At 46.1% G+C, this 72089-nt stretch overlaps 2 protein-coding genes and 1 long non-coding RNA gene across 8 annotated transcripts; 2 read left to right on the top strand and 1 right to left on the bottom strand.

Annotated features, from left to right (window-relative positions):
• Positions 1-9550: 9550 nt before the first annotated feature.
• On the bottom strand, positions 9551-10582 carry LOC123152009 (transcription factor LRL3-like). The gene has a single exon (XM_044571623.1). It carries the CDS (start codon positions 10307-10309, stop codon positions 9752-9754), a length of 558 nt encoding a protein of 185 aa, XP_044427558.1. The 5' UTR covers positions 10310-10582; the 3' UTR covers positions 9551-9751.
• Positions 10583-15912: 5330 nt separating this feature from the next.
• Positions 15913-17014, top strand: LOC123152328 (E3 ubiquitin-protein ligase RZF1-like). Its single transcript, XM_044571904.1, has one exon. It carries the CDS (start codon positions 15984-15986, stop codon positions 16941-16943), a length of 960 nt encoding a protein of 319 aa, XP_044427839.1. The 5' UTR covers positions 15913-15983; the 3' UTR covers positions 16944-17014.
• Positions 17015-39020: 22006 nt separating this feature from the next.
• On the top strand, positions 39021-46173 carry LOC123151419 (uncharacterized). 6 transcript variants are annotated; one of them, XR_006475640.1, is made up of 3 exons: positions 39021-40572; positions 40857-43821; positions 44465-46173. It is a non-coding gene; the product is annotated as an uncharacterized lncRNA (long non-coding RNA). The 6 variants fall into 6 exon arrangements; XR_006475637.1 differs by having other exon boundaries at positions 39021-39497; positions 40227-40572; positions 40857-46171; XR_006475635.1 differs by having other exon boundaries at positions 39021-40446; positions 40537-40572; positions 40857-46171.
• Positions 46174-72089: the final 25916 nt, after the last annotated feature.

Raw genomic sequence — 72089 nt, 5'->3', positions numbered from 1 at the left:
AAAACCTAACTTCGAATTTTTACCCTATATCTAGTTGTATCTCATGTTCTATATTGATCTAATATAAATTAGATTTGCGTATAAAAAATTCAGATCTGACCCCAACATAATCATTAAACTAATAATATTTGTTGTGTGTTACTCCCTCTGTCCGGTGAAGAGTGCACGTTTGGGTTTAAAAATTGTCCACAAAAGAGTGTACTTCTATTTTTTCAATGTATTTTAAAGTATTTTCTCTCATCACACGGTAATCAAGACCAATATCATTCTATACATAGTCTTCTTAATTTCTATATGCACTTAGCTCATTGGGGATGGGTAATTAAAGAGGAGAGATGATGGCTTGCATCTTCCTAATGCATTTTTTTACTTCACTCCATAATTTTGTTCTAAAATTTCTAGATGTGCAACTTTATCGGACGGAAAGGGTATCTCTCATGTAGAGACCGTGGGTTCGACCTCCTTTTCTCAAAAAAAAAAAAACTGGGGTGTTTGGTCTACACGCTGTGTATAGAAGGAGGAAGAAGGAAAGACACAAATGTTAAGGACATGGCCATGCAGATGCTGAACGGACTGCACAAGCTGGCTTTAAGACTCTCCTACAGTAGATAGAACTAGATGGTACCCCGCGCGTTGCTGCGGGAATTTGTAGCACTATAGAATAAGTATTTACATATAAAGAAATAGTAGAATCATAAGATGTACTCCCTCCATCTCGAAATATAACATACTTTTTTAACCTTTGATGAAATAATATAAATCAGGAAAATTAGTACTATCTCCATACTTGCTTAATTAGAATGCATCGTCAACATAAAAAAGGAATATATACGTTGATGAGATTTTTCTCGTAATAATTGAAGGCAATATAATTTGATTATCTGTTAGAAGTGCATTAGAGCACCGAAACGATAACGACATAAATTCATGCAAATTTGCGAGCCTTGCGTGTTAATATGCCCAAATAGGAATTAGCTTTCATTGTCCTCTATGATCCAATTTTTAGAGGAAAAGTAACCAAAGGTACAAAATGTCATGGTTACTAAGTAGGACAACAAATATACTCCATTTTTTTATATCTTATTCCAGCAGCATAGAACAGTTAAAGTAAAGGAGAATCGGAAAGGGTCATACTTGATCCTCATATTCCAAGTATTATTCTTACATTTTAAAAAGTAAAGCTATAGCCTTAGAGAACATCTTATAATTACACACACGCGCGCTTAAAAACAATACATCACTTACTATTCTAGCATAGATAAAGAGTAAAATAAATTGAAAAGTGAAACTCAAGGTGTAGTCAGGTTGAATATGCAGCTGAACAAACACCAACACCATGAGGAACCTGTAATTGTAATGTATCAACAAATTTAGGGAAGAAAAAATATACCTTTTTAATTTAAGGAAATACATTACTTTTTGTGCCTATATTTTTACATATCTGAAGGGTATGAATGTTCACCTAGAAGACACCCCGCGTGCGTTGTAGCAGCAATGTAAAATAGATATGTTATAAGGACATGACGAAGAGTATGAAACCATGTGACATTTGAAAATTATTATTAAAAAACGAAATAACGATGGAAGTAGCAATAACAAACTCTTCAAGAGATTTAATGAAAAAGAAGTATATTAGTTTGTTACGTAATTGCATTGAGTGAACATGTTGGTGGTTCTGTCATCTTGATACGGCGCAAATAGTTAATATAAACTTCAATTTATGAAAGGAAAATCATACATATAATTATGTGAACGAATGCAAATATGAAATTTTTATTTGATTTTGTTTAAATCTGCAAAAATTCCTTTGAAACTTACCTTCAGTCAGCTAGTTGATTAACATACAACTCATATCCACAATAGTATTTGCAAAACCTTTGATTTTATGATAAATATGAAACACATGCCTAATCTAGCATAGAGCTAGCTTTCCGGGCTAGATGATTTTCAGATTGAATAGTATTGCTGAAATACATGCGTAATTAACCTCTATTAATTCCAGTGTTGGATTGATCTGATGACATTCACAGTGGAATATATAGTACTGTTGGGCAGCAACATACCCGAAAGTGTCCAAAGGAATATGTTTGATTCTACAAAACCATCAAAGCAATGCAAAAAATTACCAGTAAAATTTATACTAAACTATGTATGAGAAACAGATAGATGCGGGATTGTAGTTGCACGTAGTAACTAGTACGTTTCGTTTCACCTGTTTATTCCTTCCAATCAGCACTCATAGAACAAAACAAAGAGCGGTGACTACGATCCATCACTTCCAATCAAAGTTGTTTCATCTGATTATTCCTTCCAACAACAAATAAAATAAAATGAGAAGGGAATCAAAGCTTATTGTTTCATGCTTGCCGGCAGTGCCTGAATTAGAGAGGATTGTGGATTAGAAAGACTGACCGGACTTGCTGCACGGATGAGGCGGCTGGAGACAGAACAGACTTGCCTTCATAAAAATTGCTTCCTGCCATAAACAAATCAGACCAAATTAACTCAAGATCGATCAGATTTGGAGAGTTAAAGAGGAAGGAGAGCCCCCACATTTTGGTGCAGGTGATGTTGGAGTAGCATGAGGACGGGTCGACGTGTTGGGGCTCAGACCAGCATGTCCGCGGGGCTAGATTCATCGGCAGTGGATTACATGCTCAAATTAACTACGGTGTTCATAGGGGCCTGAATCGGCAACAGGATGCGGGTACTTAGCGGCGACCCCCCGCGAACGATGGGCTGGCAGGGGCACCGTGCCATGAGCACCACCATCGCTGCTGGTGGATGAGTTGATTTGTTGGGACAATTGGAACCGGACGGAGGAGACCAAGTGAAGGAGGAAATAAAGTGTCGTTTATAGAAAATAATCAAGTGGGAGGATTGTGGTGGTGAAGATAACGCTCCTTCCTTCTAGTGGAGTCTATGGAAATAGATGAGGGCTGGTAACGGAATGTCATGGCTTGGTCCGTTCTACAGCGTACAGAGGGCAAGTCATATAGTTGTCGGTAAAGTGCTGAAAATGAAAAGACAACATCCGCAGGTATCCATAACCATTGGGCTTCAGAGCTAATTCAGTTTGTACGCTCTAATTTAATATAGTAAGGTTACTTGGAGGGGAGGAGTGCTTTCACATGTGAGACCTCCCCGTGGCTTCATTAAATAGGAGGAAAAGCAATCAATCGATTAATTGTTCTTTTTTTTGTCAGCGAGGGAAGGTTGTGCTTACCTCTGTTAATTGAAAAAAACTGATGTGGTCTTGAGTGGGATTGGTATGACGTGGCTAGATGTGATTGGATGATGACGTGGCTATGCTACATGTTGAGATAAATCAAATAGTGGGGTTGAACTTCTTAAGTATATAGGATATGATGGCCTCTTTGATGCATTGTTATGGGTACATTTCGATCGACAGTATGCATGTCGCTTGGTCTAGGAGGGATGCATTAGTGGTCACCCAGCTGTCCGGCCATGGATCAGGCCCCCAGAGATCTTTGAAATGTATATGTAGTGGTCCTAGCTAGTGTTGTTGACGACGCGTCTACTATGAGACTATACGATCAAGGGCGATACCGTGCATAGAACAAACTAGCGTTTTGTACGTATGTACCTCAATGGTGCAAGCAATCATCAAATCGTATATGCTTCCAACTTCAAATAAATAAATCATGTATGCTTCCCTGCTAGAAAAAAAACACGTATGCTTTATGGTGGCTAAGGTTATTGGTAGCGTTCGCTCCTGCAATTTTACGCCAAGCTATTACACAAATACTTCATCCTCTCAAAATGTAAGACATTTTTTGATACTATGATACATTTTGAGACAGATGGAGTAGAAGTTTTGGCACTTAATGGGAAAATAAAAATAGAAGCAAGAAGCTACCAAGGCACAGAGAACTTGCGAACTCAGGTATTACAAAGCCTATTATTAACCCGCAAGAAAAATCGTATTGCTTATCAGCCATCCATGCTAAGGCATAAAATTCCTGTAAAAAAACTGGCTTCAACTTTTCCCGTCTAAAATTGGCCCCACCTTAAGTGCTCCTCATGTTATGGGCACAGGATTGCAATCAACTTATAGCTTCAAACGGTTTTCATTTTTTTGGATCAAATAACATCATGTATAGCAATTCATCTGGATCAACACAGGTCACTAAACCGCACCGAATGAAATGAAATCCGGTGTCAGTGACCTGTGTCGGTCATTAGAAATGAGAAGTGGGCTATATCCCCGGGGACTTTTTAAAAGCAGCTGAAAGGAAATGCTGCTTCCCGAACAACCATTGCTTGTCTTCCGCGGTTTCTTTAGTTTCTTCTTGATTTGATTGAAGTTTAGGGAATTGGATGGACTGGTGTCTTTGGATATTATCCGTCCTACTTATGATCTTCCAATTGAACACACTAGTATTTTATGGATTCTTTCCCCGGTAGTGTAGTCATCTCCAAAAGGGATGATACATATTTATCTGTCCTAGGATGCGCCGTTCGTGATAAGCTTATCCGCTTCCTTTCGCCGGTAGTGTGAATCTTCTCGAAAGCGCACAGCATAGTCCAGTCAGTGTAGCCAGGGCATCATGAACGGATTCCTCAAGAGGAAGGTAGGGCCATATCTATCCAAGAAGAAAGACCTGGGTTGATTCGGGCAGTTCAGTATTGAATTATCCATCCTTTCGAGTACTAAAATGCAAGAAATCTCTTCAAAACTACAGGGCGCGCGCTACGGCTTTGACCTAACGGCCTCCGTTTGCTGGAATCGGAATAGTTGAGAACAAAGTGGCGAACGGGTGCGTAACGCGTGGGAATCTGCCGAACAGTTCGGGCCAAATCCTGACGACCGACAGACAAGGTACCCCCCCTCTTTTTCTCTTGCGAACCTACGTTGAGAAAAAAGAGGAGTAGACTAGAAAACCTAGAACTTCAAAAGTCACTATCAATGAATTCCCGAGCAATTCTAAACCAACATATGCTCCGTATAGATGGAATCTCAGATAAGAACCTAACAGAAGTTTCGCGACTCCTTCATGGAATATAGGTCTTGCTAAAGCACATACATTTTCTTGCTCCTTGGTACTTGTCCGATCAATCACACGCAACGGATTGGGCTGCACTGCCTTTCGGCGTTTTAGTTAGGCGCATCCTCTTGCGGGATGAAAATCTGCCATAGCACGCTCCGCGCCTTGGCTTAAAGTGGTGAACAAATTCTTTCTCTTCACTTTTTGTGCTCCGCATGGCTCCGGGCCAAGCAGCCAAGAAGAAGTGTAAAGAACGAGAGTTGTTGAAACTAGCATATTGGAAGATTAATCAGCGTATATTAATTAATACTACTTTATCCAGTCAATAATGAATTGAAAGGTCGTCTTTAATTCAAAAGTGCATAAGCAAGCAAGGTTCTTCCTTGCATCACTTAGCTTCTCACTTCTGAAATGGTCTTCGGTGTTGGCCATTCTCTGATAGCAGCAACTTTGACTTTTAGATTGGCAAACTAATACCAGGTTGATGACTTCACTTCTCTTGGGAACTTGCTTCTTCCTTCACCGAAGTTAGTAGTTCGCTTTTGAAGATCCACCATCCAATTTAGGCATTAGGCAGAACTCTCTCAATCCAGGAACTTATCATCATCAGATTTATGATCTTTTAGATTGCATTTTTTTGTTAGATTATTCATTTTGCCACCGAAATTGGATTTCCTTATTGATCCATATGTCGCTTAGACTTTACTTTTTCCCCTTTCTTGGTTCGGAATCCAATCCAGTTGAAAACAAACAATTGCCCGATGGCAAAGTCAGATGAAAGGCCAGGAGTGTAAACCACGTACGAGCGTGGCGCAGAAAGCGAAATGTTTTGCAGGGATTTCCAGCGGAAAGGTAGCCTTGCTCGCTTCTTTACCCTTGTACGCACAAATCTAGCTCATAGCAGCACTTTCGGGTTCCATCTTAGCAAATAGAGATACCGAGGCCCACCAACCTACTACTTGTTGGTTTGGTGGGGGAAGTAAGCCCCACAACTCAAAGCGGCGAAGAACAAATAGAATTTGCTACAAAAGCCGGCTAACGGGGGTATTCCTGGAGCCATAGTTAGTTGTTGTTTCCATTTGGTTCTTCTTTCTCGTTGTTGATACCGGCAAGACCCGGCCTGACATTGCTCATGCAGTCCACATTGTCAGTCAGTTTGTCAGTGGTTACTTGAGGGAGATGCAAATACTTCATTCTTCCATAGTGCTGAGATACCAAACAGTTTGAGTGATCGATCGACCTTGTCGCACGATGAGCCCATTCTCTCTCTTCCATCCCGCCTTCTGAACCGAACCCTGGAGAAAGACTTCTTGAACAGAACAGAGCAGCAATTCTAGAAACTTCCATTTTCCATTGATCTGGGCGTTGCTATTAAAAGTGGGTCTACCCGCTATCGTCATCTTGTAGGCAGCCTTGTGTACCTCACTGTGACCCGGCCTGACATTACTGTCTACTTGGCGAGCCTTCACTGCCCCCTTCTGTAACTCCCCTTCTTTCGTCCGTCCACGAGGCAGTCAAAAGAAAGAGAGAAAGGGGCGATAAAAGCTTTTAGTCCGTGCCTGGCAGTTTCAGCCGTGGTCCAGTCCAGCAGCCTCTTTTCGATCCGCAGGAACATGTACATACGAAATACGAGAATTTCCACCTTGTTGAAGATCTGGTGGTGCTACTCGAAGACTTAAATGAATAGCCATCGATGTTAAGACGAATAATGGGGCATCTGCCTAACCCTATCAAACCTCTCTGCAACTACTTCTCTCTGTTCTCAGCAGCGTCAGTAGAGATGTTCCCACCGGTGCCTCTTCTTCCAATGGTACTACAATTCCTATTCCTATCCCTTTATTCCCTTTTTTGGTAGACTCGTGTACCTCGATTTACGTACATTCACCTAATTTACTAACGTTATTGCCTGCAGAATTTTGAATAGATCCGTGGGGATGAGAGAAGTTGTTGTTGAGAAATATGTTGAAATTGGATCAGAGATCAGAGATGTTAGGTTTACTGCTGCTGGGATAAGACAAAACCTTCTTCCTTGATCCATGGCGTCACCGCTGCTATATTAAAAGAGTAATTCCTTGATTGATTGAATCGAGAGATGGAAATGCCATTGAGAGATTAGAAGGGATAGAGAAAACGAACTCGCATAATTGGCCTCTGAGACGGTTTTGCTTGACGAGCTCACCCCGGTCTGTCGACCTCAGGCGACATGGCACCAGTTCTCGGTTGAGCGAGATTTATCTGTTCCTGTCCGGAAGCGATTCGGACCTGCATTTGTTAAAGCTTAGAATTTGTTCCTGCCCGAAATGTGTTCCTGTTCGGAATAGGAAGCAAGCCCAACCACGGACTTGGGCCTCTCGGCCGAACCCCCGGTATTCCTATCAATACTTCGGTTTTCAAGACCGACTCTTTCAACCGCGAGACGATCTGGGAAGTGAGGGATGCCCTTCCTGGGTATCACGAGCGGCGAGGCAGGTACAGCTGGAGGAAAAGTGTTAAATATATATATACCTACCTCTGCCTAGAAAAACTGGAGTTTTCGTTTGGATGGAATACCCACGTGGAGCTGACCTTCACTTTTCAGAGACAGGGGCAAGCCGATAATTTGTAGCCTCCCTGGTTGTTTTCTGGAAAACAGCTCTGTTCTGGTCATGGCTCACCTCACTGGACCAACGCTTCCCTGCAATGACTTCGACCAACGGACCAGCCTATCCAATACCCTACGCCATGACCTTAGAAGTTCGTACCCCATGATATTCAATGCACAGTGGACTGGGTGCAGCTCACTTGGTTAGATTCCTTGTGGTGGGACTAGACCACCGGACACACGTGTCCGTAGTTTCCTGAATTTATTTGATTGAAGTGCCTTTTCCTTGTAAGTTGAATCTCAAGCACTTGTTCTGACTGCATTTCTTACTCGTAAATTCTCCAATCTAGTGTGACTTTTCTGTCTGATAAAAAAATACATTCTAATGTGGCAACGGTATATAATACTCGTGAATTATGATCATTAATCAATTTCTTCAACTCAATAAATGCACATTCAAAACGAGATGGCAAGATTCGAAGACCAATCAAAAAATAATCCATGCCACACTCGACTTTGAGTACCCCCACCCACCCACGCACCCTCCCCTCCAAATGTCTTTGTATAAGTGTGGATAAATTGTTCTCCATTTGTCGCGGTAAGTTAGATTCGCAAAATGTTAAAGCAACTCCAACACAGATAACCAAATCACGTGCAAATGTCCGAACCGGATAATCCAAACAATTTTTGCAGTCCAACAGGGGTCACCTAATTTGTCCGGATCGGTCCAGACATAAAATCCCCCAGACCAACACCAAACTTGAGGGTGAGAGGTTTGGGTAGTCCAGACATCCGCCTGGCCCACTGCCAGTTGGACCATGTGTGTCCATAGCCCATGAGCAGTTGATGGCCCACTATTTTTTCCACCTAGTCTGCATGGCACACTGTCAATCATAGCCCATTGTCCGAATTTGATGACTATGGTCGGATGACCTTCGCTCAATCCATTGTCCACGGACATATCCAAACGTGTTTGCGGACATTTGATGACCCATATTAGGTGATTCGTGTTGGAATTGCCCCTTACAGTCTTGTAATTGAGCCCCAAAAAAGTGGGTCTGGTGGGGAGAAAAGAGTGAGGTCACGTCGTTCAGCAGTTGTGTGGATGGAGAATACCAAGATGATATGACGAGACCTGCAAGGTTCCACGGCTACCTGACTAGATACGTGTCAGTTCGTAGCACGACGAGGCCCAGTGGGCCATCAGGATGTTATCATCACATGGCCTGTGGGCTCCCATGGCAAATGTATGATTGGCTCTGTACATTGCACACTTGCACCAACTTTGAAACCGGTCAGAGGTCGACAAAAAACGTACAGGTTTGTTTGCACGATAAACTGTGCGTTGCATTGAACTTTACTGCCTAGTGGCATTACCCATATCCATCTATTTCGGGAGAGCATCCTATGCCAAAGGATATACGTACTATGATCCAGTTATAACCACATACATTCGCAGCACTGTACTATGATAGAAGGTAGGTCACCCAGAGATCCAAGAGCATTGTTTAACCAAGTTCATGCTCAAATATTTGGTTTTCTTAAACAGTTTTGCTAGAACTCATCTAGATGAGATATAATTTGGTCTCATTCATCTTTTATAGCCATTGGATGTGATGCTATAAAATGCTATAAGATGCGTGTGTGCTGACGTGGATGTTATATGTTCTTGTTTTCAAATGAATGAGGCCAAATTATATCTCATCTAGATGAGTTCTAGGTACTCCCTTTCTTAAAAACCAAATCTTGTATGATAGCAAGAGGTTCGGCAATTGCGTGAAACACTCCAGTCGAGATCGAAGAGGAAGACCGATGACTGAATGGACGACAACTTACTCCGGTCTTTATAAATAAAAAGTTATAGGTTACAAAGATATATATTAATTAAGCGAGTAGGCGAATGGAGATTTTGCGTCTTCGTTTCGCAATCAACTGCAGTAAAGATAAATATAATTATGAATTTATGACTGCCATTTGAACATCAAATATGAATTTGTACATGCTGCGTGAGGGGGGTTGCTAATTAATAAGAGAACACATGCACTCCTTTGTGAGTTGTGGCAGAATTATAACGTAAGTAGTACTACCACAAGAATCACGTATGGACGCTCAAATTCCTTGCACCATATACATCGTTCACAATGCATGTAACATCTCCCGTTTAAGCATAGTGCGGGCAGTGATGGTAGAATTCGCCGCCGGCGACGTCCTCGCGGCGGCCATGTAACGCGGCCGCGGCCTGCTCGAGCGCCTGGACGTGGCTCTTGAGGAACCTGACGTAGCGGACGGCCTCCTCCAGCATGGACGCCGTGTCCAGCCTCGCGCCGCCGGGCACCAGCCGCTGCAGCGCGCGCATCCGCTGGCTCACGCGCTCCCGCCGCAGCCTCGCCGCCACGCTCTGCGGCTCGCTCGAGACGCGCCCGTTGCGGCGCCTGGGCCTCTCCACGTCCGCGGCCGGGTGGACGCCGACGACAAGCCGCCGCGTCGCCGTGTGCTCCGGGTAGGCCGCGGCTGGCGGCGGCACCAACACCGGCATCGTGACCGAATTAGGAGTAACCGCACCGGTGGCACACGATGGATACGGCGGGGCTAGGACCGGTGGCTGCTGCGATGGCGATGTGGATGGAGAAGCAAGGTATGTGAGGGCGCTGTCGAGTTGGGAGATGGTGTGCATGAGCTGTTCTTGGTTCGTCATGTCCATTGCCGTGTCCAAGTCCATGCAGAAAGATGGACCTCGGCAGCTTCTGCTAGGGTGTAAGCTATGTACTCCTGCTACTCTAGCTAAGACAAGCTTGACTGGTGGGTGGTGGCGCTTGGTGCTTCACTCGTATGGAGGGGCTGATTAGTTGTTGAGCTGAGGTAGGTGCGGTAGTGCTATTTATGCTACTCTCCTGGTTTAGGCTGATGGGTACACTATAAGTGCCATATATGTGGCACAAACATATGACAACTTCGAACATTTTTTATGGCAAGTTTAGTAACACGAGGATGGCAATTTTAGTTGTCGCGCATGACAACTTTTTGTTCAAAGGGCAAGTTTTAGTTTTTTTATTGGTTGTTTTTTCTTTTCAGATGACAACTTTAGCTCTAAACAACGTCAGATCCGGAGTGCTTCGTGACACACGTGTGACACTTATCATTTGGACTTATTAGGTCACCACACAGAGACATGCTAAATCTTAGTGGCTGGTAGTGACCAAAGGCACAAAACTCATAGGTTGTGATAAGTGGTGCACCAGTGTGCCACTTACTGTTCAAGATATCTTCCAATATTCCGATAAATCAGCCGATTTATCACTTACCTTTGTCCGGCCGATAAGATTTATCGGCCGATATGGCGATAAATTGGCCGATATGCCAATAAATTGGCCGATTTACCCCTTATCATGGGTCGATCGATAAGTTCCCGATAAGCGATATCCCCAACATTGGTGCCACTTATCACCACCAGAGAAGTTGAAAGTGACATTTGCAAGAGATACCTCTTTATTAGTGATTTCACATTTCGAAGGCCTCAAGCAGAGAAGAACTGTAAATAGAAAGGAGTGATGAAAGCTAGGGCTAGACCGTAAATTGGTGTTGACCTCAACGTGAATAATAATAAGTTGGTTTTTCTTACGCAAAACATCTCTATCTCTCCTATCGTGAGATGTTGCCTTCAAAAACTTATTGCGGGACGTCTTCTCCTCTTGCCTTCAGTGATCATTTGAGTGGGCCAGCCCAATAGAAGTTATGCAGGACCAGTACGAGCTGCTTTGGGAAGTTCTATGAACAGCGCGGGGTGGGGGTGAAATGCTCGATTTTGTAAAGGTTTAGTTTGTTTTTGTATTTTTCCTTTTATGTTTTCCCACTAGTTTATCATTATTTTTTTTGTTTCTTCAGAAAAAATTATCTTTTTTACTTTTCTTTTCCTTTTCTTCTTATTAATTTATTCTTAAAATACAAGTTAAGTTTTTTAAAACACATGTTGAACACTTTCCGAATACATATAACACACCTTTAAATGTTGAACATTTGTCAAATGCTGATTGAACATGTTTTAAATACATGGTGAATATTTTTTAAACACACATTAAGCATTTTTTAAATATGACATGAACAGAATTTTCAAATGTGCGAACATGTTATAAATGTACTGAATTTTTTTCTGACTAGTACAATCGTTTTGAAAATATTTGTGAACACATTTTTATATTTCATGAACAATTTTAAATTTGATCAACATGTTTTAAACATGCGAGCATTTTTTGAAATGTTTCGGATACTTTTTGTATGGTCTGACCATTTTTAAAAGTTATGTGAACAAATGTTAATATGGCGTGATAAACATTTTATAAAAAGAGTAAGTCACGTTTAAATTTTAAAAGGTGAAACAACCCTACCTAGCAAACCATCAAGATCCTATTGGGTTAGTCCACAAAAGACTCCCTAGAGGCGACGCAGCCATCTATGTCGCAATAAGCCAGATACATGGAAGCCCGCAAATGATATCTATCACCTTTTAGGCGATACTTTAATCACGATTAGCCGCTAGCCTTCGAATTTGGGTCAGCCCATTAAAAGGACTCGAGCGAGCGTTTTTAAGATGAGAGCAAGATGTTTTCGGAAAATTGCGGTAGCTTCTCACCCAGTTTGGGGAAGCTTTCGGGACATTTTATTTCTGTGTTTTATCTCGGTTATTTAAAAAAACTGTTTTTACCTTTTCACTTCCTTTTAAATAGTTTTTTTGGAATTCGCAAAAATATATTAAATCTTGAGTCTTTTGTAATTCGGTGAATAATATATTATTTCCCAGATAATTTTATAAATTTCAAACATTATTGGAATTCATGAACTTTTACTTAATTTATGATTATTTTAAAATTGGTGGATTTCATAATATTCATCAACTTTTTGTATTCACAAAAAAAATTCCAATACATCAACAATTTTAAAATTTGTGAGCACTTTTAATTTATTGGACATGTTAGCAATTGCCGATGTATTGTGAATCTTAAACATTTATCAAACTCATGAACTTTTTTCGAATACATGAAGGTTTATAATATTTCCAGTCTTTATTTTGAAATTCTGAGCATTTATCTCAATTTGCGAATATTTTTCAAGTTTCATAAACATTTTTTAATTGGCAAAGCTTAATTTAATTCGTAATCAATTTTTAAAATTGGAATTTATTTGCATTCATGAACATTATTCTTACCTCAGTAATAACTTTTTATTTCACTAAAATTTTCCTAAATTTACGACATTTTTCTAAAAAAATCTACAAATTTTATTCATTTCAGGAGCATTTTTTAATCTGCGAACATATATTGAATTCACGAACAATTTAATATATTACAAAGAAAAATCGACAAAAATAACATTTAAAAATTATGAACGAGTATTGAAAAAATGTTGAACAAGTATTTGAAAAAAATCTTGATCGTGTATATAAAATGTAAATTAAGCATTTGAAGAATCTCAAACAACTATTTAAAAAATGCTGAACAAATATTTGAAAAAATGTTAATCATGTATATAAAAATGTAAATCAAGCATTTGAAAAACAATGTTGAACAAATATTTCAAAATTTTCAATCAAGCATTTGAAGAATTTTAACGTGTATAAAAAAAGTTGACCATGTATTAATTTTTTAATGTTTTTATTTGAAAACTGTTATTCAAGCATTTAAAAAATGTTGAAAATGTACAACATCTTGTATTCAAAAACGTTAATCGAGCATTATACAAAAAATTGAAATTTATAATATAAAAATGTTTACCTTTTATTCAGAAAAATGTTAAATTTATATTGGATAAGTGTTAAACGTGTATTAGGAAAAAGTTTTTGACATATACAAAAAAATGTAGAATGAAAATGAAGGAAACAATTAGAACCAAAAGATTAAAACCAAAAAAGAAAAATAAAGATAAAAAACCAAAGAAAAAAATGTAAGGAAAATTAAAAAAATCTGAGAAGAAAAAAAATAAAAGAATGGAAAACTGGAGAAAGTAAGAAAAAAAACAAAACAAAAACTACTGGTCGGGGTCGCCTCCAGTAGGTCGCGTCCCTACAACTATCAACTAACGACAAGTGGGTGGAGTGGCTACCAGCCTCGGCGATCTCCCTGGCAGACCAGGGATCCACCCCGTGATCTGCTGCCTGTAAAATATACTTTTCCGTTGATCCGCCCAAGTACTATAAACGCTTCAGCGAGGGTTTTCTACTGTCTCGCTGAATGCAAGATATAGTCACTGCGATACCTAGCAGCTCCTCATAGAATCTGTTTCTGACAGATGGGAGATTTGTACACTCAAATCACTCGTGGTTGGAGGAAAACCCTTGGCAAATAGTCGTGAGTTCGCACATGTGTACTCCTGACTGGTCTGTCCCATTTTCGTTTTGGTATTTGTTTCTTTTTTTTTCTTTTCTTTCCTTTTTTTGCTTTCATTTTGTTTTTTCATTTTAAAGAATGTTCAGAGATTTTAATTTTTTGCATTTCTCAAATTTGTTAAATTTTTCAGAAAATGTTTCTGATGTTAAATATTGTTCATAAATTGAAAAAAAAGTTCAGAGTTTTTTTTTCCTTTTCTTCAAAATATACTCATGTTTTGCAAATAATGTTCGCAAATTTGACAATGTTCACTTTTACAATTTTGTTTGAAGGTTCGAACAATGTTCCCGTTCCCATATAATGTTCACTGATCCGAAAGTGTTCATGTTTTCAAAATTTGTTTGGCGTTTTTAATAGTTTTCATTAATTAAAAAATGTTTGTGTTTTTAGTTTTGTTTGGAATTTTACAAAATGTACCTAGTTTCGAAAATTGTTTTTAGATTTTTAATAAAGTTGTTTACAAGTTTTAATATCCGTGTTTCAAAAGGAAGTTCGATTTTGACATTTTAAAAAAATCGGATCTGCCGCTGATGCTTGTTCTTAGGCTGGTCACAATGGGGAGGAACTTAGGAGTAACATCACACACTCCAATACAACTTTGCTTATGTGGCACATATTTAATGAAGAGAGAGGTGCTTGTGGTAACTAGCTAAGTTACCGGAACATCACACACTCCAAGAAACAATGAGTCTATAACCTAATAAATACATCGTTGCATGACACTACATAGATGTTCCTACCCATTATGGAGGTAGTAACATAGTCTAGGGAAGTGTGAAGTTACTAGCTTATGTTCTTGCCCATTGTGACCAGCCTTAACGCTTCACGCTGCTTTTTAGTCAGTAATGGTATCGCCTCTAGTTGTGTGTTTGTTGACTCCGAGATGCATGATACGATTCCTTCAATTTCAAGATCTACCGGCTGAATGTCTTGGTGTGCTTCCTTCCTTCATTGATTGTAGCTACAGTCACACTATTGGGCACTATTGATCACTGTAGCTCTACGGTCGCCCGTGGCGTTTCTCTACGACACGGGGCTAGGTATGTGTGCATGCGTTCTAGAGGTGGGTGTGCATGTGTCTCGTTTCTAAAAGAAAGCGGGCATGTATATTGCTATGAGCGGGATGCAGGAGCCGTCTACACCGAAGATAAAATATACCCTGAGCGCGGCTATTAACTAAGGTGCAATTTTTTGATTTTTGAAAATTCGCTCAAAATATGTACCTTTTTAACAACATGTTTTATTTCATTAATTTTACACAAAACAAATTGATAAAAAAAATCTGATTTGTATGCATGTTGTAAAAAAGTGATCATTTAGCTTTGAAAATAGATTTATTTCACACACACACACACACACACACACACATTAATTATACAGTTCTAAAATTTTATGGTGTATTTTAAAAAAGTGTTCATGTATTCATACCATTTTTAAATATTCGTGCATTTATTCACATATAATGAAAGAATGTGTCCTTGTATTTTTTTTACAAAATGTTGCTAATTTAAAAATATCCATTTACTTTTTTAACGTATTCACCCATTAAAGAGAGAACTATTCATGTAGTTAAAAATGTTTTTGCACATTTAAAAATATATTCACATACTTACAATAATGTTCATGGATGAGAGCTGAGGTTGCCACATGCGAAGACTAAAAATGTGCGGCTGCTGCACAATCACCCTTCTACCCTAGTGTTTTGTTTCGGCGGTGTCAAGTGTCAACATATAGCTAACCGGACGCAGTTAGCTTTTGCGCCGCCGGTTGCTCGCGGCTCGCAACTTTGCAAGCATGAGAAGGAAGTGAAGGTAAACGTGCGTCACTTGACATACCGCCTCACAAGCCAGAATCGTATTCTGTGTCCATCTTCCTGCAGCCAACGCTATTCCTTCCCGGCAAGTCGTGCCATGCATCCACCATCACCCTACATGAACCTCGTGGTTGCACGCGGCTTCTGTCGGCAGGCACGGCGGGGCGCCTAGCGAGCGAGCTCCCCACCGGCCGTCGACTGCCATGTCAGAGCCCGGCGAGAGCGGCGCCCGTCGGCGGCAGCGCAGGAGGTGGCGGCTGTACTGGTGCTACGTGTGCCGCCGCGCGCTGCGCACCGTGTCGTCCCCGACCTCCGACGTCTTCTGCCCGCGCTGCCTCGGCCGCTTCCTCCACGAGATCGAGCTCCCCGTGCCGCGCGAGCCCGTGCACGCGCCCACCGAGCGGCTCTTCCAGCCGCCGCCGCTGTTCCCGTACGAGGGCGCCCCCCGCCACTGGGTCATATACAGGGGCGAGGACGACGACGCGGCCGACGCGCCAGGCCCACGTATCCGCCGGGTCCCGTCCCCTCCGCCGGCGCCGGGGACGCACGGCGGCATGGACGGTGCCGGTCCCGGTCCACCGGCAACCGGCATCGACCCGGCGGGCTTCTTCACCGGCCCCAACCTGAACGCGCTCATCGAGGGTCTGACGCAGAACGACCGCCCCGGCCCGCCGCCCGCGCCGGCGTCGGCGATCGACTCGCTCCCGACGGTGCACGTCTCGCCGGAGCACATGGCGGACGGCTCGCAGTGCCCCGTGTGCAAGGATGAGTTCGAGCTGGGCGAGACCGCGCGCGAGCTGCCGTGCAAGCACGCGTACCACTCCGACTGCATCGTGCCGTGGCTCCAGCTCCACAACTCCTGCCCTGTCTGCCGGCAGGAGCTGCCGATGCCGGCCGGTGATGAATCTCCCGATGGCGCGGGCGCAGGCGACGGAGGCGAGGAGACGGTCCCGCCGTGGCAGCTGCTTGCCGGCTGGGGGCCACTGGCTTGGCTGCTAACGCTGGGGGAACCGGACGTGGGCGGCTGGGGTAATGGACCTGGGCGGCGTGGGACGGAAGCCGACGCCGATGACACCGGCGGCAATGTCAGTCGTGGCGCCACGATTCTTCAGTCGTTTGTTCTCGTCGCTGCTTGCTTTTTCGTTGTCTCCTTTCTCGTTTGAGAAATGGCACATTGGAGACTGTCACGTGTGCATGTCATTATTCCGAAAAGAAAAACCAAGTTTCATGTGCAGCTTGATCAGACAAAAAATTTATGTACAGAGCTAAAACTTCAGTGATTCAATTTCATGAACATGCTCCCATCGGTGCATATCATTATTCGGAACAGAAAAGCGTAATTCTTTTATTCGGAACAGAAAACCCGAGCGGAGAAAGTAACACATCTTCAATGCCAGCGCTTAGAGCATCTACAGCCATGTATGACAAATATGACTCCTCAAATGCCCGTGGTCGCGTCCAGGCGCGTCCACAGGTAGTGACCGGGCATGCCTTAAATTTTATTTGTTACATCCGGATATCTCATATTTGATTCTTATATCCATACAAAGACATGCAAAAGAAGTAGAATCTACATACTACGTTGATCCTAGCTACTTCTCGTCGGTCACGACGATCTTCGTGCCCAGCTCCGGCGGCATGGGTGGAACCTGCAGCTCCGGCCTCCTCCGTCTCTATCTCTGTGTCGAGTTCGGCGAAAAGCGCGTCGGACTCCGCCTGCTCCCGCCGGAGGAACGCCCGGTTGGCCTCCACATAGGCCTCATTATGGATGGACTCTAGGATGGCATGCTGCTCGGCCATCTCGTCGGACTGGGCGATGGCAAACTCCGCCTCTGTCTGCTCCACGTTGAAGGTCGACACCTGCTGGTCCGGCTCCTCCACCTTCATCGGAGCCATCTCCTCCTCCCCCGGCTCCTCCTCCTCCTCCTCCTCCTCCTCCGGCTCTGCCGATTCCGGAGGCAGCCCGGCAGCGATGCGGGCGACGCGTGCGGCTTGCCTCGCCCGGATCTCCTGCTGGATCTCGTAGCGGCGCTCCGGCGTCAGCATGGCGTAGTAGGTGATCTTGCTTTGGACCATGACAGAGTGCTGGAGCATGGGCGGAGCGTCCGACCATGGGGAGAGCGCCGGAGTGGGAGAGGGAGGAGGTGGATGGGCTCGGACTGGCGGCATGAAGAGGGAGGAGGGGGTTGGGTTAGGGTTGCGGGATGCCGGCCGGCTTAAATAGACGGATTTGGTCTTGGGCGGCGAGCCGGAGTAGCGCCACGCGACATTCACACCGCGGCGACGGACGCGGCGCCCGTCAGGCCGCCGGGTTTTCGGGCGTTTCCGCGTGGGACCCCGCTGTCAGACCGACGTGGCGGGTGTGCCCGGGTTGACTGGCACCCCCATATCCCCGGCATTTGAGGCCGTTTAAGGCGCCCGTCCAGGTCAAAAAACATGACCGGGCGGCCCGCCCGGGCGTATGACGCGGGTTTGAGAGGTGAGGCTATAGATGCTCTTAGACCCTCAAATCGCGCGGATATGTCGGACCAAACTGTTTGAACACTGTAACCCATTCAACTAGGTCATGTATTTGTCTGCGAACCAGCCCGTGTGTCCGTTTTTTCACAAACCGGAAGGAAACCAATGGCTTTGTGGGAGCCCGGACATCCACAACGTAGGACTCGAACACCTCCCACCCACCTATAACGGAGGCGGAGGCAGAGCCCACGTTTGGAGTGGTCTGCACAGTCTCCGTGTCGAAACCCTTCCATTCTCTACCCTCTCCTTTCCGATCGCCACCGCTCTCCACCCCAATTCTCGTCCTTTTTGTTCCCGACACCACATGGACCCGCACAAAGAGTTGCCGGTGCTAGTGGAGGTGGAGGACCCAGAGAAGGTGCTCGCCCGGAAGATAACTCAGCGACATGACAAGCCCGCTACCTTAAAAAGAAGACAAAGGATGAGGCGGGTGACAAAAAGAAGGGGGACAGAGGCGGCGGCCAGGACCGGGGCCGGGGTGTAGTCGCCAGGTGGGGTAGACACGGGGCGCCGCCGCCGTCCATGCATACGCCACACTAACTGGAGCAATATCAGCCGCCCTACTTCTACGCCGCCGAGCAGCTTGGCCGGCAGTAGCAATCTTCCGGCCTTCGCCGTCGGGTAGTGCAATATGGTATCGACATCAACGTAGCCCCGCTCCATTTTCTCGACTCATCGTTGCCTCAACTTGTTTGATCATGGACAACATCAGGCATGGATCAGCTCGGTGTCCGCTCTCTGTTCACCGGTAAGTCTCAACCAGGCAAGTCGTTGTGTGACGACGCGAATAGGCGGATGATGGAGATGATCCATGATGGAGGTTGCTACTGTTGGGGAACGCAGTAATTTCAAAAAAAAATCCTACTCACACGCAAGATCATGGTGATGCATAGCAACGAGAGGGAGAGTGTTGTCCACATACCCTCGTAGACCGTAAGCGGAAGCATTATGAGAACGTGGTTGATGTAGTCATACGTCTTCACGATCGACCGATCCTAGTACCGAAAGTACGACACCTCCGCGATCTGCACACGTTTGGTTCGGTGACGTCCCACGAACTCACGATCCAGAAGAGTGTCGAGGGGGAGCTTCGTTAGGAAGACGGCGTGATGATGGTGATGATGATGCTACCGGAACAGGGCTTCGCCTAAGCACTGCTACGATATGACCGAGGTGGATTATGGCAGAGGGGGGCACCGCACACGGCTAAGAGATCAACGATCAACTTGTGTGTCTATGGGGTGCCCCCTACCCATATATAAAGGAGTGGAGGAGGGGAGGGCCGGCCCTCTACTAGGGAGCGCCATGGGGAGTCCTACTCCCACCGGGAGTATGATTCCCCCCTTTCCATGTAGTAGGAGTAGGAGAGTAGGAAAGGGAAGAGAGAAGAGAAGGAAGGAGGGGGCGTCCCCCCTCCCCCTACTCCAATTCGGACTAGGCCTTGGGGGCATGCGGCCTGCCCTAGGCAGCCCCTCCCTCTCTCCCCTAAAGCCCATTAGGGCCCATATACTCCCCGGGGGGTTCCGGTAATGATACGTCTCCGTCGTATCTATAATTTTTTATTGTTCGATGCCAATATTATTCAACTTTCATATACTTTTTGGCAACTCTTTATATTATTTTTGGGACTAACATATTGATCCAGTGCCCAGTGCCAGTTCCTGTTTGTTGCATGTTTTATGTTTCGCAGAATATCCATACCAAACGGAATCCAAATGGGATAAAAACGGACGGAGCTTATTTTTGGAATATTTGGAAAATTCCGAAAGAAAAATCCACGCGAGACGGTGCCCGAGGTGGTCACGAGGTAGGGGGCGCGCCTGACCCCCCTGGGCGCGCCCCCTACCCTCGTGAGCCACCCGTAAGGCGGTTGACGCTCTTCTTTTGCCGCAAGAAAGCTAATTTTCGGGGAAAAAAATCACGGCGAAGGTTTCAGGCCAATCAGAGTTACGGATCTCCATATATACACGAAACGGTGAAACAGAGCCAGAACAGAACGCAGAAACAGAGAGAGACAGAGAGATAGATCCAATCTCGGAGGGGCTCTCGCCCCTCCCACGCCATGGAGGCCATGGACCAGAGGGGAAACCCTTCTCCCATCTAGGGAGGAGGTCAAGGAACAAGAAGAAGGAGGGGGGCTCTCTCCCCCTCGCTTCCGGTGGCGCCGGAGTGTCACCGGGGGCCATCATCATCACCGCAATCTTCACCAACAACTTCACCACCATCATCACCAACTCTTCCCCCCTCTATGCAGCGGTGTAACCCCTCTCTTACCCGTTGTAATCTCTACTTAAACATGGTGCTCAACACTATATATTATTTCCCAATGATGTATGGCTATCCTATGATGTTTGAGTAGATCTATTTTGTCCTAATGGCTATTTGATGATCGTGATTGGTTTGAGTTGTATGTTTTATTATTGGTGCTGTCCTATGGTGCTCTCCGTGTCGCGCAAGCGTGAGGGATTCCCGTTGTAGGGTTTGCAATATGTTTATGATTTGCTTATGGTGGGTGGCGTGAGTGACAGAAGCACAGACCCGAGTAAGTAGGTTGTTTGCGTATGGGATAAAGGGGACTTGATGCTTTAATGCTATGGTTGGGTTTTACCTTAATGAATCTTTAGTAGTTGCGGATGCTTGCTAGAGTTCCAATCATAAGTGCATATGATCCAAGTAGAGAAAGTATGTTAGCTTATGCCTCTCCCTCAAATAAAATTGCAATAATGATTACCGGTCTAGTTATCGATTGCCTAGGGACAAATAACCTTCTTGTTGACAAAAGATCTTTACTAAAAACTAATTTAGTTGTGTCTTCATCTAAACAGCCCCTACTTTATATTTACTTGCTCTTTATTATCTTGCATACCTATCCAACAACACCTACAAAGTACTTCTAGTTTCATACTTGTTTCCGGTAAAGCGAACATCAAGTGTGCGTAGAGTTGTATCGGTGGTCGATAGAACTTGAGGGAATATTTGTTCTACCTTTGGCTCCTCGTTGGGTTCGACACTCTTACTTATCGAAAGAGGCTACAATTGATCCCCTATACTTGTGGGTTATCAAGACCTTTTTCTGGCGCCGTTGCCGGGGAGCAATAGTGTGGGGTGAATATTCTCGTGTGTGCTTGTTTGCTTTATCACTAAGTAATTTTTATTTGTTGTTCTTAGTTGTTCTTTATCTTTAGTTATGGATATGGAACATGAAATACCAAAAAAAATAGGTGTACTTTCTGCTCATGGAGATGGGGAACCTCCTAAAACCCTCGATGCTGGTTATGTGAAAGATATTATGTACTACTTTAATAATCCTAAGAAAACCCCATTTAATTATGTAATGGGAGTAACGTTGGATCAACGTGAATACTTTAGGGATTACCGCTTGACACAAAAAGGGAAACTATTATGGGATCAAATTCAGATATTGAATTGGTATGCTAGGCAACTATGCTTGAGATATGATTATACTTGTTGCTCTAAGGTGAAGGCTCCACACCTTCCCTTTTTATGCAAATTTAATGATAGTGAAACCTTAGCTTCTTATGCTAATGGTATATATGATTACTATGATGTGGAACAAATAGAAGAATTTGTTGCTTTTAAGGGTGCTTATGAAATTGAATCTATGTTTAAAGAGTTTGAAGATTTTGATGATGTTGTTTATAGACCTGAAAATTTTGCTATCCTAAAATATTGTTACGAGAACTATGAATACAATTACGAAATTAATGCGCTTATTAAGAAAGTCTCTGCTGTCCAAGAAGAGACTAATATTTTGCAGGAATCTATGGAAGAAGAAGTTGATGAAACTGTGAGCTCATTGGATGAAAAAGATGAGGAGGAGAGTGAAGAACAAAAGGAGGAAGAGCGGATTAGCTACCCGGGCCCACCTTCTAATGAGAGTAACTCTTCAACTCATACATTGTTTAATTTCCCTTCGTGCTTACCGGAGGATGATTGCTATGATGATTGTTATGATCCCGTTGATTCTTTTGAAATATCCCTTTTTGATGATGCTTGCTATGCTTGTGGCCAAGATGCCAATATGAATTATGCTTATGGAGATGAACTTGCTATAGTTCCTTATGTTAAACATGAAATTGTTGCTATTGCACCCACACATGATAGTCCTATTATCTTTTTGAATTCTCCAAACTACACTATATCGGAGAAGTTTGCACTTATTAAGGATTACATTGATGGGTTGCCTTTTACGGTTGCACATGATGATTTTGATGAATATAATATGCATGTGCTTGCTGCTCCTACTTGCAATTATTATGAGAGAGGAACTATATCTCCACCTCTCTATGTTTCTAATATGATAAAATTGCAAGAAACTGTTTATACTATGCATTGGCCTTTACTTTGTGTGCATGAATTGTTCTTTTATGGCATGCCGATGCATAGGAAGAGAGTTAGACTTCGTCATTACATGATATATGTTACCTTATGCTCACCACTAAATTACAAATCATTGTTAATTAAAATTGGCTTTGATATACCTTGGGATCCGGGTGGATTCACTACTTGAGCACTATATGCCTAGCTTAATGGCTTTAAAGAAAGCGCTGCCAGGGAGACAACCCGGAAGTTTTAGAGAGTCATTTATTTCTGTTGAGTGCTTTCATATAGTTTAAAAACAAAAAAAGAGGGGAACCCAAAACTTTTTCTAAAAGAAAAGTGAAAGTGAGAGAGACGAGCATTGTGAAAATGGGGGACGTCCTTGAACTTTGTTCATGCCCATGGGAACTTTGTGAATCTTAATTACAGAAACCTTTCAACAAAAATAATTATCCCCTTGTACAATTCCATTGTATTATAAAAATAATGTGCCAAGGTTTGCCTTTAGGATGTTTACATTTGCTTGATGGTTTGTATGGCGCGGGACAGAAACTTTAGCTGTAGTGCGCGATTTTACATTTTTAGCTGGAACGTCAAATAGTACTGATTATTTTTGCACTGTCTTCCTATATAAATTTTTTATTTTTCCTAATTTTGGTAGAATTTTTCAAGTATCATAAGTATGGTGAATGTTCAGATTATTACAGACTGTTCTGTTTTTGACAGATTCTATTTTTGATGCATAGTTTGCTTGTTTTGATGAACCTATCAATTTATATCAGTGGATTAAGCCATGAAAAAGTTATATTACAGTAGACACAATGCAAAAACAAAATATTAATTAGTTTGCAACAGTACTTAGAGTAGTGATTTGCTTTATTATACTAACGGATCTTACCAAGTTTTCTGTTGAAGTTTTGTGTGGATGAAGTGTTCGATGATTGAGAAGGTTTCGATGTGAGAAGAAGGAAGAGAGGCAAGAGCTCAAGCTTGGGGATTACCGAGGCACCCCAAGTAAATATTCAAGGAGACTCAAGCGTCTAAGCTTGGGGATGCTGGGGAGGCATCCCCTCTTTTTTAAACAAATATCGGTATGTTTTCGAATTTGTTTTGTTCATGCGATATGTCCAATCTTGGAGCGTCTTTTGCATTTAGGTTTTTTTTTTATGCACCATGCTGGTATGAGATAGTCCTTGGTTGATTTATAGAATGCTCATTCCACTTCACTTATATCTTTTGAGTATGGCTTTATAGAATGCTTCATGTGCTTCACTTATATCATTTAAAGTTTAGATTGCCTGTTTTTCTTCACTTAGACAACCGCCATTTGTAGAATGCTCTTTTGCTTCACTTATATTTGTTAGGGCACGGGCATATATTTTGAAGAAAGAATTAAACTCTCTTGCTTCACTTATATCTATTTAGAGAGATGACAGGAACTGGTCATTCACATGGTTAGTCATAAAATCCTACATAAACTTATAGATCGCTGAATATGATATGTTTGATTCCTTGCAATAGTTTTGCGATATAAAGGTGGTGATATTAGAGTCATGCTAGTGGGTAGTTGTGGATTATAGAAATACTTATGTTGAGGTTTGTGATTCCCGTAGCATGCACGTATAGTGAACCGTTATGTAACAAAGTCGGAGCATGAGGTGTTTATTGATTGTCTTCCTTATGAGTGGCGGTCGGGGACGAGCGATGGTCTTTTCCTACCAATCTATCCCCCTAGGAGCATGCGCGTAGTACTTTGTTTCGATGACTAATAGATTTTTGCAATAAGTATGTGAGTTCTTTATGACTAATGTTGAGTCCATGGATTATACGCACTCTCACCCTTCCATCATTGCTAGCCTCTCTAGTACCGCGCAACTTTCGCCGGTACCATAAACCCACCATATACCTTCCTCAAAACAGCCACCATACCTACCTATCATGGTATTTCCATAGCCATTTCGAGATATATTGTCATGCAACTTTCATCATCATCATATACATGACTTGAGCATTCATTGTCATATTGCTTTGCATGATCGTAAGATAGTTAGCATGATGTTTTCATGGCTTGTCCGTTTTTTGATGTCATTGCTACGCTAGATCATTGCACATCCCGGTACACCGCCGGAGGCATTCATATAGTCATATCTTTGTTCTAGTATCGAGTTGTAATATTGAGTTGTAAGTAAATAAAAGTGTGATGATCATCATTAATAGAGCATTGTCCTAAAAAAAGAATTAAAAAAAGAGAAATGCCAAAAAAAGAGAAAGGCCAAAAAAAGGCCAAAAAGGCCAAATAAAAAAATAAAAAATAAATAAAAAGGGACAATGCTACTATCCTTTTTCCACACTTGTGCTTCAAAGTAGCACCATGTTCTTCATATAGAGAGTCTCTTGAGTTATCACTTTCATATACTAGTGGGAATTTTCATTATAGAACTTGGCTTGTATATTCCAACGATGGGCTTCCTCAAATGCCCTAGGTCTTCATGAGCAAGCAAGTTGGATGCACACCCACTTAGTTTCAGTTAGAGCTTTCATACACTTATAGCTCTAGTGCATCCGTTGCATGGCAATCCCTACCCACTCACATTGATATCTATTAATGGGCATCTCCATAGCCCGTTGATATGCCTAGTTGATGTGAGACTATCTTCTTCTTTTTGTCTTCTCCACCATCATATTCTATTCCACCTATAGTGCTATGTCCATGGCTCATGCTCATGTATTGCGTGAAAGTTGAAAAGGTTTGAGAACGTCAAAAGTATGAAACAATTGCTTGGCTTGTCATCGGGGTTGTGCATGATGTATATATTTTGTGTGGTGAAGATGGAGCATAGCCAGACTATATGACTTTGTAGGGATGAGCTTTCTTTGGCTATGTTATTTCAATAAGACATAATTGCTTGGTTGGTATGCTTGAAGTATTATTATTTTATGTCAAAGGATAGACTATTGCTTTGAATCACTCGTGTCTTAATATTCATGCCATGATTAGACATATGATCAAGATTATGCTAGGTAGCATTCCACATCAAAAATTATCTTTTTTATCATTTACCTACTCGAGGATGAGCAGGAATTAAGCTTGGGGATGCTGATACGTCTCTGTCGTATCTATAATTTTTGATTGTTCCATGCCAATATTATTCAACTTTCATATAATTTTTGGCAACTTTTTGTATTATTTTTGGGACTAACATATTGATCCAGTGCCCAGTGCCAGTTCCTGTTTGTTGCATGTTTTATGTTTCGCAGAATATCCATACCAAACGGAATCCAAACGGGATAAAAACGGACGGAGCTTATTTTTGGAATATTTGGAAAATTCCGAAAGAAAAATCCACGCGAGACGGTGCCCGAGGTGGTCACGAGGTAGGGGGCGCGCCTGACCCCCCTGGGCGCGCCCCCTACACTCGTGAGCCACCCGTAAGGCGGTTGACGCTCTTCTTTTGCCGCAAGAAAGCTAATTTTCGGAAAAAAATCACGACGAAGGTTTCAGGCCAATCGGAGTTACGGATCTCCATATATACACGAAACGGTGAAACAGAGCCAGAACAGAACGCAGAAACAGAGAGAGACAGAGAGATAGATCCAATCTCGGAGGGGCTCTCGCCCCTCCCACGCCATGGAGGCCATGGACCAGAGGGGAAACCCTTCTCCCATCTAGGGAGGAGGTCAAGGAAGAAGAAGAAGGAGGGGGGCTCTCTCCCCCTCGCTTCCGGTGGCGCCGGAGTGTCACCGGGGGCCATCATCATCACCGCAATCTTCACCAACAACTTCACCACCATCATCACCAACTCTTCCCCCCTCTATGCAGCGGTGTAACCCCTCTCTTACCCGTTGTAATCTCTACTTAAACATGGTGCTCAACGCTATATATTATTTCCCAATGATGTATGGCTATCCTATGATGTTTGAGTAGATCTGTTTTGTCCTAATGGCTATTTGATGATCGTGATTGGTTTGAGTTGTATGTTTTATTATTGGTGCTGTCCTATGGTGCTCTCCGTGTCGCGCAAGCGTGAGGGATTCCCGTTGTAGGGTTTGCAATATGTTTATGATTTGCTTATGGTGGGTGGCGTGAGTGACAGAAGCACAGACCCGAGTAAGTAGGTTGTTTGCGTATGGGATAAAGGGGACTTGATGCTTTAATGCTATGGTTGGGTTTTACCTTAATGAATCTTTAGTAGTTGCGGATGCTTGCTAGAGTTCCAATCATAAGTGCATATGATCCAAGTAGAGAAAGTATGTTAGCTTATGCCTCTCCCTCAAATAAAATTGCAATAATGATTACCGGTCTAGTTATCGATTGCCTAGGGACAAATAACCTTCTTGTTGACAAAAGATCTTTACTAAAAACTAATTTAGTTGTGTCTTCATCTAAACAGCCCCTACTTTATATTTACTTGCTCTTTATTATCTTGCATACCTATCCAACAACACCTACAAAGTACTTCTAGTTTCATACTTGTTTCCGGTAAAGCGAACATCAAGTGTGCGTAGAGTTGTATCGGTGGTCGATAGAACTTGAGGGAATATTTGTTCTACCTTTGGCTCCTCCTTGGGTTCGACACTCTTACTTATCGAAAGAGGCTACAATTGATCCCCTATACTTGTGGGTTATCAGGTAACCCCCCGGTACTCCGGTTAATGTCCGGACTCACTCGGAACCATTCCGATGTCCAAACATAGTCATCCAATATATCGATCATTATGTCTCGACCATTTAGAGACTCCTCGTCATGCCCATGATCACATCTGGGACTCCGAACAACCTTCGGTTCATCAAAACACATAAACTCATAATACCGATCATCACCGAACGTTAAGCGTGCAGACCCTACGGGTTCAAGAACTATGTAGACATGACCGAGACATGTCTCCGGTCAATAACCAATAGCGGAACCTGGATGTTCATATTGGCTCCCACATATGCTACGAAGATCTTTATCGGTCAAACCGCATAACGATATACGTTGTTCCCTTTGTCATCGGTATGTTACTTGCCCGAGATTCGATCATCGGTATCTCAATACCTAGTTCAATCTCGTTACCGACAAGTATCTTTACTCGTTTTGTAATGCTACATCCCGTAACCAACTCATTAGCTACATTGCTTGCAAGGCTTATATTGATGTGCATTACCGAGAGGGCCCAGAGATACCTCTCCGACAATCGGAGTGACAAATCCTAATATCGATCTATGCCAACTCAACAAACACCATCGGAGACACCTGTAGAGCACCTTTATAATCACCCAGTTACGTTGTGATGTTTGGTAGCACACAAAGTGTTCCTCCGGTATTCGGGAGTTGCATGATCTCATAGTCATAGGAACATGTATAAGTTATGGAGAAAGCAATAGCAACAAACTAAACGATCATCGTGCTAAGCTAATGGATGGGTCAAGTCAACCACATCATTCCCTAATGATGTGATCCCATTAATCAAATGACAACTCATGTCTATGGTCAGGAAACATAACCATCATTGATTCAACGAGCTAGTCAAGTAGAGGCAAACTAGTGACACTTTGTTTGTCTATGTATTCACACATGTACTAAGTTTCTGGTCAATACAGTTCTAGCATGAATAATAAATATTTATCATGATATAAGGAAATATAAATAACAACTTTATTATTGCCTCTAGGGCATATTTCCTTCAAAGGGAGGGATAAGGCTTTTCGGGGAGTTCATTTCGTGTGCGAGAACATGAAGTCAAAAAATATGCTCATAACCTAGCTCGTAGCACTTTGTACCTTCAGTTGGCCGTAATATTTGGCTAATAGTTCCCCCAAGGAAATTTTTATTCATCAAACTATCATTAGCTAATAAAGAGTAGGTGCACTCTACAAATTGTGTTACGGTCATCGCATTCAAGAAGGTCTCTGTCCGAGGCACAATGATATAAATCTTTGTGATAGCGTCTGGTTTTCTCCTACAGTGATTGCAGGATATTACATCATCACAACGTCGAGCTCGATTTCATTCGGGGAGGAATGGGAGGCAATGGTTGATATATACTTAACGGTAGCCTCAACACTGACAAGTAGAAGGAGGTGAGCACGTACAATGTGGAGAAGGTGGTCAAAAAGAGCTAGTCAAGTAGAGGCAAACTAGTGACACTCTGTTTGTCTATGTATTCACACATGTACTAAGTTTCCGGTTAATACAATTCTAGCATGAATAATAAACTTTTATCATGATATAAGGAAATATAAATAAAAACTTTATTATTGCCTCTAGGGCATATTTCCTCCAGTCTCCCACTTGCACTAGAGTCAAATAATCTAGTTCACATCGTCATGTGACTTAACACCAATAGTTCACATCTTTGTGTGATTAGTTCACATCTCCATGTGGCTAACACCCAAAGGGTTTACTAGAGTCGATAATCTAGTTCACCTCACTATGTGATTAACACCAAAAGAGTGATCATGTTTTGCTTGTGAGAGAAATTTAGTCAATGGGTCTGCCACATTCAGAGCCGTATGTATTTTGCAAATTTTCTATGTCTACAATGCTTTGCACGGAGCTACTCTAGCTAATTGCTCTCACTTTCAATATGTATCTAGATCGAGACTTAGAGTCATCCAGATCGGCGTCGAAGCTTGCAACGACGTAACTCTTTACGACGAGCTCTTTGTCACCTCTATAACCGAGAAACATTTCCTTATTCCACTAAGGATATTTTTGACCGCTGTCCAGTGATCCACTCCTGGGTCACTATTGTACCCTCTTGCCAAACTTATGGTGAGGTACACAATAGGTCTAGTACACAGCATAGCATATTTTATAGAACCTATGACTGAGGCATAGGGAATGACTTTTCATTCTCTTTCTATTTTCTGCCGTGGTCGGGTTTTGAGTCTTTACTCAACTTCACACCTTGCAACACAGGCAAGAACTCCTTCTTTGACTGTTCTATTTTGAACTACTTCAAAATCTTGTCAAGGTATGTACTCATTGAAAATATATCAAGCGTCTTGATCTATCTCTATAGATCTTGATGCTCAATATGTAAGTAGCTTCACCGAGATCTTTCTTTGAAAAAACTCCATTCAAACACTCCTTCATGCTTTCCAGAAAATTTACATTATTTCTGATCAACAATATGTCATTCACATATACTTATCAGAAATGTTGTAGTGCTCCCACTCACTTTCTTGTAAATACAGGCTTCACCGCAAGTCTGTATAAAACCATATGCTTTGATCACTTTATCAAAGCATATATTCCAACTCCGAGATGCTTGCACCAGTCCATAGATGGATCGCTGGAGCTTGCTCACTTTGTTTAGCACCTTTAGGATTGACAAAACCTTTTGGTTGCATCATATACAACTCTTCTTTAAGAAATCCATTAAGGAATGCAGTTTTGACATCCATTTGCCAGATTTCATAAAATGCGGCAACTGCTAACATGATCCAGACAGACTTTTAAGCATCGATACTAGTGAGAAAAACTCATCGTAGTCAACACCTTGAACTTGTCGACAACATTTTGCGACAATTTGAGCTTTGTAGATAGTAACACTACTATCAGCGTCTGTCTTCCTCTTGAAGATCCATTTATTCTCAATGACTCATCGATCATCGGGCAAGTCAATCAAAGTCCATACTTTGTTCTCACACATGGATCCCATCTCAGATTTCATGGCCTCAAGCCATTTTGTGGAATATGGGCTCATCATCGCTTCCTCATAGTTCGTAGGTTCGTCATGGTCTAGTAACATGACTTCTAGAACATGATTACCGTACTACTCTGGTGCGGACCATACTCTAGTTGACCTACGAGGTTCCGTAGTAACTTGATCTGAAGTTTCATGATCATCATCATTAGCTTCCTCACTAAATGGTGTAGGAATCACTGGAATTGATTTCTATGATGAACTACTTTCCAATTCGGGAGAAGGTATAATTACCTCATCAAGGTCTACTTTCCTCCCACTCACTTCTTTCGAGAGAAAATCCTTCTCTAGAAAGGATCCATTCTTAGCAACAAAATATCTTGCCTTCGGATCTATGATAGAAGGTGTAACCAATAGTTTCTTTTGGGTATCCTATGAAGACGCACTACTCCGATTTGGGTTTGAGCTTACCAGTTTGAAACTTTTTCACATAAGCATCACAACCCCAAACTTTAAGAAATGACAACTTTGCTTATTTACAAAACCACAGTTCATATGGTGTCATCTCAACGGATTTAGATGATGCCCTATTTAACGTGAATGCGGCTATTTCTAATGCATAACCCCAAAACGATAGTGGTAAATCGGTAAGAGACATCATAGGTTGCACCATATCTAATAAAGTACGGTTACGATGTTCGGACACATCATTACGCTGTGGTGTTCCAGGTGGCGTGAGTTGCGAAACTATTCCGCATTGTTTCAAATGAAGACCAAAGTCGTAACTCAAATATTCTCCTCCACGATCAGATCATAGAAACTTCATTTTCTTGTTACGATGATTTTCCACTTCACTCTAAAATTATTTAAACTTTTCAAATGTTTCAGATTTATGTTTCATCAAGTAGATATACCCATATCTACTCAAATCATCTTTGAAGGTAAGAAAATAACGATACCCACCGCGAGCCTCAATATTCATCAGACCACATACATCAGTATGTATGATTTCCAGCAAATCTGTTGCTCGCTCCATTGTTCCAGAGAACGGAGTTTTAGTCATCTTGCCCCTGAGGCATGGTTCGCAAGTACCAAGTGATTCATAATCAAGTGATTCCAAAAGTCCATCAGAATGCTCGCTCCATTGTTCGAAAATTTGGTTGCATGGCGCGGCTAGCCAATATGAATTTAATTCCGAAAATCTCTACTGTCAAAGGCTCCAAGTGCCAAGTATGTGTGCAAGCTAAGCAACCTCGCAAGTCCCATAAGACTGCAGAGGCAAGAGACTTGGCGCCACTAGAGCTTATACATTCTGATCTTTGTGAGATGAATGGCGTGTTGACAAAAGGTGGAAAGAGATACTTCATGATGTTGATTGATAACTCCACTAGATATTGTTACGTGTATCTTCTGAAATCAAAAGATGAGGCTTTAACTTTCTTCAAAAGCTATAAAGCTGAAGCAGAGAATCAACTTGATCGAAAAATTAAACAGCTTAGGTCTGATCATGGTGGAGAGTATTTTTCCAATGAATTTGATTTGTTTTGTGCGGAACATGGTATAATCCATGAGAGGACGCCTCCCTACTCACCCCAGTCAAATAGGGTAGCCGAAAGAAAGAACCAAACTCTAACTGATATGGTTAACACCATGTTAGACACTTCAGGTCTATCCAAGGAATGGTGGGGGAGGCGCTAATGACTGTGTGTCATGTCCTAAACCGAGTTCCTACAAAGCATAGGACCATGACTCCATTTGAGGAATGGGAAAAGAAAAGATTGAAACTCTCTTACCTACGTACTTGGGGTTGTTTGGCGAAAGTCAATATACCAATTCCCAAGAAGCGCAAGCTTGGACCAAAAACTGTGGATTGTGTTCTTCTGGGCTATGCTTTTCATAGCATCGGCTATAGATTTTTGATAATAAAATCTGAGGTATCCGACATGCATGTTGATACGATTATGGAGCCAAATGATGCAACTTTCTTTGAGGACATATTTCCTATGAAGGATATCTCGAGTTCATCAAACAGGAGATACCTACTCCATCTAGTGAGGAATTCGATGTAATTCCTGAACCCACCATTGCGATGGAACACGTTGAGAATTCTGTTAAGGGTGACAATGGAACTCCTGTGAGGAGTAAGAGACAAAGGACTGCAAAGTCCTTTGGTGATGATTTCATTGTGTACCTCGTGGATGACACACCCATGAATATTTCAGAAGCCTATGCATCTCCTGATGCTGACTACTGGAAGGAAGTTGTATGTAGCGAGATGGATTCCATCTTAGCTAACGGAACCTGGGAGATCACTGGCCGTCCTTATGGGTGCAAACCTGTAGGATGTAAGTGCGTGTTCAAGAAGAATCTTAGACCTGATGGTACGATTGAAAAGTACAAGGCACGGCTTGTGGCTAAGGGTTATACACAGAAAGAAGGTGAAGACTTCTTTGATACTTACTCACCCGTGGCTAGACTGACCACAATTCGGGTGCTACTATCACTGGCTACATCATATGGTCTTCTCGTTCATCAAATGGACGTTAAGACGGCTTTCCTCAATGGAGAGTTAGAGGAGGAAATTTATATGGATCAGCCAGATGGTTTTGTAGTACATGGTCAGGAAGGAAAGGTGTGCAAGTTATTAAAGTCTTTATATGGCCTTAAACAAGCTCCTAAGGAGTGGCATGAGAAGTTCGAAAGAACATTAACAGCTGCCGGCTTTGTAGTAAATGACGGTGACAAGTGTGTGTACTATCGCCATGGTGGGGGCGAAGAAGTTATTCTTTGTTTGTATGTCGATGACATATTGATCTTTGGAACCAATCTTGATTTAATTAAGGAGGTCAAGGATTTCTTATCTCGCTGTTTTGAGATGAAGGATCTAGGAGTAGCCGATGTTATCTTAAACATCAAGCTATTGAGAGATGAGAATGGTGGGATCACACTACTTCAATCTCACTATGTGGAAAAGATCTTGAGTCATTTTGGGTATAGCGACTGCACGCCTTCTCCAACTCCATATGATGCTACTGTGTTGCTTCGAAAGAATCGACAGATTGCTAGAGATCAACTGAGGTATTCTCAGATTATTGGCTTGCTTATGTATTTGGCGAGTGCCACGAGGCCTGGCATCTCTTTTGTTGTGAGCAAGCTGAGTCAGTTTGTGTCAAAACCGGGAGATAATCATTGACATGCGCTTGAGAGAGTTATGCGCTATTTGAAAGGCACTGCGAGCTATGGGATTCATTACAATGGGTATCCAAGGGTACTAGAGGGTTATAGTGACTCAAACTGGATACCTGATGCTGATGAGATGAAGACCACAAGTGGTTATATTTTTACACTTGGTGGTGGCACTGTTTCCTGGAAGTCTTGCAAGCAGACCATCTTAACGAGGTCAACTATGGAAGCAGAACTCACAGCATTAGACACTGCCACTGTTGAAGCAGAGTGGCTTTGTGAGCTCTTGATGGACTTACCTATGGTTGAAAAACCAATACCCCCTATCCTGATGAACTGTGATAATCAAACTGTGATCGTCAAGATAAACAGTTCTAAGGACAATATGAAGTCCTCAAGGCATGTGAAGATGAGACTAAAATCTGTCAGAAAATTGAGGAACTCCAGAGTTATTACGTTGGATTATATCCAAACGTCGAAAAACTTGGCAAAACCCTTCACAAACGGTTTATCACGTAACGTGATAGATAATGCATCGATGGAGATGGGCTTGAGACCCACCGCATGAGTTGTCCATAGTGGTAACCCACTCTATGTGATCGGAGATCTCGTGAAGTACAAATGGGAGACAAGTTGTTGGTCAGCTGAGAGGAGAGTATCCCTATTTTAATTATCCCACTCCATGAAGATGCAATACTCTCCTGATCTGCATGGCAGGTTGATATTTATCTTAATGTGTTGCAAGTGGCTTATTTGAGTAAGCAGAGATGTTGTCCTGCAGAGCATCTCCTGAGGAACACACCTATGTGAATTTGACTGTTAACGTCGCAGTATGTGAGAATTGCGTGTTTTCTAATAAATTCATGAAAGGCCCTGGAGTATGACGTATACGCTCGACCCGCGGGGAAGCCTTGCGGCATCCCAGTATCAGTCAAGAATTTGTGTGAAACTAGTTTCACGAAAAACTTGTAGTTCAAGGCATAGTCCACTATTCAAGTTGTGATCTAGTGTAGCATAAAACTCTAAGTGGAAGTTCAACTTCCTAGTCTCCACTAAGCACTGGTATATAAACAATATTTTTGGAACTAAATGATGAGATGTGCCAATGAGACTTTGTGGGGGATTGTTGGAATTTTGCTAGTGGGCCTTTGGCCCAAAGCCCAACTAAAATTCTGAAATTTTCTTGGCCCATTCATGCACACATGTGAGTGGAGTGGGTGAGACTAAAATTTAGTCCCACCCAGGAAGTTGAGAGAGAGTTGCACCTCTTTATAAGGTGAGCTCTTCTACCATTTGTATGAGCATGAGAAGAGGAGACCTACACGCGCGCTCCTCCTCCTCGCTCGCTTCGTCACGACGCGCCGCGGGTTACGGGATTGAGCCGAGCAGAGGACGGAGCTGTGCACATTGTCTATATTTTTGTTGCTCGGGAAAAATTAATGAGTCATTAATTAATAATTAACGAACGCGTTAATTACTCAACCGTTTCCGATTCTTTTGGATCGTGACGACTCGGACGTGGGGTTTACTCCCACGACCTACCCTAGCCGCCGCTGCCGCTTCGTATGGTTTCTCCCCACCATTCCAGATCATTGCGCCGCCAAACAAGTCTTCTCCATCCCTCCTTTCGGCGTGCATCGGAGAAGGGACAACAGGCCTGCGGAACCCCGCCTCTCATGATCCTGTACGGGAGAGGGGCGATCAGATTTTTGGGGAGCGCACTCGCGCGACTGCTGGCAGCGACGACTTAGCGAACGACGACTTCTTCCCTGACCTCGGCAACCTCATCCTCGACGACATGGGCGACAATGTCAACACCGGCGGTGCTGCTCCCGCTGCAACGTATATGATTCTATCCTTCCTGTTCGAGATCGTGGTAGAATTCATGTTTCTAGTATGTGCCCTAGATGTGATATGTTCATCTACTATGCTACTTCGCATGATTAGTTTAATCTCTACTATTGTTGTCATGATTTATCTTGTGTTCATTCGGATTAAATCTCGTAGTAATTTGCTCATATTTCCAACAGCTACCCCTATGAGCACCTCTGAGAGAGTGAGCCGGCAATCATATTTACATTGACGAAGTCATCACAAACGCCTTCGTAGACGCGAACGTCTCCTTCACTGAAGGCACATCCCCAGAAGACATAAAATAAATGTAGAAAAATACAAGTACCAATGTCAAGTCTGGGACTTGGAACTCTGATGGGCAGAGAATACCACTGTCCTTTTAACCATCCAACCACGGATTAGTTCACACAAGATAGCTAAGTAATCTATCCAACTTCACGTGGTTCATCCCAATCCCATATTTTTATGTTTGGAATTAGACTGAAACCTCCAGAAAAAAGAATTCAACTTTCTTTTTGGCAGCGAAAAAAAGACACAAGTAGAGACACAAGTTTTTTTTTTGAGGGGGTAAGTAGAGACACAAGTGTGGCGGGACATCGGACAAGACGCTCCAGCATAGTCAGCCCAATATGCAACCCATTGTGCGATGCATTGCCGGGGAAATTCTATGTGCCGCACAATGCGGTACGTAGTAGGAGCTTCCGACAGAAAGGCTTGGCTGGCCAATTTTCATTTTTTTTCTTTTTCTCTTTCAACTTTATTATTATTTGAAAATGTTAGTGTATTTGAAAAATATTCGGAAAGTGCAAAAAATGTTCGCGTTTGCAAACTCTACTTATTTTTTAAATTCCCTTTTTAAAATTTTGTTCAGAAGTTTCAAAAAATGTTCAGAATTTTAATTTTGTAAGAAAATTCAAAAGTTTAAGATTTACATTTTTTTCCTTCAAACATTAATAATTTATTCAAAAATTATTAAAAAAATCTCATGTTCATTTCTTTTAAAATTCAAGAAATCTTCAAGTTTTCAAAATTTGTTCACAAACTAAAATGTTCTGGAATTTCAAAATGTTTGTGTTTATAAAAATGTTCGTAATTTTTAAAAACCTTCATGTTTTCCAATGTTATTCTTTTTGTCAAAAATATTCGGATTTTACACAAAATTTATAGAAATTGCAAAAAAAATCACGTTTTGACAAAACAATTTGTTTCTTTGAAAAAATAGAAACTGAAAAAAATACTAAAAACCGGGTAGTACAGTGCCAAACGTTAGGGCAGCCGCCGTTTGGTACAGTGCCTCTGATATATGGGCCGGCCTAACAGGAAGCGCGCTGTGCGTGACGCTTCCATGGAAACAAATTAGATTAGCGGGCGCCGCACGTAAAGTGTGGTGCGGCGCCGCTATGTAGCAGCGTCCGCCCTTCACGCCACCCTTTTCCCCTTCCTCGCCCCAGCCGCCATCAGCAGACTGATCTGCCTCCTTGCCCACCCGACACAATTCCTATGGCAGCCGAAGCCGGCCACCCCGCCTCGCTCCTCACTGCCGTCGAAGGCTACGTCGGCGACCGGTCCAACGAGAGGACCGCCACAGGCTTCACGAGGAAGGCCCTGAGCATCAAGGCGTCCCTCTTCCCCAACCGCCCGCCACAACCGTCCAAGCTGTGGGTGCACTGCCCGGAGGCCGTCTACGTCGACACCCCCGCGTCCTCTGCACCGCCGGCGACCTGATCCTCTTCCGGGTCGACGTCTCCCCCGATTGTGTCCCAGACAGCCGTTTCTCGACGCGGCAGGATTGCGACTACTTCCTCTACCGCGCTGACCCCAATTCGCCAGTGCTCACGCTCCTCGACGACATGCGCACCAGAGGTTTCAAAGACAATGAGATTGGTATACTTCCCCGTGGTCTCCACCACTACACCATCGCCGCGCTGCTTCCCGGTCCTCTCAGCTTCAAAGAGTTCGTGCTCCATTTGTTCCACTCCGAGACGTCGAGCTAGACCTCCACCGTGCTGCCCGTGGCGGAGCCCCAGGTGGAGTTCGATTGGGTCATCCCCACCAACACGGATCTTTATTACCACTATACCTCCAACATCATCACGATCGGCGGCGAGCACGGCACCATGGGCTGGGTCGATCTCTGGCGAGGCATCCTGTTGTGCGATGTGCTGCGTGAGAAACCAACTCTCCGCGGAATACCGTTGCCGCTGCCCATGGAACATATCACCCGCGGCAAACATTTAGGCCATGCAATGGATCACCGAGGCATTGCTATGGGAGTGTGGTTTTGTGTAGCTCAGGCTACATGGTATCCCTTATCTTTGCAATTCATTTCTGCATCGAGATCCGTGCAGACGCATTTGTCTTTTTTGTTTCTCTCAAACGACACAATATATAAACTTCAAATTTTGCAGAACAACAATACATTCTAACTACAATCTGGGAAAAAACTTTCAGATTTTTTCATGCATTTTAAATACTTAAAATAATATTTTTAGTCAAATAAAATCTCATTTTGTATATTTATATCAGACCAAAAAATCTGAAAGTTTTTTCACACATTGATATTCAGATGTTTGTTCGATCTGCAAAGTTTGAAGTTCATATGTAGTTTCATTTTAGAGAAAAAAAAAGGAGAAATCTGCTTGTTGTAAGTTAGTTGGAGAGTACGGATCTCAAAGCAAGACTGAAGGGTTGGGGATAAGAGGTTCCATGTAGGCTGAGCTATAAAGGAACTTTGTGTTGCTGTGGTCAATGGCTGCCTCAAGCTTGTCCATCTGGTGGATGCCTGGGCGATCTCCTCATGGAGCAATAGCACGCTGGAGAATTCTTACGAAGCATGGGGCGAGCCTGAATGCACGGTCGAAGCGGCTGAGGTCACAATCAAAACCGATATGATTTCGCACCCGACCGGAATGCTGCTGCTGCCATCAGAGGAGGGTGTTGAGAACCCAGAACAAGAGGCAGCCTACTTCCAGCGCCTTGTGATCTCTGACCCCTCTCCGAGCTTCGATGATGATGGTGTTGTTTACCTAATTGCCAGGGAGAAATTATATCACCCAAAGTCATGGATCCTTGCTCTTGACATGAATACCAAGACGCTGCAAAGTGTGTTTCCGTTTGGCACCGTAGAAGACCCAAGTGAATCTGTCATGTATTGCACTAGCAGCTCTGCCTCCAATACTTGAGGTAATTCACACTGCAACGTCTTAGTCCCTCTCCCTCTCTATCTCTCGGCAATAATCTTTGTATGTTTTTTCTCCTGTGTCTCATATACATGAAGCAATTTATCTATTTTGTTGGATGCAGTTATCTGGTGGAACTGGAGACCATATGGGCTATCTACAGCAGGAACGAATTCAGCATGAAGATGGCTTTTTCTCAAGGTTAAATTAAGAAAGCATGCCCCGGTGTTGTACGCAGTTTATCTCTGGGTCTTGCTTGACAGATAATGTATCTATACTACTATTAAAAGAGCAAACATGAGTTTCCCTAAAGACACATCACAAACTGTATACAGGATTATCTGAGACGTTTGATCAATCTAAATAAAACACATCTAACCGTCCATAGTAGATCAAAGGTCTTCCACGTAAATAAACGATCCAGATTAAATGTTCTGCCGGAGCAGACTGCCCCGTCCCACGCATCCCTTCGTCCTCAATTAAGGGGATTATTATCCTGTAATTTTCTCTCTGCCCAGTGCCCACAAAGCTTTGCCGCTCCTTCTCTGCTATCCTAATCCCGTAATTTTCTCACAGATGCGAGCGCAGATAGCTGCCGCCGCCCACCGCTCCTCTACTTCCCATGGGCCCGAGCAAACGTAGCCAACCACCCGAGGCAACGGAGAGGCGAGTGGCGGAGGAAGGGAGAGAAAGACGGGGGAATGGGGTGATGGCGTCGGCAGCGGCGGGGGTGGAGACGATGCGGGCGGCGCACATCCCAATCAGGCACGAGTAGTCCCGGCGCGAGGCATCCTGGAAGGACCCCGAGGGCGGGTCATTTCCGCCACTACGCGTGCCGATTCCGCCCCGCGTCTCGGCGAGCTCCACGACCAGATCCTCGCCGTCTGCGCCTCCTTCGCCGACCTTGCCGCGCACCGCGGACCCCGCCAAAGGGCCGACCATGCAATGGCAGATTCAGTATTGGTTGGCGATGGTTAAGATCAACCCGTGTGGTCAGCAGTATTGGTACGATTCCTTTCCTTTGGGTGGTTAATTCCATGGCCACGTTGTTAACCAGTAGAAAGATACATTCGAAAAAATGAGCTGGATAGAAATATGTTCTTGTGGAAGTCACGGGCATGAATGTTTCGTTTCACTCATCCTCTTATATTTGTAGGCCTATTTATGAATCAATATATACTGTAGGCCTAGATCCATCTTACTTCATAACAAATATTGTTGATTGGTCGGTGGGATATGATTTTGTGAAATTACTTCCATACGAACAGTGAGAAATATCTTAATTCTCGCTTATATTGCTCTCGACTCCCATTGGATTGCAGTATATATATCATTTTTGTTATATTACACGAACCCCTTTTATTTGTTAAAGTTGGGTAAATCCATTGTTAGAGTCCTCATACGCCACTATATATTGTATTGAATTAGTTCGATGGAAATGATAATGTGATATTACAAATCATATTTGGGAAAAGGCGAGCGAGTGTGGCATGATGTATATCTCAGAGTTAACACGATTTGCTGATTAACCAAGTCATGATTTTTTAGTTTTATTCCACCACCGAAACAATAACATATCTGCCTACACTTGGTGCTTCAGTTACCCGATTTAAGTTGTAGTTATTTTAAGATGTTATTTAGGTGGGTGTACCATGTACCATATACAATATTTTTCAGCTAGGTTGGTAGTTGGTCTTTCTGTCCTGTGAGCTTATTGATTCATCTGATTAACAGATGTTGGGTGGTGTTTTTTGGTCAGACAAGGTGGAGTTCATTCTTGTAATTGTATACTGTATGGTTCTGTTCATATGTTTTGCTCTAATAGATTGATGAAAATACATGTCAAGCTATTTTATCACAAGATTCCTACATCGATAATTCAAATGGACCTAACATATTGGGAACCTTTTCCTGGACTATCCTCATAATGGATGTCCAATTCTTGCATTCAGAGGTAGCACCTGAACTTAGGGATCCATTTTCCTGTATTACCAATGTATTTACTTGTATAATATTGTATTAACCTAATATACCTTCAAAGCAGGCTACTGAGACCATGGGCAAGAAGGAATCAACATTGGTAAGACACTAGCTATTTTTGGCATTCATATAACCTGTAGATAGAGTACATATGCTCCTGAAATGATACTACATGCCTCTCCAAGGTCCAATAATTCCAAGGATGACTACAACTGCGAAGCCAACATTATTATCTAAATTACTACATTAGTTACAATGAACAGGGCAGTCTGCAAGCTACAACTTTGATAATTAATATTTTTCTCCTTTATAACATTTTTTTCTGAACAAAATTGACCATTCTTTTCTCAAGGGCAAAACTAACATAAATTAATTATTTTTTAGGTACCAATGCTGAAATATTTTTTGCAAGTCTCAAGCATGGTTTCTTTCTGATTGTGAGGATGAATTTTACAAAGAGGATGTTTGAGAAGGTAATCACATAACTATACATGTTTTCTAAGCATCTAAGAGGATTACATGTTCAGTTTCGTGCTGCAATTTTAGAGCTTGATTCTAGAAGTAAGGGTGCCCTCCTTTGATATACCTGGTTTGTGAAGAGGTGATCGTGTGGCTGAAGAATGATGTTAATGGTTGGAAGTGTTCCAACCAGGAAGCATTCGGGTGGTGCCTGCGTTGGACACAGTGTTTTTTACGATGAGACCATTCATGTGGAACTTTTCGGGGAGCAGAGTAAGAGCGAGCAAAACTATGGGTTGAATTTGTTGTGCTAAAGGGACCGACATAATGCATTGTTGAGTTCTGAATTCATCAAGTTTGTGTCAGCTGTGCTGGAAGGTTAGTGTGCAGAATTTGTGAAGTGTTATATACACAAACCAGTACATTCTTCTTTCGGAAGGAGCTGTTTGCTTTGCTGGTGCTAAGGCACTTTGGAATAGCTGGGTGCCATTGAACTGCAATTCATTTGCTTGGCTTCGCAACATCGAGTATGGACATCGGATCGTCGGGTCAGAAGAGAGCTGCAGGTACATATTTGGCCCTGTTTTCTTTGAGCAGGAAGAGGACATTGCGACCTCATCCCGCTTCAGTGCGTATATACTCGACAGATATGGTATCGATGTCTTCGATCGACTCATCTTGATGCTGTCCCTGCCCCTTCTGTCATCGATAATATTCCGGATTGGTGGGGAGGTCTCGCCAGTTTATTTCCAAAGCTAAATAATGTGGTTTTGATTCTCTTGTGATGCTTGTGTGCTATAGCCTATGAAAGCAACACAATGCTAGGGCGTTCAACAATGCTCAGCTTCAAGTCAACGAGGCAACACTCTGTGTTCTCATTCTTTGTGACCTAATTGCATGAGGAAATAGGATGGCTGGATTATGTGAGTAGTCATTGTGATATGTGTTGGTGGTGGAGCGTGGATGTCGTCCCCCTTTGGGGTGCTCTTGTAACTTGTGTTCTCTTCTATAAAATTATGGTACAAATTTGCATACTCTCCATAAAAATATACACAAACCAAAGAGAAATTATATCACTGCCCTTACACAATTTATTGCAGGTAGGTGGAACGAACTTCTTAAATCATTCCTGCATATAAGCAATTCACTATATTCTATTCATTTCACTTGATATACCATTTCATAATTTATGTTCAATTTTTTTAGTTCAAGAAATTGTTTGGATGAACTACGCTATGGAAAATGTGGTATTTTTTACTGTTCAAGTATAATTAGTTCTTTTATGTTTATAGAGAGACGTCCATGATTACTAGGTATTGGTACACATGCTGACATCACTTCCAGGGTTCAGTTTAGCAAGAAGACCAATTACACCTACAATGTCCATTCTTACAGCACCTTGGCTTGGCAAACAAGAAGACTCAATGCAGCCAGCTGCTGAGTAGGAGATGACTATTGACCTCTCGACAACCAAGACAAAGAGACGCACAACAAGCCAAGAACAGGAAGATGAAGTAAGTGCTAAGCTTATTTTGTGTGTGAGTTGGTATATCGTTTCCATCATTCTAGATTTGTTGTAAGAGTATGGAGTTGAATACGATGAATGATGAGCTCACCAGACAAGCACACGTTTTGTCTATATACCATGACTAGGTTTTCAAAATAGATTGAGACACCCCCTACTTTTCTTTAGAGACGAAGTTGTATGCCATTTATGCCGGTAGTAGATATATTTATCAAAGTTAAAGAGACCAATCTTAAAAAAACATCCTATTTTGTGCGAATTTTTCTTAAGCATATAGTTTCCCCGTCCATAATATAAGAGTGTTTTTAACACTAGATTAGTGCGAAAAATGCTCTTATATTATGGGATGAAGGGAGTAGTAGACAAAAGATATGTCTGGGTTTCTTTCGGTTGTATTGCAGCACTTCAGTTGTTGCTCTTGGTTCTTTTACCACAAAAGTTGAACATAAAATTTGTAAGGTCTCTTGTGTTTGATTGTATACATCAGCTGAGACATGCCTTGTGAGCATTATTACTCATTATACCCATGTTCATCATGTGTATGGATGGAGACGTGCGTTGCACGTGCACACTTACTAGTCTGGTGAAACGAGGGAATTGGATGCACCGAATGCACCAGCGGTATATGGGCCATTGGATGCAAAAAGCAGGGACATGACGAGTTAGAAGGTGGGCCTGATGGTACATTTGCAAAAGGATCCTTGCAGTGTAGTTAAATCAAGCGAATTGACCTCCCCCACACTCAGTTCGTCTCTGTCCCCTTCCATCTCCTATACCAGCGCAGCCGCCGTCGCCGCCGAGCTAGGGTTAAGGTCCAGCTGAAGAGCTGATCTCCCTCCCTCGAGATCTTCACTGAACCCAATCGCCTCTCTCTCCCTCTTCTGTACCACCGTGGCAGGCGAGTTAGGGTTAGTAAATTTCGTCAATCTCTCAATCTTGTACCAATCGAGCGTCGTCTCACTCAAATACATAGGAGTGATCTGCTTTTTTGAAATTTCTAGCAGCAGCCTACCACCGTAACATCTAAAGAGTGCCTTGATTTCGATTTTGGCAGTGGTGGCTCATTGTGAGTATGCATTGGTGACTCAATCTACTGCCACTGCCGTCTGCATCAACTCAAGGATCTTGATATATTTGCTTCGTCCTTTATCCATGTGTTAAGGTCATTTTTGTTCTTACAATTTCGTCCACACCTTTCCCCCCAATCTGTTTAAACCAGTGGCCGGGAGATGAGCATGAGCAATTTGTTCTAGTTGACTTAAAAGGCATGCTTTTGTTGATTCAGAATTGGAATAGTGTCTTGTGAGCACCAAATTTACATACGAGCTGCAAGTAGATTTGTACAATCTTCATGTGAATTACAAGGTATGTACTCCCTATTTTCATGCAGGTTAGTAACCATGGCTTGCAGAATGTCGGTGTTCCTTATATTCTATTTGCAAAGCCTCATATATTGGAGGTTCCTATAATTGGTTCAAAAAACACATAGATAGTAGCTGCCAATTTGTTTCTTGTCTTGCCCGACTGATTGATGATTATTCTAAAATGACTGATCATCATTGCCGAGGAATTACTATGTACTAATATGTGCTCCAAATCTATGTATGATCTACAATTATAAGGTTGCAGTAGCAAGATCGGAAAATAGATAAACGAGGTGCTCTCTTTGCTGATCCTTCATATTTGGTATTTGCATGTAGTTATGCCAACTAAATAAAAACGTTTCCACGTGGTTGTTAGTAATTGTATATGTAGAAATCAGTACCAGGAAGTTGTGGTTCAGATTGACAACACATTATTTGCTACACATCTCTTGTGATTCATTCTGTTCATCTTAGATAAAAAATGTCTTTATTTAATGTCCAACTAAACCATAGGAAACAATTACTAGTTGTTCATTTTATGAATGCCTCATTGATACCCAGGTAATATGTGTTTTCCTTCTGAAATTCATGTTTTTCAAGGAAAAAACTTAATGTGCTCTGGCCTTCTAATGAATTGCTTGTAGGAGGTCCCTGGAATGGATTTTCACATAGTTGCAACCTCACCGAAGCAAAACCAAAGCATGTTGTTCTGTTAGAAAACAAATTTAATTTTGGAGTTCAGAAACCAAAGCATGCAACCTCCTTGAAGCGAGACCAAATCATATCAAACATTACATCAATGTGGTCTTTACAGTTTTCTCATTTCTTGTATATATTCCTTAAACAGGGAAACCAGTATAGGCCAAACAAAATACATTTGATGTATGCCGAGATATGCCACTCCTTTACTTAATGCCTATTTAAGTAAGTGCTTCTCAGTTTCTCAAAGTTTGGAATATGTAGGCTGTGTTGAAAGATGAAACAAATGTCGAACCCAATGTTCAGGCCTCTGTTCTTGAGCATTTTGAAAATATGAAATGTTGTCCCTTTTCCTGTTTTTGTTTAAAACTTCAGATGTTGTTCCTTCTCCTGTTAGCATGTGGCCTTGCTGGTGTGAATGGTTTAATAATGTCTTTATTGCCGATTTCTTTAGTCTGGCGAACTTCCTTTGTTAATGGAGATGGCTTATCTTCAGTTTGAGGCAAGAAATTTGATTTCAAAGAGTAGTCAACCAACATCCAGTAAATCAAAGCCCAAAATTCCATTAATTTGAATCAAGGTAAAATATCAGGAGAAGTCATTTGCGACAACGATGGTATACGAAAAACTGAAAGTTCTCATATTGTTCTGCAAGTAGATTACTCTGGATTTTGAAGAATGTTAAGTAGAAATTATACTTACAGTGTCCGGCCGAACTTCGTGAAACCATTACAAGTTCATCTTCTGAACTTCTTCTGGGATCTGGATCCATACTGTGTACTATTTAGGTTAGGAGCAGACCAGAGCTCCGTTTCACTTTTCTCAACAGAGTTTCCGTTATGCAGTCCACTTGAACCTGTCGGGGGAAAGTTGCCGCATCCATCTCCGAGAAGTAGGCAAGTTCGTTGTGTAAGCCAGGAGTGTATGCGGTTGCACACAGAGGTGATCTATTTAGTTTTAACAGAGTGCAGTGTATTTTTTTTAAACTGTTGTGTTTTAATTCAAAATAGGCTTAGCACTGCAAACCACTTCTGAACACCTTGGTCTTGATGTGTACATTTTTTGTAGTTCAGATGGGTGGTTGGTATGTACACTTGCCAAAAAATAAAAAAGTATACAGCATTTTTTGTAGTTCAGATGGGTGGTTGGTGTACAGCTCATGTGCATGCTTGTGATGCTCCAATGTAAATTACAGCAATGTTCTTGCATGGAAGCATCAAAAGAAATGTGTTCAGAGATCTTTGGTTCGTTATAGTACAGAACATCATTCGCTACAGTTATTTATCAAGTTGTTTCTCTCATACTTAATACTCCTATTATAGAGTTATAATTATTTTTATCAATGAACAATCATGCAACAGATACATAAATGATGGAAGAGCACAGGTGAGAAAACAGGGCACAATAGAGAAGATAGGGCAGGACGGAATTCAGACAGACCTCAAGGTCCGCTTTGCAAAATGTACCCGCAGCTCCCATTGCCCTGCATCCTGTCCCTTTCTTTTTAATCTAATGGCTCGGGTTGTATCGGAGTACTTGGTGCACCAGTTCATCGGGTGCACAGGATACGTTCTCTTGCTTGACATATCCATTTAGTGCCATTTTACAATGTTAGATAGAAGACATGTTCTCCTGTGTTTTTGATTTGTGGTCAACTTGCTTAATATGTTTAAGGCCCTGTTTGATAGCAAAACATTTTCTAAGTATTATGAGAATACTATAGTTTTTGAGATTATTATAGTTTTATTTACAACGAGTTGTTTGATTGCCACTAAAAACTGTGATTTTAATACCGTGGTATTCAGAAACCTTTAGTTTTTCTCTACATAAAAAAAAGACCTATGGACCTTTTTTTTAAACAGAGCAGCCGTAAAAAACGAGGGGACGCATCGTTATCCTTTCCCCACTATTCGCAACAATTCCGCTCGCTTCCATGCCGCCGTTGCCACCGCCTTATCATTTCTGGAGTTGTCTCCCTCGGCGGCAAAATTGTACGAGGCCTCGCATCACTCGCTGCTGCTACCTAGAGGCCATGCATGGGCATGTTTCAATATGGGGTTGCAATGGATCGCATCTACCTGTATGCGTGGATCTCTGCGTTCTTATGCATGATACAACCGTCCACGTAGAGCAGCGCTGTTTTTAGGCCGGTCTGTTGCTTGTTACTGGATGCAATGGCTAGCCAGCTAACAGCTAGAAAACAGGCTTGTTTGCAGTGCTAACTGCTAGTCAATTAATTTTATTGTCACTGTACCTGTTATGACCGGTCGAACCTACTGCTGTAGTAGGCCCACCGAGCAAGCTTAGCCCGCAAGTTATTTTATTTTTTATTTCACATCGTGGTTATATATACAAGTTGTAAGACTATTTTGAGATTTAAGCAATAAGACTATTTCTATTGCCCGGCTCCCAGAGAAGCCGGAAACCCTAAACCCTAGCCGCCTCCTGTCTTCGCCGCCGCCGCACCGCGCAAGGACGGTGCCACGCCGCCGGCCGCCGCGCTCTAGCCCTCGCCCGCCTCCCTCGTTCCCCTACAACCTACGTCCGAGACCGGGAAGAACCCTAGCTCCTATCACCTTGGTATCAGCTAGCTTGGTTTCGACCATGTCATCACCACCACCATCGCTGCCCCTTGCCGCCACCGCCGCCGCGCCATCGCCGATCGCCACGGCCCTGCTGGGCCTTCCCTCGGCGCCGAGGATTCCACCGTCGGCGCGTCGACCGGTGAGTCGCCGCCCGGATCCGCCATAATCACCATCCACCATGTCGACCCTCTACTCCCCGGAGGCCATGGCCGGTGTCCTCAACGACCTGGTTGTCGCGGTCCAGGGAATCCGACTCTACCTGGCCAGCTCGTACGGCCCGCCACCGCCCCTGCTGCCGGCCATTCCTTCCGGACTGTCGGCCCTACCCTGGTACTCGGTCCCCACGGCAATCGCCGGGGGCTACCCGGCGCTCCAGCTCCTTCCTGGCCATAGTGGCCCGCGCCAGCGCTCGCGGCTCCACGCACGCCTCCCGCGTCCGCCCCAGCCCCGCAGTGGCCGTCCTGGTCCACGCCGGCCCTAGCCGCGCCATCCGCGCCTACTGCACCGGTCTAGATTCCATCGCCGCCGCCCAGCATCGGCCTGGGCCAGTCCACACCGGGAGGTCTCCCGATCCAACAGGTCCGGTTCCCACCGTCACCATCTCTAATTCCGGCCTGGATCACCGGGACGTCGCCACCGCCAGTTTACACGGAGGCCGGGGACCCGTCGGTGCCCACGCTGCAGCCCGGAGCCTCGTCTGGCTCCACGGGGGCCTACGCCGGCCTCCCCACCATTAACCGGGCGACATCCTCAGCTCTCCGCATCGCCGAGCCGGTGGGCCCTGGCGCGACGACCCAGACGCCGCCCCGGTTCGCCAAGATCGACTTCGCCACCTATGACGGCTCGGAGGACCCGCTTAACTGGCTCAACCAGTGTGACCAATTTTTCCGTGGGCAGCACACGCCCACGTCGGAGCGCACTTGGCTGGCTTCCTACCACCTCCACGGTGCAGCCCAGACATGGTAATACCCCCTCGAGCAGGATGAGGGCGGCATGCCCCCGTGGGAGCGCTTCCGCGAGCTATGCATCCTTCGTTTCGGGCCGGTAATGCGCGGGAGCCGCCTGGCCGAGTTGGGCCGCCTACCCTTCACCTCCACGGTGCAGGACTTCGCGACCGCTTCCAGGCTCTGGCGTGTCACGCGTCGGGTGTGATGGATCTACAGCGGGCTGAACTCTTTGTCGGCGGCCTTCCCGACTGTGGGAAATATGCCCTAGAGGCAATAATAAAAGCATTATTATTATATTTCCTTATTCATGATAATTGTCTTTATTCATGCTATAATTGTGTTATCCGGAAATCGTAATACATGTGTGAATAATAGACACCAACATGTCCCTAGTAAGCCTCTAGGTGACTAGCTCGTTGATCAACAGATAGTCATGGTTTCCTGACTATGGACATTGGATGTCATTGACAACGAGATCACATCATTAGGAGAATGATGTGATGGACAAGACCCAATCCTAAACATAGCACAAGATCGTATAGTTCGTTTGCTAGAGTTTTCCAATGTCAAGTATCTTTTCCTTAGACCATGAGATCGTGTAACTCCCGGATACCGTAGGAGTGCTTTGGGTGTACCAAACGTCACAACGTAACTGGGTGACTATAAAGGTATACTACGGGTATCTCCGAAAGTGTCTGTTGGGTTGACACGGATCAAGACTGGGATTTGTCACTCCATATGACGGAGAGGTATCACTGGGCCCAGTCGGTAATGCATCATCATAATGAGCTCAAAGTGACCAAGTGTCTGGTCACGGGATCATGCATTACGGTACGAGTAAAGTGACTTGCCGGTAACGAGATTGAACGAGGTATTGGGATACCGACGATCGAATCTCGGGCAAGTAACATAGCGATTGACGAAGGGAATTGTATACGGGGTTGCTTGAATCCTCGACATCGTGGTTCATCCGATGAGATCATCGAGGAGCATGTGGGAGCCAACATGGGTATCCAGATCCCGCTGTTGGTTATTGACCGGAGAGCGATCTCGGTCATGTCTACATGTCTCCCGAACCCGTAGGGTCTACACACTTAAGGTTCGGTGACACTAGGGTTGTAGGGATATGTATATGCAGTAACCCGAATGTTGTTCGGAGTCCCGGATGAGATCCCGGACGTCACGAGGAGTTCCGGAATGGTCCGGAGGTAAAGAATTATATATGGGAAGTCTTGTTTTGGTCGCCGGAAAGGTTTCGCGCATTATCGGTATTGTACCGGGAGTGCCAAAAGGGGTCCGGGGGTCCACCAAGGGGGTCCACCTGCCCCGGGGGGGCACATGGGCTGTAGGGGTGTGCGCCTTGGCCTATATGGGCCAAGGGCACCAGCCCCAAGAGGCCCATGCGCCAAGAGATAAGGGAAAGGAAGAGTCCCAAAGGGGGAAGGCACCTCCTAGGTGCCTTGGGGAGGATGGACTCCTCCTTGGCCGCACCCTTCCTTGGAGGAAGGGCCAAGGCTGCGCTCCCCCCCTCTCCCTTGGCCCTATATATAGTGGGGGGAAGGGAGGGCAGCCACACCAAAGCCCTGGCGCCTCCCTCTCCCTCTCCAACACCTCCTCCTCCTCCATAGAGCTTGGCGAAGCCCTGACGGAGTACTGCAGCTCCACCACCACGCCGTCGTGCTGCTGCTAGAGCCATCTTCCTCAACCTCTCCTTCCCCTTGCTGGATCAAGAAGGAGGAGACGTCACGCTGACCGTACGTGTGTTGAACACGGAGGTGTCGTCCGTTCGGCGCTAGGATCTCTGGTGATTTGGATCACGTCGAGTACGCCTTCCTCATCCCCGTTCTTTGAACGCTTCCGCGCGTGATCTACAAAGGTATGTAGATGCAATCCGATCACTCGTTGCTAGATGAACTCCTAGATGGATCTTGGTGAAACCGTAGGAAAATTTTTTGTTTTCTGCAACATTCCCCAACAGTGGCATCATGAGCTAGGTCTATGCCTAGTTCTCTTGCACGAGTAGAACACAATTTGTTGTGGGCGTTGATGTTGTCAACTTTCTTGCCGCTACTAGTCTTATCTTGCTTCAACGGTATTGTGGGATGAAGCGGCCCGGACCAACCTTACACGTACACTTACGTGAGACCGGTTCCACTGACTAACATGCACAAGTTGCATAAGGTGGCTGGCGGGTGTCTGTCTCTCCCACTTTAGTTGGAGCGGATTCGATGAAAAGGGTCCTTATGAAGGGTAAATAGAAGTTGACAAATCACGTTGTGGCTTTCACGTAGGTAAGAAAACGTTCTTGCTAGAACCCTATTGCAGCCACGTAAAACTTGCAACAACAATTAGAGGACGTCTAACTTGTTTTTGCAGCAAGTGTTCTGTGATGTGATATGGCCAAAGTTGTGATGAATGATGAATGATATATATGTGATGTATGAGATGTTCATGCTATTGTAATAGGAATCACGACTTGCATGTCGATGAGTATGACAACCGGCAGGAGCCATAGGAGTTGTCTTTAATTTTTGTATGACCTGCGTGTCATTGAGAAACGCCATGTAAATTACTTTACTTCATTGCTAAACGCGTTAGCCGTAGTAGTAGAAGTAATAGTTGGCGAGCAACTTCATGGAGACACAATGATGGAGATCATGATGATGGAAATCATGGTGTCATGCTGGTGGCAAGATGATCATGGAGCCCCAAGATGGAGAATAAAGGAGCTATGTGATATTGGCCATAACATGTCACTATTATTGTTTGATTGAATGTGATGTTTATCATGTTTCTGCATCTTGTTTACTTAGAACGACGCTAGTAAATAAGATGATCCCTCATAATAATTTCAAGAAAGTGTTTCCCCTAACTGTGCACCATTGCGACAGTTCGTTGTTTCGAAGCACCACATGATGATCGGGTGTTAGATTCTAACGTTCACATACAACGGGTGTAAGACAGATTTACACATGCAAACACTTAGGTTGACTTGACGAGCCTAGCATGTACAGACATGGCCTCGGAACACAAAAGACCGAAAGGTCGAGCATGAGTCGTATAGAAGATACGATCAACATGAAGATGTTCACCGATGTTGACTAGTCCGTCTCACATGATGATCGGACACGGCCTAGTTAACTCGGATCATGTTATACTTAGATTACTTGAGGGATGTCTATCTAAGTGGGAGTTCATTGAATAATTTGATTAGATGAACTTAATTATCAAGAACTTAGTCTAAAATTTTTACAATATGTCTTGTAGATCAAATGGCCAACGTAGTCCTCAACTTCAATGCGTTCCTAGAGAAAACCAAGCTGAAAGACGATGGCAGCAACTACACGGACTGGGTCCGGAACCTGAGGATCATCCTCATAGCTGCCAAGAAAGATTATGTCCTACAAGCACCGCTAGGTGACGCACCTGTTCTCCCTGCAGAACAAGACGTTATGAACGCTTGGCAGGCACGTACCGATGACTACTCCCTCGTTCAGTGCGGCATGCTTTACAGCTTAGAGCCGGGGCTCCAAAAGCGTTTTGAGAGACACGGAGCATATGAGATGTTTGAAGAGCTGAAAATGGTTTTCCAAGCTCATGCCCGGGTCGAGAGATATCAAGTCTCCGACAAGTTCTTCAGCTGTAAGATGGAGGAAAACAGTTCTGTCAGTGAGCACATACTCACTATGTCTGGGTTGCATAACCGCTTGACTCAGCTGGGAGTTAATCTCCTGGATGACGCGGTCATTGACAGAATCCTTCAGTCGCTTCCACCGAGCTACAAGAGCTTTGTGATGAACTTCAATATGCAGGGGATGGAAAAGACCATTCCTGAAGTATTTGCAATGCTGAAATCAGCAGAGGTAGAAGTCAAAAAGGAACATCAAGTGTTGATGGTGAATAAAACCACTAAGTTCAAGAAGGGCAAGGGAAAGAAAGCTTTCAAGAAGGACGGTGATGAAGCCATGTACCTAGGGTAGGGGCATGGGCCTGTCCAAAGAGCCCTACCCTGGGACATCCCTAGGAGAAGTCACCTTTCAATCGACTTGAAGGTATCCCACTCGACGGGTTCAAGACACTCAACCAAGAAGCCATCACTCGACCATGAAGCCAACCACTCGACTACCATGAGACCTAAAGTCACTCCGCAAGCAAACGGTCGGCTATTAAGTAGTCTTTATGGTCATTATCACACTTTATTAGGGGTGTTACCAGTAACGCCCAACCTTAAATGTACCTTAAACCCTGCACTACTGAGGGCAGGAGGGGGCCGGCGAACTCTATATAAGCCACCCCCTCCTCAGTATGAAGGGTTCGCACCCCTGTTATTCACACGCCAGTAATCCAATCGACCGCCTCCGGGCACCGAGACGTAGGGCTGTTACTTCCTCCGCGAAGGGCCTGAACTCGTACATCTTGGTGTGTTTACAACTTCCCAATAGCTGAGATCTAGCCTCTCCATACATACCCCCCCTACATCACTGTCAGAGTTAGAACCATGACAGTTGGCGCCCACCGTGGGGCCGGGATCTTAGTGCCTGATTGGAGAAGTTGTGATTTTTCCGATCCCTTTGATCATGGTTTCGTGCGGAGTTTTGGTGGAGGGCCGCGAGATCCTCCTCGGCGCGCTCACGTTCATCGCCGACGACTCCGCCTGGCTTCAGGAGGCACCACTCGACATCGATGCGCTCCCCATCCGCGGTGCGACGCATTTCCGCGCATGCGTTCGTGGCGTCCTCCTGCGGCAGCCGTCGACCCAGTATCGGTCAGCCCCCGTATCGTCTCCCCGCTCTGTCTCCCACCGGCGCAAGCGCTCCGGTCGGTCGAGACTTCAGAGGTGGGTGAGGCATGCCGTGGCTCGCCAGTCGGCCGCCCCGCAAGTCGCGGCAATCGAGCCCGACGAATCCTCTGCGGCCTGTTCGACCTGTCGACTGGCTCCGCGGAGACCGCATCCGAGTGCGACAGCAGCGACCCAGCGGCTGAGATTCTGGCGGTCGATGGAACGCACAGTCCTCCCGGTTTCCCTCGCGCTGATGGAGGCGTGGGTGGGGGCGACCCGTCGCATCCCCACGATGAGTATCTCCCCGAACCTCTCACGTCATTACAGCGAGAGGAGCTTCGCCACCGGAACATGGACGCACTCCGCACTCCTATCATCGGAGAGACCCCCGAGGCCCGGGCCTTGGAGGACGCGCGCTTGGCTAACTTGGCCGAGCGCACTCGACTGGAGAATCTCCAGCGAGCACTCGACGAGCAAGCGCGCCAGCGGGCTCCCGAGTCTAGTCGACGCCAGCTCTTCCCGCCGACGCAGGTATACCGAACCCCAGTTCAGAATTTGGCCGCCGCGGCCCGTATAGCAGAATCGATTCAGCCCTCCCAGTCGGAGGCTGGCAGGGGCTTGTTGCAGATTAGAGCGTTGCTCCGGGCGGCGGGAAACCAGAATTCCGCTGTTTCTCAGTCGCGGAATAGGATCCACAGTCGATCCGTTGCAACAGATACAGTCCAGTCGGCTCACAGCCCGAGGTCGCCCCCGAGGCGTGAGGGACGTGGTGACCGGCATGATCAGTACAGAAGGAATGAGCAGTATGATCACCGATCCGATCGTGATGATCGACGTCGAGTGCCAACCCCTCCCCCGAGGAGTGGGTCATATGCGCCTCGACATCGAGATGACAGGCGCCCTCATAGCGTTGGGCAGAGGATTCCAGTCGACCCCAGGGACCCAGGCTTTGACGCGAGATCTGTCCTCGTTCAAGGTTTGGTTGACAGGAACAGGGCTCATCGGGAAGGCCAGAACAGAGATGCGCCCGCCAGCAGCAGAGTACGTGTTTCAGGGCCAGAGTGTTTCAGTCGAGCCATCAGGGCCGCAGTGATTCCTCCCAACTTTCGGTTGGCGACTGGAGTCAGCAAGTTCACCGGTGAGTCTAAGCCTGACACTTGGCTCGAAGATTACCGAGTGGCTGTACAGATTGGCGGTGGCAATGATGAGGTGGCCATGAAGCATTTGCCTCTCCTGTTAGAGGGCTCGGCCAGAGCGTGGCTGAATCAGTTAGCACCCAGCAGCATCTACACTTGGGAGGATCTCTCTCGAGTGTTTGTCACAACCTTTGAGGGAACATGCAAGCGACCCGCAGGCCTTACAGAATTGCGGTCTTGCGTGCAGAAGCCGAGTGAAACTCTGAGGGATTACATCCAGAGGTGGATCACTTTGCATCACACAGTTGAGAACGTACCGGATCACCAAGCAGTTTGTGCCTTTAAAGAAGGCGTCAAGAACAGAGAGTTGAACCTGAAGTTCGGTCGGACCGGAGAAATGTCCCTGAATCGGATGATGGAAATTGCCACCAAATACGCTAACGGAGAAGATGAAGATCGACTCCGGAGTGGCAAGCAGAAAGCAGTCGCCCAGGAAACCGGAGGCAATTCCAGTCGGAAGCAGAAGCGGAAGGCCGAGCCAGCCGCCCCTGGGGAGGCCCTGGCCGTAACCCAGGGAAATTTCAAGGGAAAACCCAAAGGCCCCTGGAAGCCCAAGAAAGTCAAGGATCAAGATGGAAATGATGTTTTGGATCTGCCATGTCACATCCACACCAAGAAAGATGAAGAGGGTAATTTATTTACCCAAAGCATACCACTCGACAGTGCCGGCTCCTGATCCAGCAGTTTCAGGGCAAACAGCCCAAAGATAAGGAAAAAGAGTCGGACAGAGTTGAGGAGAAGGAAGATAGCGACGATGGATACCCCCAAATCAATTCCACACTGATGATTTTTGCTGATGTCGAAAGCAAAAGTCGACTGAAAGTCATTAACCGTGAGGTGAATATGGTTGCTCCGGCGACACCCAGTTATCTGAAGTGGTCTCAGACTGCCATCACATTCGACCAGTCCGATCACCCTATGCACATTGCCACCCCTGGGAGGCAAGCTTTGGTGGTTGACCCAGTTGTTGAAGGCACTCGACTGACCAAAGTCCTGATGGATGGTGGCAGTGGCCTGAACATATTGTATGCTGAAACATTGAAAGGGATGGGCATTCCGATGTCCAGGCTCAGCGCCAGCAACATGAGCTTCCATGGAGTCATTCCTGGAAAGAAAGCCGAGTCACTCGGCCAGATTGCTCTCGACGTGGTTTTCGGTGATTCAAAGGATTACCGCAAGGAAAAGTTGACATTTGAGATTGTGGACTTCCAAAGTGCTTATCATGCTATTCTGGGCCGGCCAGCTTATGCACGCTTCATGGCTCGACCATGCTACGTGTATCTCAAGTTGAAGATGCCCGGCCCCAGAGGTGTGATCACCGTTACCGGCAATCGGAAGAAAGCAGAGGAGTGTTTTCAGAAAGGATCGAAGATTGCTGATGCTCAGATGGCAGTTGTTGAGCTACAAGAGTACCAGAAGACTGCTGATCCGAGTGAATTGCTACGAGCCAAGAAGCCTGCTTCAGAATCTGCTTTTCAGTCGTCCGGTGAAACTAAGCCAGCTCACATTCACCCGACCGACCCCGACGCTGCTCCGACTCACATCTCAACGACGCTCGACTCCAAATAGGAAGAAGCGCTCATCCAGTTCCTCCGTGAGAACTGGGACGTCTTCGCATGGAAGCCTTCTGACATGCCTGGAGTTCCCAGGGGGCTGGCTGAGCACCGTCTACGAGTCGACCCGAAGTTCAAGCCTGTGAAAGAACATCTTCGACGGTCCGCCGTCCAGAAGAGGAAAGCTATTGGCGAGGAGGTGGCTCGGCTCTTAGCAGCGGAGTTCATCCGAGAGATTTACCACTCCGAGTGGCTCGCCAATGTTGTCATGGTCCCCAAGAAGGACAAGTCACTTCGCATGTGCATTGACTTTAAACACATCAATCGGGCCTGCCCGAAAGATCATTTCCCTCTCCCCCGCATCGACCAAGTAGTGGACTCGACCGCGGGGTGTGAGCGTTTGTCTTTTCTAGATGCTTATTCAGGGTACCATCAGATCCGTCTGTATGGACCCGACGAGATCAAAACGGCTTTCATCACCCCATTTGGGTGCTTCTGTTATGTCACCATGCCCTTCGGCCACAAGAATGCTGGAGCCACGTTCATGAGGATGATTCAGAAGTGTTTACTCACTCAGATCAGTCGGAACGTAGAAGCATACATGGATGATATTGTGGTTAAGTCACGGAAAGGTTCCGACCTACTGACTGACCTTGCCGAAACCTTTGCTAACCTTAGGGGATACGATATCAAGCTCAATCCATCAAAGTGCACATTCGGAGTTCCAGGTGGAAAGTTACTCGGTTTTCTCGTTTCTGAACGAGGAATCGACGCCAATCCCGAGAAAGTTGGCACCATACTCCAGATGAAGCACCCTGTGCGTGTACACGATGTCCAGAAGCTTACAGGTTGCTTGGCCGCTCTAAGTCGATTCATTTCTCGTCTCGGTGAAAAGGCGTTGCCTCTTTACCGACTGATGAAGAAGTCTGACAAGTTCGAGTGGACTCCAGAAGCTGACGCAGCATTTGCAGAGCTCAAAGCTCTGCTCTCCACCCAGCCGGTGCTTGCTGCCCCAATCAGTAAAGAGCCTCTGCTGCTGTACATTGCAGCCACGGGACAAGTTGTCAGTACAGTACTCACGGTCGAGCGGGAAGAAGAAGGAAAGGCCTTCAGAGTTCAGCGCCTAGTATATTATGTGTCTGAAGTTTTGACCCCTTCGAAGCAAAGATATCCCCATTACCAGAAGCTTGTATATGGGATCTACATGACCACGAAGAAGGTTGCACACTACTTCTCTGACCATTCCATTACAGTCGTCAGCGACGCTCCACTGTCAGAGATCTTGCACAACAGAGATGCAACTGGTCGAGTGGCTAAGTGGGCGATTGAACTCCTTCCCCTAGATATCAAGTTTGAAGCAAAGAAGGCTATCAAGTCCCAAGCAATTGCAGATTTCGTCGCCGAGTGGATTGAACAGCAACTTCCGACTCAAGTTCACTCGGAGCACTGGACCATGTTCTTCGATGGATCTAAGATGCTGAATGGTTCCGGTGCTGGGGTAGTATTGGTCTCCCCCCGAGGAGATAAGCTCAGATACGTTCTCCAGATTCACTTCGATTCCTCCAACAATGAAGCAGAATATGAAGCACTCTTGTACGGGTTGCGCATGGCCATTTCACTCGGCGTCCGGCGCCTCATGGTCTACGGCGACTCAGATTTGGTGGTTAATCAGGTGATGAAGGAGTGGGACGTCAGAAGCCCAGCTATGACTGGCTATTGCAACGCAGTAAGAAAGCTAGAAAAGAAATTCGAGGGGTTAGAGCTTCATCACATCCCCCGACTGAAAAATCAAGCAGCATGATGATCTGGCAAAGATAGGCTCCAAGAGAGAAGCCATTCCCAGCAATGTGTTTTTGGAGCACATCCGCTCGCCGTCAGTCCAGGAGGATCCTTTCACAGAAGAAGCCCCGCAACCGAAAAGTGCCACAGATCCGACTGAAGTCGAAATTCCTGCTGTGGTCGACCTAGTCATGGAGGTCTTGGCTATCACTCCCGACTGGACGATACCATACATCGCGTATATCTTGAGGAAAGAACTCCCGGAGGACGAGGAAGAGGCTCGACAGATCGTCCGCCGATCCAAGGCCTTCACAGTCATAAAGGGACAGTTGTATAGGGAAAGCGCGACTGGAATCGGTCAGAAGTGCATAACACCAGAAGAGGGTCAGATGATCCTTGATGATATCCACTCGGGGACCTGTGGTCACCATGCGTCCTCTCGGACCATTGTGGCTAAAGCATACCGAGCGGGATTTTACTGGCCAAGAGCAAATGAGATGGCGAAAGAGATAGTCGACAAGTGTGGAGGTTGCCAGTTCTACTCCAACATGTCACACAAGCCTGCATCAGCCCTGAAGACCATTCCACTCGTCTGGCCCTTTGCTGTCTGGGGACTGGACATGGTCGGTCCACTGAGAACAGGCAGGAGCGGATTCACGCATGTGCTTGTGGCAGTCGACAAGTTCACCAAATGGATTGAAGCCAAGCCTATCAAGAATCTCGATGCTTGCACCGCTATCAGTTTCGTCAGAGGGCTAACATTCAGATATGGGGTCCCGCATAGCATCATCACCAACAATGGGTCAAACTTCGATTCAGACAAGTTCAGAGCTTTTTGCGCCTCTCAAGGCACACGAGTCGACTACGCGTCGGTCGCGCATCCTCAGTCGAATGGACAAGCTGAAAGAGCAAATGGTCTGATTCTCAAAGGATTGAAGCCTCGATTGATGCGTGATCTCAAGCACGCAGCAGGCGCTTGGGTCGATGAACTTCCGTCGGTTTTGTGGGGGCTGAGGACCACCCCGAACCGGTCGACTGGAAGAACGCCATTTTTTCTGGTTTACGGAGCCGAAGCCGTCCTGCCGAGTGATCTACTTCACAACGCCCCCAGAGTCGAGCTTTATAACGAAGACGAAGCAGAGCAAGCCCGGCAAGACGCAGTCGACCTCCTAGAGGAGGAGAGGGAAATGGCTATGATCAGATCGACCATCTATCAGCAAGACTTGCGTCGATTCCATGCCAGAAATGTGAAGAGTCGAGCCTTCCAGGAAGGAGATTTGGTCCTCCGAGTGGATCAACAGAAACCACACAAACTTGCTCCTACTTGGGAAGGCCCCTTCATCGTCACCAGAGTCCTCCACAATGGAGCATATCACCTCTACAATGTTGATCACCAGATCGACGAGCCACGAGCTTGGAATGCGGAACTGCTCCGCCCCTTTTACACTTGAGTTCTCCCTTGGACGAGATGTAATAAGAAAAAAAATTCTGCAGTTCATTTTTACCAAAGACAAGAGTGTCCCAATAATTGTTGTCACTCTTGTTTGCATACGAAATCCCCCAGTGGGTGACTTAGCTGCGAATCTATTTCGCCTAAGTTTGAAAAATCCTACCGAGTGGAGAGCAATCCTCCCACTAGGGGGCTTAGCTGCAGTCCAGTACTCGCCTAAGTTCTCCCACTTAGAGACTTAGCTGCAGTCAGGCACTCGCCTAAGTTTGAAAAAATCCTACCGAGTGGAGAGCAATCCTCCCACTCGGGGGCTTAGCTGCAGTCCAGTACTCGCCTAAGTTCTCCCACTTAGAGACTTAGCTGCAGTCAGGCACTCGCCTAAGTTTGAAAAAATCCTACCGAGTGGAGAGCAATCCTCCCACTCGGGGGCTTAGCTGCAGTCCAGTACTCGCCTAAGTTCTCCCACTTAGAGGCTTAGCTGCAGTCAGGCACTCGCCTAAGTTTGAAAAAATCCTACCGAGTGGAGAGCAATCCCCCCACTCGGGGGCTTAGCTGCAGCCCAGTGCTCGCCTAAGTGTTTAAAAATCCTACCGAGTGGAGAGCAATCCCCACACTCGGGGGCTTAGCTGCAGCCCAGTGCTCGCCTAAGTGTTTAAAAATCCTACCGAGTGGAGAGCAAACCTCCCACTCGGGGGCTTAGCTGCAGCCCAGCGCTCGCCTAAGTTTGAAAAAATCCTACCGAGTGGAGAGCAATCCTCCCACTCGGGGGCTTAGTTGCAGCCCAGTGCTCGCCTAAGTGTTTAAAAATCCTACCGAGTGGAGAGCAAACCTCCCACTCAGAGGCTTAGCTGCAGCCCAGCGCTCGCCTAAGTTTGAAAAAATCCTACCCAGTGGAGAGCGATCCTCCCACTCGGGGGCTTAGCTGCAGCCCAATGCTCGCCTAAGTGTTTAAAAATCCTACCGAGTGGAGAGCAAACCTCCCACTCGGAGGCTTAGCTGCAGCCCAGTGCCCGCCTAAGTACAAAACACAACCCAATCCGCGAGTCGACTGCTACCTTCTCCTTCGGAGCTGCACCACAAACACAAGGTTATTCCGAGTGAAGATCAAGTTCCACTCGACGAATCAAACCATGAAGATATTCAACGAGAAATCAAGATCAGATAAAGCCTAAAAGGTCCCAGACCTCACATCAAAGTACTCGAGCCCTCGGCTCGACGGAGTTTAACGGTTACAAATCCACTCGGCATTCCGAGGCAAATTTAAAGTGAAGCATGGAAGTTTTTCATTCCTCAAGAGGAGGACTGGAAGGGGAGACGAACTCGTCCAAGTCGATCCCGTCCGCAATACGAGTGGCAGCAGCAATAAAAGTCTCCATGAAGTCCTGAAAGTTGTGCTTCCTGGTATTGGCAACTTGGATGGCGGCCAACTTTTCTTCTCGCGCCTCCTTGCAATGGACGCGGACCAGGGACAGGGCGACATCAGCACCACATCTAGCAGAAGATTTCTTCCATTCCGCCACTCGACCCGGGACTTCATTCAGTCGGACCATCAGGGACTCGAGGTCGTTCTGAAGCGTCGTTCCAGGCCAGAGTGATGTGTCGATCCGCGACATCGCAACCTTCAGCCGAGCAAGATAATCAACAACGCTGGTAACACGAGACTCCAGTCGGAGCACGTTCATAGCAGCCTCGTCCTTCACGAGAGAATTGGCGGGATCCAAGCCTGGCTCCACTCGACTGGTTTCCTCTTCGAAGCTCTGGCAGAATTCTGCAAACACGATTCAAGAATAAGACAGTGGCCGTACGCGGGCTCGGTAACTACAAGACAGCCGGGTTGGAATAATTACCTTCGAGCATGACGAATAGCTTCTTGGCGAGTCCACCGAGATAAGCCTCCAGATCTTTTACCTTCCCCGCCAGCTCACCCGCCTTGTCGTGCAGAGCCATCTTTTCTTTCTTCAGTCGACTGGCATCTCGATTAGCTGTCTCGAGAGCAGTTTTCAGTCTGGAGTTCTCATGTTCAAGAGTTCCGACCGAAGCCAGTTTCTCTTCTGCGAGCTTCATTTTGCTCGAGGCCTCCTTCTGTGCCTCTGCAAGATCTTGATCCTTCTTCTTCAGAGCTTCCTCCAGTTTATCTGCGGCGCGTCGAGTGGAACCAACATCAAGAATGGACAAGAAAAAAAAGCCACCCATTAAGAATGAAGAACCTCACCAGCCATACCTTTTGCTTCTTCTTGCGCCTTCTTCAAATTCTCCTGGGCAAGCTTCAAGTTAAGGTTGAGCTGGATCTGTTGATTCTCCAACTCAGTATAGCGAGCTACAAGTTCACAGGATTTCTGCAAAAAGAAAAATCAGTCGACAGACGTCCAAAATAATTTGCTTCCGAGTAACTAAGAGGCAATGATGACGTTTCTAAGACTACAGCCGAATCAAGAACATTCGACAGTAGTCTCGGGGACTACACCCAGTGGGTGCACTCAGCATGCCCCCACTGTAAAAAAAAGTCGACTGCCCGCAGTCGACCGGATATAGTCCCATTCTACATGGCCTGACCAGACCGAGTGAAGAAATACAGCTACAACAACACAATATAAAGACTACAGTCGACTGCCCGCAGTCCACCGTAGTCTCGGGGACTACACCCAGTGGGTGCACTTAGCGTGCCCCCACTCGTCCAAGAATTGGCAGACACACCCAGTGGGTGTACAGATACAAAGATCTTCGGAAAAGAGATTCTTCAAACAGCATATCATAACAGACCAAGCGTTGAGTCGACTGACCTGGACGTTGCTCTGAAGAGCCGAGCTCGCGTCATAAGCTGCTTGGCTGGCCTCCCGAGCCAACTTCACTTGCTCCATCATGATCCCCGCCTGACGTATAGCCTCTTTTGCAGCAGCCGCTTGGTCCTCAGGGACGGGGTATGCGGCAAAAAGCGAAGACGGATCCGCAGTCGACGACGAGGGCCGCACACTCGCCAGAGGAACGGCGAAGGTCACAGAAGCCCGAGTGGTGTCACCACCATCCCGAGCTACGGCCTCAGACGCCGGAGCGGATTGGGGGGTCTTGTCAGCCGACGCCCTCTTGTGCCTCCTCACTCTCAACGGACCGTTGTCGTCGTCATCCGGGAGGTCGATAACATGAGGAGGGGCTACAAGGAAACATTCAATCGACCAGGGTTGCAATAAATGTTTAGTCGACTCAAAGCGGAACGTCAGTAATCGTACCAGGGTTGGAGGTAACAGCATCCTCCATCTCTTGGTCGTCGTCCTTGGCGGAGATCTCAGAAGTAGCAGCACTGCAAGCCTCGAAAGTCAGTCGGTTGGCTCAATGGATCGACCAAGGATCCGTCCACGGTCGACAAAGGAAAACAAGTTTTATTATTACCCAGAAATGGTGGGGACGGCCATCTTCATCTTGGGCAGAGCCTTGGGCGGCTTGGACGGCGCTGCGCGCGGGTGCTTGGGAGCCTTTCCAGTCGGCGTAGGAGAAGAGGTCCGAGGGCGTTTCGACGACTGCCCAACAGGAGCAGTCGCCCTACCACGCTCCCGCGCTGGATCGTGTGTGAGCTTGGATCGCCCCTCCGGGCGGGGGGGTTCAACCTCCTCCTCCTCCTCTTCGCTGGAGTCGACGTCGTCGCCTCCCTCTCCTTCACTGTCGGACTCCCACTCGCCTTGATCGTCCCCGCTCTCACCTCCGCTCGCCTCCCCTTCCTCAGTTGGCCCCTGTGCCCCATTGGGCGTCGAGTACATCTCAGTAGTCGCCTAAAAAACAACAGACAAGACAAAGGTCAATCGACCAACTCAAAGAAGACCAATGAAGAAAAACAAGATCTCAGTCAGGAGCATAAAGACATACCTGGTCCACGTCGTACGAGTTGTCGAGTGGAATTACCCTCCTGGCTCCTTGGGGTTGTCCTTGTTTCCTATGATGCTCGACAGCCACCCCTCCAGCATCTCATCAGTGACCTCCTCCGGGTGGATCCGAGTGGTGTCGTCGAAACCCGAGTACAGCCATATCGGGTGGTCACGAGCCTGGAGCGGTTGGATGCGCCTCCGGAGGAAGACCTCCAGCACATCCATGCTCGTCACGCCCTCACGGACAAGCTCAACCACTCGACCTGCCAGCACTTTGACTTGGGCCCTTTCCTCCGGCGCCACTTTCAAAGCAGGTTTTTCAGCTCGGTCGAGTGAGAAAGGGGGGAGACCAGTCGACTGTCCTGGGGTCACCTGGTCTTGACAGTAGAACCAGGCCGCCTGCCAGCCATGGACCGACTCCGGGAAAGTGATAGATGGAAAACAACTCTTTCCCCTCATCTGGATCGCCAGGCCCCCGCACAGCTGGATCACCTGCGTCCTTTCATCACTCGACTTGGCCTTCTTGACCGATTGAGAACGGCAGGTAAAGATGTGCTTGAAGAGACCCCAATGGGGGCGGCAACCCAAGAAACCCTCACACATGGAAATGAAAGCAGCGAGGTATACGATGGAGTTGGGAGTGAAGTGGTGAAGCTGCGCTCCAAAGAAGTTCATGAAGCTCCGGAAAAAAGGATGGGGCGGCAGAGAAAACCCGCGGTCGACATGGGTGGCTAAGAGCACGCACTCACCGTCGCGGGGCTGAGGTTCGATCTCTCTCCACGGGAGACGCGCAGCTTCATGGGGAATGACCCCCCTCCCTCGACCATGTCATCGAGATCTTCTTGCCGGATCACCAACGGCATCCAATCGCCTTGGATCCAGCCTCGGGGCAGAGCAGACCTTGAGGAGGATCCGCCCCGAGCGGACCTCTTCCCTTTCCCCTGCGCCGCTGCCTTCTTCGCGCGCTCCAGGGCGGATGTCTTGTCCTTCGCCATCATCGCCGGCAAATCATGCACGGACCCGCGGCGCTAGGGTGAGAACGGAGGTGGCGGAGGAACTCGCGAAGGGAGAGAGGAAAAAGGAAGCGCACTGTTTGGAAACCCCGAGCCGGCAACTTATAAGGGGCCGCTTCCGAGTGGCTGACTGGTAGGCCCAGGCTATCCAGTCAAATCCCGCAACAGACGTGCGCGCAGTACGTGGTGAAAAAGGCGACGCGAGGATCGAGGAGCTTCCACTTTATCGCTTCCGATTACTGCGGCCGCTCCTATCCCGCGCGCTTCCCGAAATCCGAATCCCGCGACACCCGCGAGCCGCAGAACAACTTGCTAAAACAGAAGACCCCGCTCGCGCCGACACTCGGTATGTCACACATAAAGAAATTCACTCGACGAAAGGCCTAGAATGGATCAAGGCGATTGAAAGAGGTTGATGACGTCATCCGTGACGGTTGGCCCAAAACGAGGCGCTCGCGTAGCCCAAAGAACCGGTCGGAAAGATCTCCAACTCTTTCCCCACTCTAACCTCGATCCATTCGGGGGCTAATGATGAAGCCATGTACCTAGGGTAGGGGCACGGGCCTGTCCAAAGAGCCCTACCCTGGGACATCCCTAGGAGAAGTCACCTTTCAATCGACTTGAAGGTATCCCACTCGACGGGTTCAAGACACTCGACCAAGAAGCCATCACTCGACCATGAAGCCAACCACTCGACTGCCAGGAGACCTAAAGTCACTCCGCAGGCAAACGGTCGGCTATTAAGTAGTCTTTATGGTCATTATCACACTTTATTAGGGGCGTTACCAGTAACGCCCAACCTTAAATGTACCTTAAACCCTGCATTACTGAGGGCAGGAGGGGCCGGCGAACTCTATATAAGCCACCCCCCTCCTCAGTATGAAGGGTTCGCACCTCTGTTATTCACACGCCAGTAATCCAATCGACCGCCTCCGGGCACCGAGACGTAGGGCTGTTACTTCCTCCGCGAAGGGCCTGAACTCGTACATCTTGGTGTGTTTACAACTTCCCAATAGCTGAGATCTAGCCTCTCCATACATACCCCCCCTACATCACTGTCAGAGTTAGAACCACGACAGACGGCAAGGGAGTTTCCATGCCCGACAAGCAAGCTGCCGGGAAGAAGCCAAAGAATGGACCCAAGCCTGAGACTGAGTGCTTTTATTGCAAGGAAAGTGGTCACTGGAAGCGGAACTGCCCCAAATACTTAGCGGACAAGAAGGCCGGCAAAACGAAAGGTATATGTGATATACATGTAATTGATGTGTACCTTACCAGTACTCGTAGTAGCTGTTGGGTATTTGATACCGGTGCGGTTGCTCACATTTGTAACTCAAAATAGGAGCTGCGGAATAAGCGGAGACTGGCGAAGGACAAGGTGACGATGCGCGTCGGGAATGGTTCCAAGGTCAATGTGATCGCCGTCGGCACGCTACCTCTACATTTACCTTCGGGATTAGTTTTAAACCTTAATAATTGTTATTTAGTGCCAGCTTTGAGCATGAACATTGTATCAGGATCTCGTTTAATTCGAGATGGCTACTCATTTAAATCCGAGAATAATGGTTGTTCTATTTATATGAGAGATATGTTTTATGGTCATGCTCCGATGGTGAATGGTTTATTCTTAATGAATCTCGAGCGTAATGCTACACATGTTCATAGTGTGAGTACCAAAAGATGTAAGATTGATAATGATAGTCCCACATACTTGTGGCACTGCCGCCTTGGTCACATAGGTGTCAAACGCATGAAGAAGCTCCATGCTGATGGACTTTTAGAGTCTCTTGATTACGAATCGTTTGACACGTGCGAACCATGCCTCATGGGTAAAATGACCAAGACTCCGTTCTCAGGAACAATGGAGCGAGCAACCAACTTATTGGAAATCATACATACTGATGTGTGCGGTCCAATGAGTGTTGAGGCTCGCGGTGGCTATCGTTATGTTATCACCCTCACTGATGACTTGAGTAGATATGGGTATGTCTACTTAATGAAACACAAGTCTGAGACCTTTGAAAAGTTCAAGGAATTTTAGAGTGAGGTTGAGAATCAACGTGACAGGAAAATCAAGCTTCTGCGATCAGATCGTGGAGGAGAATACTTGAGTCACGAGTTTGGCACACACTTAAGAAAATGTGGAATAGTTTCACAACTCACGCCGCCTGGAACACCTCAGCGTAATGGTGTGTCCGAACGTCGTAATCGCACTCTATTAGATATGGTGCGATCTATGATGTCTCTTACCGATTTACCACTATCTTTTTGGGGCTATGCTTTAGAGACTGCCGCATTCACTTTAAATAGGGCTCCGTCGAAATCCGTTGAGACGACACCGTATGAATTATGGTTTGGGAAGAAACCTAAGCTATCGTTTCTAAAAGTTTGGGGATGCGATGCTTATGTCAAGAAACTTCAACCTGAAAAGCTTGAACCCAAATCAGAAAAATGCGTCTTCATAGGGTACCCTAAAGAAACTATTGGGTATACCTTCTACCTCAGATCCAAAGGCAAGATCTTTGTTGCCAAGAATGGATCCTTTCTAGAGAAGGAGTTTCTCTCGAAAGAAGTAAGTGGGAGGAAAGTAGAACTTGATGAAGTATTACCTCTTGAACCGGAAAATGGCGCAACTCAAGAAAATGTTCCTGAGGTGCCTGCACCGACTAGAGAGGAAGTTAATGATGATGATCAGGATACTTCTGATCAAGCTCCTACTGAAATTCGAAGGTCCACAAGGACACGTTCCGCACCAGATTGGTACGGCAACCCTGTCTTGGAAATCATGTTGTTAGACAACGGTGAACCTTCGAACTATGAAGAAGCAATGGCGGGCCCGGATTCCGACAAATGGCTGGAAGCCATGAAATCCGAGATAGGATCCATGTATGAAAACGAAGTATGGACTTTGACTGACTTGCCCATAGAGCGGCGAGCCATAGAAAATAAATGGATCTTTAAGAAGAAGACAGACGCGGATGGTAATGTGACCATCTATAAAGCTCGGCTTGTCGCTAAGGGTTATCGACAAGTTCAAGGGGTTGACTACGATGAGACTTTCTCACCAGTAGCGAAGCTAAAGTCCGTCCGAATCATGTTAGCAATTGCCACATTCTATGATTATGAAATATGGCAAATGGACGTCAAAACGGCATTCCTTAATGGTTTCCTTAAGGAAGAATTGTATATGATGCAGCCAGAAGGTTTTGTCGATCCTAAGAATGCTGACAAGGTGTGCAAGCTCCAACGCTCGATTTATGGGCTGGTGCAAGCATCTCGGAGTTGGAACATTCACTTTGATGAGATGATCAAAGCGTTTGGGTTTACGCAGACTTATGGAGAAGCCTGTGTTTACAAGAAAGTGAGTGGGAGCTCTGTAGCATTTCTCATATTATATGTAGATGACATACTTTTGATGGGAAATGATATAGAACTCTTGGACAGCATTAAGGCCTACTTGAATAAGAATTTTTCAATGAAGGACCTTGGAGAAGCTGCATATATATTAGGCATCAAGATCTATAGAGATAGATCAAGACGCCTCATAGGTCTTTCACAAAGCACATACCTTGATAAGATATTGAAGAAATTCAATATGGATCAGTCTAAGAAGGGGTTCTTGCCTGTGTTACAAGGTGTGAAATTGAGCTCAGCTCAATGTCCGACCACGGCAGAAGATATAGAAGAGATGAATGTCATCCCCTATGCCTCAGCCATAGGTTCTATTATGTATGCCATGCTGTGTACCAGACCTGATGTAAACCTTGCCGTAAGTTTGGTTGGAAGGTACCAAAGTAATCCCGGCAAGGAACACTGGACAGCGGTCAAGAATATCCTGAAGTACCTGAAAAGGACTAAGGAAATGTTTCTTGTTTATGGAGGTGACGAAGAGCTCGTCGTAAAAGGTTACGTCGACGCTAGCTTCGACACAGATCTGGATGACTCCAAGTCACAAACCAGATACGTGTATATTTTGAATGGTGGGGCAGTAAGCTGGTGCAGTTGAAAGCAGAGCGTCGTGGCGGGATCTACATGTGAAGCGGAGTACATGGCAGCCTCGGAGGCAGCGCATGAATCAATTTGGGTGAAGGAGTTCATCACCAACCTAGGAGTCATACCCAATGCGTCGGGGCCAATCAAACTCTTCTGTGACAACACTGGAGCTATTGCACTTGCCAAGGAGCCCAGGTTTCACAAGAAGACCAGGCACATCAAGCGTCGCTTCAACTCCATTCGTGAAAATGTTCAAGATGGAGACATAGCTATTTGAAAAGTGCATACGGACCTGAATGTAGCAGATCCATTGACTAAACCTCTCCCTAGAGCAAAACATGATCAACACCAGAATTCCATGGATGTTCGACTCATCACAATGTAACTAGATTATTGACTCTAGTGCAAGTGGGAGACTGTTGGAAATATGCCCTAGAGGCAATAATAAAAGCATTATTATTATATTTCCTTATTCATGATAATTGTATTTATTCATGCTATAATTGTGTTATCCGGAAATCGTAATACATGTGTGAATAATAGACACCAACATGTCCCTAGTAAGCCTCTAGGTGACTAGCTCGTTGATCAACAGATAGTCATGGTTTCCTGACTATGGACATTGGATGTCATTGACAACGAGATCACATCATTAGGAGAATGATGTGATGGACAAGACCCAATCCTAAACATAGCACAAGATCGTATAGTTCGTTTGCTAGAGTTTTCCAATGTCAAGTGTCTTTTCCTTAGACCATGAGATCGTGTAACTCCCGGATACCGTAGGAGTGCTTTGGGTGTACCAAACGTCACAATGTAACTGGGTGACTATAAAGGTATACTACGGGTATCTCCGAAAGTGTCTGTTGGGTTGACACGGATCACGACTGGGATTTGTCACTCCATATGACGGAGAGGTATCACTGGGCCCAGTCGGTAATGCATCATCATAATGAGCTCAAAGTGACCAAGTGTCTGGTCACGGGATCATGCATTACGGTACGAGTAAAGTGACTTGCCGGTAACGAGATTGAACGAGGTATTGGGATACCGACGATCGAATCTCGGGCAAGTAACATACCGATTGACGAAGGGAATTGTATACGGGGTTGCTTGAATCCTCGACATCGTGGTTCATCCGATGAGATCATCGAGGAGCATGTGGGAGCCAACATGGGTATCCAGATCCCGCAGTTGGTTATTGATCGGAGAGCGATCTCGGTCATGTCTACATGTCTCCCGAACCCGTAGGGTCTACACACTTAAGGTTCGGTGATGCTAGGGTTGTAGGGATATGTATATGCAGTAACCCGAATGTTGTTCGGAGTCCCGGATGAGATCCCAGACGTCACGAGGAGTTCCGGAATGGTCCGGAGGTAAAGAATTATATATGGGAAGTCTTGTTTTGGTCGCCGGAAAGGTTTTGCGCATTATCGGTATTGTACCAGGAGTGCCGAAAGGGGTCCGGGGGTCCACCAAGGGGGTCCACCTGCCCCGGGGGGGCCACATGGGCTGTAGGGGTGTGTGCCTTGGCCTATATGGGCCAAGGGCACCAGCCCCAAGAGGCCCATGCGCCAAGAGATAAGGGAAAGGAAGAGTCCCAAAGGGGGAAGGCACCTCCTAGGTGCCTTGGGGAGGATGGACTCCTCCCTGGCCACACCCTTCCTTGGAGGAAGGGCCAAGGCTGCGCCCCCCCTCTCCCTTGGCCCTATATATAGTGGGGGGGAAGGGAGGGCAGCCACACCAAAGCCCTGGCGCCTCCCTCTCCCTCTCCAACACCTCCTCCTCCTTCGTAGAGCTTGGCGAAGCCCTGACGGAGTACTGCAGCTCCACCAGCACCACGCCGTCGTGCTTCTGCTGGAGCCATCTTCCTCAACCTCTCCTTCCCCTTGCTGGATCAAGAAGGAGGAGACGTCACGCTGACCGTACGTGTGTTGAACACGGAGGTGCCGTCCGTTCGGCGCTAGGATCTCCGGTGATTTGGATCACGTCGAGTACGCCTTCCTCATCCCCGTTCTTTGAACGCTTCCGCGCGTGATCTACAAAGGTATGTAGATGCAATCCGATCACTCGTTGCTAGATGAACTCCTAGATGGATCTTGGTGAAACCGTAGGAAATTTTTTTGTTTTCTGCAACGTTCCCCAACACCGACCACATCCGTGTGGACGTCGAGCTGAAGGGCCCCAAGACCTCGAGACGGCCATGTACAATGCTCGGGCATTCGAGCGTCGCGCCCAGGCCTTGACGCCGACGCCCTCGTCTTGTGGGGGCCGGCACCTCCCCGCCCACCCCCGACAGCACCCGTGCCTTCGACCGCATCACCAGCAGGCACCCCGTCCGTGACGCGCCCTTTCCGGCGCCTCTCTCAGGCGGAGCAGCTCGAGCGCCGACGCATGGGGCTTTGCTTTAACTGTGATGCGCCCTACGCCCCGGGCCATGTCTGCCCGCGCCTCTTCTACTTGGAGACGACCGACGAGACCGAGGATGACACACCCGGTGATGGACTCGGTGACCCAGCCGCCGCGGAGCCTGCGCCTGCACCCGCGCCCGCTCCGACGACGGCCCTCGTCGTCTCGCTCCACGCGCTGGCCGACATCCGTGATGAACGGACGATGCGTTTACCGGTCACGATCCAGGGCGAGCGTTTGGTGGCCCTCTTGGACACATGTTCCACGCATAACTTTCTGTCTGAGGCCACCATGCAGCGCCTCGCGCTATAGCCGACAGGCGGGGAGCAGCTGCGGGTCACCGTCGCTAATGGTGACCGCCTTCGCTGCCATGGGCTCGCACGGGACGTGCCCGTCATTATCGGCGACGAGCACTTCACCATCACATGTGCCGGCATTGACTCGGGCTGCTTCGACTTCATCCTCGGCGTCGACTTCTTGCAGACTCTCGGTCCCATCCTTTGGGACTTCGATGCCCTGACGATGACCTTCTGGCGTCTCAGCCGCCGCGTTCGGTGGGAGGGCATTGGAGGCACCCCGGCGACGCCCCCGCTCCACCTGGCCGCGGCCACCACTGAGGTTGTGCATCCGCTGTTGGACCACCTCCTGCAGCAGCACCGTGATCTCTTTGAGGAACCGCAGGGCCTTCCACCGGCCCGTGTCTACGACCATCGTATTCACCTCCTGCCGGGCTCGGCACCGGTGGCAGTACGGCCCTACCGGTATCACCAAGAACTCGAAGTGCTCGTTCGGGACGCCTTCTATCGCTTACCTCGGCCACGTCATCTCGGCCGAGGGGGTGGCCATGGACACCGACAAGGTGGCGGCCATCGCTGCCTGGCCGATTCCGCAGTCTCCGTAGGCTCTTTCACGGATTTCTGGGCCTTGCGGGGTACTACCGGAAATTCATCCGAGAGTTTGGCCTCATCGCGGCACCGCTCACGTGCCTTCTCCGTTGCGATGCCTTTTCTTGGGATGAGGAGGCCACCACGGCGTTCAAGGCCCTCAAGGGGGCCCTCACGATGGGTCACATCCTGCAGATGCCTGATTTCGACCTACCGTTCACCATCGACTGCGACGCCTCCGGTGCGGGGTTCGGTGCGGTCCTTCATCAGGGCGATGGACCCCTCGCCTTCTTTAGTCGGCCCTTTGCCGCCCGCCATCTAAAGCCGGCGGCCTATGAGCGCGAGCTCATTGGCTTGGTACAGGCGGTGCGTCACTGGCGGCCCTATCTTTGGGGTCGCTCCTTCCGGATCCGTACGGACCACTACTGCCTCAAGTTCATGCTGGATCAGAGGCTCTCAACCGTGCCGCGGCACCAGTGGATCAGTAAACTCTTCGGGTTTGACTTCACTGTCGAGTACCGTCCGGGTCGCCTTAACACCATCGCTGACGCCCTGTCTCGGCGTGATGCCGACACTGCCGACGGTGCGGCTGAGGGGGCGGCCTTCTACATCATCACCGGGTCTTCCTTCGCCCTCTTCACCGACATCCGACGGGCGACAGCAGTTGCAGCCGACGTGCTCCTCCTTCAGCAGCAGCTGGCTGCGGGGGAGCTGGATGAGCCATGGCGCCTCACTGATGGCCTGCTCCTCCATGGGCGTCGGGTTTTTGTTCCGACGCACGACGATCTCCGTCATCATGGTGCTACGCCTCGCCCACTCGGCAGGCCATGAGGGTGTGTAGAAGACACTCCATCGTCTCTGCACCGACTTCTACATTGCAGGTGATCGTGCCCTGGTCCCTGACTGGGTACGGTCTTGTGTGACGTGCCAACGCAACAAGATGGAGACTCTACGGCCGGCTTGCCTGCTCCAGCCTTTGGAGGTGTCGTCCCAGGTCTGGGCGGACATTTCCATGGACTTCATCGAGGGCCTCCCCAAGATGGGCGGCAAGTCCGTCATTCTCATAGTGGTCGATCGCTTCTCCAAGTATGCCCACTTCATCGCGCTCGGGCATCCCTACACGGCGG

This window comes from Triticum aestivum, chromosome 7A (genome assembly GCF_018294505.1).
Source record: "Triticum aestivum cultivar Chinese Spring chromosome 7A, IWGSC CS RefSeq v2.1, whole genome shotgun sequence".
In the NCBI taxonomy this organism is placed as follows: Eukaryota; Viridiplantae; Streptophyta; class Magnoliopsida; order Poales; family Poaceae; genus Triticum; species Triticum aestivum.
This window is presented reverse-complemented; position numbering and strand designations above follow the sequence as displayed.

What these genes read in the sequence shown, in the direction of transcription:
- LOC123152328 (XM_044571904.1), top strand. Translation starts at nt 15,984, where the DNA reads ATGTCAGAGCCCGGCGAGAGCGGCGCCCGTCGGCGGCAGCGCAGGAGG.
- LOC123152009 (XM_044571623.1), bottom strand. Translation starts at nt 10,309, where the DNA reads ATGGACTTGGACACGGCAATGGACATGACGAACCAAGAACAGCTCATG.